This window comes from Lupinus angustifolius, chromosome LG02, assembly GCF_001865875.1.
Source record: "Lupinus angustifolius cultivar Tanjil chromosome LG02, LupAngTanjil_v1.0, whole genome shotgun sequence".
Lineage (NCBI taxonomy): Eukaryota > Viridiplantae > Streptophyta > Magnoliopsida > Fabales > Fabaceae > Lupinus > Lupinus angustifolius.
In genome coordinates this window covers 23,120,602-23,191,718 of record NC_032010.1, presented here as the reverse complement: position 1 = coordinate 23,191,718, position 71,117 = coordinate 23,120,602, and the positions used below count along the sequence as shown (strand labels likewise).

Genomic DNA, 71,117 nt, shown 5'->3' with positions numbered 1-71,117 from the left:
GCGAGGATTCGGAGCTACCGATTCTCAATGTCCCAGGAGGAGGCATTGAAGATTAATGGGAACCAATACACCTCCACATACCCTTGTGCCTTAGAGCTGAAGATGATGTGTAATGGCTCCATGATGCGCTTCTTATCCCATCACATGACTTAGAGGCTTCCTTCACTTTGCTAGATCAGAGGTTGGCACCTGCCATATCATCTACTCAGTCTATGACTCCTCACGGACCAGTTGTTGCAAGGCTATCTACAAGGCGTAGGAGTTTGGATGATGTGATTTGTTCCCCACCATGGAGGAGAGTCGCTCGGCAGACCATGCCTGAACCTCTGGCATATGCGAGAACGGGGTTTAGGTCGCAGAATTCGGCCTATGAACCAGTGGAGGAGATGGAGGCTGGGGAGGAGCTGGAAGTTGGAGGAGGATTTTGTGGAGTTAATCTACATAGAGGACTCCACCAAGGTAGTAGACCTCTCCTTTGACTCTGAGATGGAGGGAGATCTGAGCGAGTGTTCTAGGGCACTCGCGAACACTAGAGCTAACTGTTAGAAACCATTTACATTTCTGTTTTACTTTTTGGGTACGGTATTTATGTAGGGTACTTTTGATGTGCCACTCAGCATATTTTGTATAAATTCAAATTAGGAGAAGATTTCATTACGCCTTGTATTTTGTACTAACGTTTCACGCTCTTTCAATGAAGAATTATTTAAAGATATGTTGAGTTATTTTTTATTACCATTAGGTAACGATCATTGATTTTTCTGTCATCTATTTTACTTAAAATGATGTCACGAAAAGGAAACGAATAAGGAAAATAATTTTATTTTATATTATAAATAAATAATTTAACCATTTTTGAGCAATATTTTTGGAATAATCTATACTTTTTTCCATCAAATATTATATCCACTTTTCATCCTCTAGATGAATTCTTGAAGTTCCTTTGGACCTTGGCTAAATAAAGCACTATTAAATCCAATTTTTACAGACTGTAAACTGGTCTTGAAGTTTTATTATCATTTATCAGATCCGTGGTCTTTATAATGCACTAGACTTGTCTAATTTCTATTTTCCTACTAACTATTTTTCTTGAATCACATGTTCTCTCAACCTTCCAAATGACTTCTCTAAAGAAAAAAACTCTGCATTAAAAGAAACAATACAAAGTGGTAAAAAATAGTGATGCAAAACTTATCGGAAGATACGAAACAAAAATCCCATGCTTGTTTTACAGTAGAGAAGTAAAACAGTTAAACAGGGAAATGCAAAATTTCACACTAAGTAGCTCAAGTCACCTACAACAATCAAAATAAATAATAGCCAATAATTTAAACCCTACAAACTAATATAAAAAAGCCCAAACGTCAGAAATACATGCTTGAAAATTGCTATCATCAAATCCTAGCTACGTACCCGGAATCACCTACAATTTCATATCTTCATCGTTTGCAGATCCAAAATATGGCATGCTTCTAACAACACTAACTAGCAGAGTAATACATGCAGTAACCTTACATGTATAAAACATCCACCCAATGCAGTGAACAAAAATGCTGCCCATCGCAATGAATTTCTCATCATCTTCGCATTCCCCGTCCACGACCACGGAAGCCACCTCCGCGGCCTCTGCCACCCATGGCACTTGCAGCAGCATCTCCTTGTGCACTCTCAGACTACATATGTTAAAATAGATACAACAATCAAGTTCCCAAACAACGCTTAAAACAGACAATGAGATAGTAGAACAATGGATTGCATGTGGGTGTAGAAAAGTGTTGACATGTCATAGCAAAGATCCATAGATAATCCCCAAAACCCCAATCATGAAAATTGAGAAACACAAGAACATAATTCTATGTGGAATATGCAAAAATGGAGGACCTGGTCAAAGAAATATATATACCTTGGGATTTTTAACCGTTTCATCCACACTTAGGATAAGACAAGCTGCTTCTGTAGCAGCATTTATAGCATTGATCTGCAAATTTATTAATTAGCTTCAACATCATCCACATAAATACTAGAATCGGAATAAAAATCATGCACATAAATGCAAGCAGGTACCTTCACAACTGCAGGCTCCCAAACAAAGTTAGCGAACGAGTCAGCAATCCCACCAGTAGCTATGTCAACTCCATATGCTGCCCCTTCACCTATAACAAGCATGCAATAATAAGATTATTTGCTTCTAACCTACAAAAGAACTCTGCATGATGTAATACAGCAGTTGCACTTATAGGTACATTAGCAAAAATATGCCCGGACATGTATGCATAATTCAAGTTTAGAGAACCAACCAATTAGACAAATCTTCATCTACTTATGTTATAAGTTGCCCAAGTGCTGAGGATGAAATAATAGTAATTTGCCCACAAAACGTATTCTAAATATGCTGGTTAAAATGAATCTTACTTACATTATTGTACATCAAAATAAATGGCTGCTTTTGAGTAAGGGTTTGAACAAACTAAACTAATAGCAACTAGTAACCAAAGGATGCTTGACGAAAAGGAGACTAGGGCAAACTTTCTAGACTGTGGTAAAGAAGCAATGAATGATCAAGAGGATATAAAAACAGTAGCTAGTCAGACCAACACTTGAGCAAATTTTCAAGACTTCTGTAACAAAGCAAGGAATGGTCTAGAGGATAAAAAGTAGTAGTTAATCTCTCGTGTTACTTGTAGTTACTATATTCGGAAAGTCTATCACATTACTCCTCTTCATGAGGAAGAATCGATGTATTATAAAGAAGAAATGGGCCTGTAAATTTTTTGGCAAGTGTATTATTAGCTTATAAACCTAGTGTTTCATCAAAATGTTGGCATGTCATTTTTAGCTTATAAAATTGTATTTGGTGATTTTGACCCTTTTTGGAAATAATTCTCTTATTTAATTAATTAAAGCAAACATAAAATCACCAGAGAGAGAGAATTATTTCCAAAAAATGGATAGAGTCACCAAATGTAAAGTTAGAGAATCCAAATCTCATAACTTTGCTGTGTCAGGTATTGTGCACAATAAAGTATAAAAACGAGAAAAAATCAATACTAATGTTATATAACTCATTAATGTTTATTTATTAATTATAAATTTCACTAATGTGTTCTCATACAACAATTTAATTTTTTGTACTTCATACTTTTTTCTAACTGTAACACAGGTGTTAATATAGTTTTAATACATTGTGGCTCCTAAATAATTGTGATGCATTATTCTGCTTTTACTTTGCGGAATAATAAAGATAATTTTAGGTAAGCATGCATATAGAAGGAAGGTCAACCAACCAGAAGGAAGTGCATGTTTCTGCCTTAGTTTGTTCAGCACATCAGTAGCATCAAAACCAGCATTGTCGCATAATTGCCGAGGTATAACCTGCAATGAAATTATAAAAATTGGAATGAAATACAATGAAGTAACTACCCTCTTTTAAAATCAAGCCATCTAATTGGATAATTAATGTTGTAAATGTAAAGCTAGTATGCATGTTACACTAGATACTAAGTGATGTAATTACAGGATGAGCCTGTCTATAAGTATAAAACATATATCCCACAAAACTCGTGCATGGCCTCCAACATCCAGCACAGCATTGTTGTCTCCAATGCAACGTGTTTCCACAATGTGCAAAATCAATGACAATACTAATGATTCAATTTTAGGTAGATTTGCAACATGTAAAATGCATACACAAGGGCTTCTGCTCCCTGTCCCTCCCCATAGTAATATAACAATAAGGCATATGTTTAAAGGCAGACAAATATGTTGGGGTTTTTACATATTTTTTAATGGCTGACAATGTATGATAAAAAACAAAAGAAAAAATTACTGAAGAAACAGAGTGCTGATTGTTTTTTATAAGCTATTACTCTGAACTTCAGACCGAGAAATTCTTCAGGAAGAGCACCATCAAAGAAATAAATTCATTATCACTTGTGTCAACCAGGCGTTGCATCTCATTATTATTTGAATGATAAAAATAATAGAATATTAGGAACATACATATACTCCAATTCCAATTACACATACCTCAAGAGCTTTTGCATAGGAGTTGATAAAAAGCTGAGACTTTCCCGCTATTGTACGTGCGTGCTGCCTTAGATACCGACTTATCTCCATCTGCCAACAAGAACCACCAATTAATGTCCAAAACATTTGCTAACAAAATTCAGCAAAATCTACAAAAAAAAATTGGACACATACATCTATAGCACCACCACCAGCAACCACAGTTGAATTCTTCAAAGCTCTTCTCACAATCATGATTGCATCATGCAAACTTCGCTCAGCCTCCTCAATGAACTATAAGAAAGTAGCAACAATTAAAAATATATAAGGCCAATAATACAACATCTATTGAATGAGTTAAATTACAAATAAACACTAAACCGTCACTGCACATCCTCTAACAGACCTGATCAGCTCCACCACGAAGAACTATGGTGGCTGTTAGGCCAGATGGGCATCCACTGAATAAATTGAATCTCTCGTTTCCAACTTGCTTTTCCTCAAAAACCTCACAAGTTCCAAGGACCTTAAAGCAAATAAATAACAAGAATCTCAGATGAAACATATCGCATTAGAAAATATTAAACCATGTCAGAGACATAAAAATAGTGTGCAACCTCATCAATAACGTTATTGATGGATGTTTGTACAGTTCCACCTGTGGCGGCAGCAACCCTTTTTAAATCTTCTTCTGTTACACGACCAGCACAGAAAATGTCTCGATCTGCAAAATACTGTTTGAAGGACAAGTTAATCAAAAAAATTAATTATGATATCCATGAAAGTTTTTAAGAAATGCAAAGAGAAAAACTGTAATAAAAAACCCATCCAAACATAGCATATAGCACTTATTCCACGAGTTTATCATTTTGTGATTAAGTGAAGGGGGGATCCAAGAATATGAAAGGAAATACAGATAGATAAAAATAGAAATTGAAACCTGTGTAGCTAGATCTCCAATAGCCAGCCGTGAAAGAACAACTTTGGCACCACTGTTGACACATTTATCCAGCTTGTCATAAATAATATTCCATTCTGCATCAACAATTGACTGATATTGAGATGGATCTGATAATCTGTAGAGAACACAAAAAACAGAAGGAAGTCCAGTAAACTCAGCAATCTGTCGGTAGCATAAATGAATCAATGAACAAAACAAAGGAGCAAAGATCAAACCGTATTTCAGCATTTTCTTTCTCAGATTTTAGCTCCAACTCAATGTTTAGTAATAGTATTTTTGGATTAAGAAACTTCTTGGGCTGTTGCTCAAACCCAGCATATGAAAATGTCTTTTTGAAGGCAACACCATTTACTAGAAATGAGTCCCGCATAGTACCACCAGGAACCTGTAAGAGAAAACTAGAATCTTTATCACATTGATTCCAATTCCTTGATCTTCCTAACTAACTACTTTGGTTGGTTGAGTTTTCCATTAGTTCTTGATTGAATGACGTAAATAACAAAAATTGCTAAATATAGTAAGGAAACTAGCTTCAGAAAGTGCATTTAATAGTTCTCCAGGATTTTGTCAACATTTGGAACAAATGGTACAATGCAAAATCCAATGGCAACGTCTACACAACTGCCACTATGAAGTAGACGAAATGGCATGTGGAAACAAGGCTGTAAAAGAACTGAAACATTCACCTTTTTTATTCCAATCATGTTCAACCTGTCCTCATACCCAATTGCAATTACAGCATCGACAACCATTGAAGCAAAGAACTCCTTTTCTCCACCAATGAGCTTCGAAGAAAGAGTCGTAGCAGCACACTTTGAGAGCAAGCTTTTCTTTTCATCCAGACTTTTTCCTTCTATGCTAGTAGCTAGCTCCTTAACCTTTTCAATTGCCTGCATCAAAAATTACATATAACAAAACATACGTAAGCAAAAAAATCAACAACTTCCATTATTATTTAATTTCTCGGCTAAAAACATATACCAAGGTGGATGCAGCCCTATAGCTTTTTATCAAATTCTGAGAATGAACACCGTCTTCAACAAAAGGCTTAGCCTCTTTCAAAAACTCAGCTGCAAGCAACACAACAGTAGTGGTTCCATCTCCAACCTTCACATCCACACCAAACAACAACACTTTTATCAACAAATTCTCAAACACAACGATACGACATCAAAAATGCGAAATTACCTCCGAGTCCTGCGACTTCGCAATATCAACAAGGATCTTAGCGGCAGGGTGAACAATATCAAGGAGTTTCATAATGGTGGCGCCGTCATTGGAGATGGTAACAGATCCTTTATCGTCGTGGATGAGTTTATCCATTCCACGGGGCCCGAGGGTGGTTCGGACAACATCGGCGACAGCGGAACAAGCGTTGATGTTGCTAACAAGTTGAGCCTTACCTTGAGAAGTGTCAGTACCTTCCTTCAACAGTATGATCTGTGGTTGCTGTAATTTTCGCACCACATTTTTGAAACAAAACAAAAATTAGGGTTAGATTAGAGAATTAAGAAGTTCAGAGAGAGAAAGAGTGAGAGTGTGAAACGTACCATCATGGATGCCATTGTTGCGAGAGAGAAAGGGAATTAGGGTTTATGTTTGAAGTTCAAGTTAAATGTAGTATGTTGAATCAAACTTCAGTTTCATCAATTGGGCCAAGCCCATTTCTACTCTTTTTTTTTTACAAATAGCTGGTTATTATTTTTTGGGAATTAATATATATACACCGATAAGGCGACAATAAATTAATATACATACACGGATAATGTATTTTAATATTATCAACAAATCATCCACCATTCATATTTCAATCAATATTGACTCCTAAACAAAAATAATAATACAAATCAATAGTGAGTGATATATGTTAACTTTTAAACTTTATTTTTATTGATATATACTTAATATTTTCAATCAAATAATTTAATTGGTCAAATTCAACATTTATGAAGAAATAAAAAAACAATGTAGTCAATGAGTAAAGTGTAATTGTTAAAGTATGCATGTGTGCATATACTTGCAATGTTTTATTACAAGAAGCAGATTTTATTGATATAGGTGTTTAGATGAAAAATCCTAGTAAAAGTAAACTAATAAATTTCCATAAGATTTAAACATAATTGATATTTTATTTAATTACTTATAAAACAAGTTGCTTCAAACTTTTCTAATTGAGTTGTGATGAAAACAATCTTTAATTGATTTTTCTACTTCATTTAATTACTTAATACCAAACTAGATTTGACAGAAGTTTATATAAGCTTTTATCTCCTTTCGTGTTTTTATCCCATTTTTGTACCAGTATAAATTCATTTAATTTGTGTACCAGTGTAAATTCATTTAATTTGTGTACTAGTATAAACTCATTTAATTATTTACGACTTTAGTCCACGAATAGAGAAAAAAAGATTGAAGTTTGTTGTAGTGGGTCGTGATACACATTGGGGGTTAGAGGATTAATTTGGTGGTGATAAATAAAATAGGTAATAGATATGAGTATTGCAAAACTGACCCAACCATTTCCATATCAAAGAAGGATCTTCTCTATTACCATAGAACAAGTGTTTATTTCTACGATTGTTTTCAATAAAATAATAAATGTGTCAATATTTAATTTTTTGAAGCATTTATCTCTCTATTATACCGTATTGAGTTGAGATTTTCAAGAGAAATGTGCACTAACTGCTTTATGAATAGATTATTAGCATTGTTATATCTTCCTACTAATCATTCTACCCACACAAAAAAGTGACATGTGTCACTTGTAATCTAATTATTAATAATTAAAGTATCTTATTGTGACACATGTTATCTTCTCGTGGGTTCTTGTAGGTACGAGAATATATTAGGAGGATGATTTTCCATAGATTATAGTACATATACTAACCATATTGCATCAGAAAATGAATCATAAATACAACACAACAAATTGTATTGGTTAAGGAGGACAATGTTCATACCCATCCAAGGAAGGGCTAAGCAGGATGTGCTATCAAACAGGTACCATTCTACTTTTTTCTCCTTCCAATCAATTAATAAAACATTATCAAACAGCGATACATACCCAAACCTAATGTCTTCCATTTCCTTTCCAAATTCCAGTTTTTGCATTCATAGACCCTTGTCTTTTTATTTCAGACACAACATAAACACTGGCTTCAATTGCGTCCTCGCCCTCGAGATTACATTTGGCATACATTTTTGCTTGATCTGTTGTATCTCATGTGGCTCTGCACTAGCTGCCCTGCTGCAATAGCAGACATCAGAGACAGCTCTCCTGCTAAAACAGATCCAGCAACAATGGTGGCCAAGAGTCTTGAGTTTGACCCTGGCGACTCCTTGTTAGCGCCCTTCACACCAAGCAAATTCAAGCATGCAGACTGAGACGCAAGTTGAGTGCCACCACCAACTGTACCCACCTGAAAGAGGGCAATGAATCACATAAAACCTTGTTATTAAATTGGAAAATTAACCAACTCAAAAGAAGGAAAATCTGTGAAGAGATGGAATGCTAAATCACCTCAATGGAAGGCATAGTCACTGAGATATGAAGATCTCTCCCATCATTGATGGCTTCCATCATGGTTATGCAATGTGAACTCTCAATATTTTGAGCTGGATCTTGACCGGTGGCTATGAATATAGCCGAAACAATGTTACTAGCATGAGCATTATATCCACCAAGAGCACCAGCAACTGCAGAACCAGCAAGGTTCTTGAGCATGTTAAGCTCCACCAGCGCAGCCACATTGGTCTTCAATACCTTCTTCACCACTTCTTCTTTGATAATTGCTTCACAAACAACTGATTTCCCTCGCCCCTCAATCCAATTTACTGCAGCTGGTTTCTTGTCCGAACAAAAGTTTCCTACAGAATCGAGCCAGTACATAACCATCACATGTTAGCTACCCATTAAAATGATTTCAGCATGCCTGATTATAGGCTTCAAATAGCCAAATGAAGACAGTAATACAATGACACATTCAAAAGATGCAACTGAGCTAGAAAACTTACTGCCAAACAGATCTATACACCATGAAAGAAATAATAGTACACAATGAATAGCTTGAGTGGTGTCACAGTTCCACCTTTTGAGTAAGCCACAAAAATTGTAAGCACTTATCTTATTAGTCCAAAACTTTAGGAATTACTATTTTAGTCCTTCAGTTATATTTGACTAACTGATTACAAAATTAGGGACTAGTATGACCGGTATTAACAATTTTAGGAACTAAAGTGGTGATATCCTAAAGTTGGGGACTAATGATTGATGCTTACAACTTCAGGTGCTAAAACGGCGGTTTACTACTTTACTCCCGTTTTTAGGCATCAAATTCACAGTTGAATGTTAAGCAATAAACGAATAAAATATAACTAGTCTGACAAATATGGATAATTAGGTACGTATTACCAAATTAACCTGTATTTTTTTGTTAATTGAAAATCAATTAGCCTTAAAGTCTATGGTGGTTGAGCAGATTTCAAAAAGCAGGTAGAATAAAAAAATCAAGCAGAAGGCCTCATATAAGAATCCAACTTTAAAATTTCAACAAAAGGAGTGGAGGAGGCCCCCACCTACAATAATGACACGATATGCATAACATTCAACATTTAAAATGAATATATAATTTAAAAATGACGCGGAAATAAATAAGACAATGCGATTGGACCACTTTCATGGAAGAAACCGGCCTATAACTGCATAGAGATTAAAGTGGTGACAAACAATAGCATAAACCAAATTAACTAATCTGTATTAAACGGTATATGTGACATCAAGCATCTTTACCAGAGAACGATCCAGCAAATCCCATCCATTCAAGTGGAAAGGGCATGGAAATTACCAGAGATGCCAATGATATCCATATCAGGGAAATCATTCTGAAGAAAATCAAGAACATTCTGCACCCCTTTGGAAACCATGTTCATCCCCATGGCGTCACCCGTGCTGCAGGTGAACCTCAAGTACAAGTTCTTCCCAGCCATAGTACACTGAATATGTTGAAGCCTGGCAAACCTACTTGACCTGAAAACCAACAGAAACAAATGTCAAATCTCAACATCAAAAGAAAAATTCTCCCATAAACCATACCCAAATTCAAGTCCTCTATTCCTTCTTTCATTCCACTTCCATTACCAATTTCATAATCAAATTCGAATTTCAAAGGAAAAACTGAAATTTTAATCATCTTCAACCATTTTGAAGTCATTGATTCAATATTTTTCCTTTTAGTTTTAAAATTTCCAGAAACAAAACGGGTTCATAATAAAAAACTACATCATCAGATCTCACAAAACAAAATCCATCAACATCAAACACTCAAAATCAATAACATGAAAGAAACAAAAACAACAATAAACCAATCATAACAATTAAACAAATGATTGATCAAAAGGGTAAACCTGTTGAAAACAATGGCCAATGTATCAAAATTAAGAGGATCTTCCAAGAAGAATTTCAATTCCGCAGCTCTTTTAGCAGTTGAAAATCTAACAACAGGAGCCCTAGACATTCCATCTTTCAAAACCACACTACTTGCTCCTCCTGAAGCGTAGATCGCTTTACAACCTCTATTAGTACTCGCCACCAGGCACCCTTCCGTCGTCGCCATCGGCACCGTGTACTCAAACCCATCCAGTAACAACGGCCCCGCCACCCCCACCGGAATCTGAACATATCCTACCGGCATTTCACAACACTGCCCCAAAATCGATTCATAATCAAACCCTTCCAACGGCAAACTCTGCAACGACCTCCCCGTCACTCTCTGCAGCGCCTCGCGGCGAATTGCCACCGCACGGCGACAATCGCCGAGGCTCGATTCGAGCGAATACGACGGCGTTTTGCCTTCAACGACAGAATTCACAATCTCCTCATCGTCAACAACATGGAGTGGGGGCAAATTGGGAATAACGACATCGGTGACGTCATCTTCCCAAACGACGTCGTTGGAGGGACGAGAAATAAAGGATTGGACGAAGTGAATGCCGAAGAAACCTAGGAGGTAGATGAAGGAAGCGATGAGAGAGAGAATAGAAGCGAGTTCAGGGAAGGTGAGAACGTGGAGAGGGGTGGAGGAGCGAATCTTGTCACGCCAACGGTGGAGGAGGTAGTAGGCGACGGAGAAGAAGAGGGTGAAGAAGATGGCGTTGGTGAGATAGAGAGGGAGAGGGAGGGCGTCGGAGGCTTTAGGGGAGGTGGTGGAGGTTCTGTTGTTGTGACGGCGGAGACGGAGAGAGGCGGCACCGTCATGAGGACGACGGTGGTCCATGATTTGGGTGGAGAGAAAATGAATGAATGAATGAATGAGATAGTAATAGTGAGGGAGTGTGAGAGTGCCACCCAAGGTGACCAAGATGCTTGTCGTTTTCTCTTCTTCCAACTCAGACGCTAATGTTTCTTTTTTGGATTTTTTTTTGGTTTCACACTCTATTCTCAGTTTCTCACACAGAAAACAATATGTCTAAAACATCTCTAGGTACGTCTCTAACTCTTAATTTTTTTCCATTCATAATACTCGAACACAAAATATTTAAGAAAATGAAATATGTATCACTTGAATCAATCAAGACTCGTTGATTTTGGATTTATAATGTATAAATATTTAATTTGATTTATTCATCTACTATATAGTTGTATTACTTATATTAAAAAATTAATATTGATTTATTCATCTACTAAATTGTGGATTATACATTATTAGTAGAGTTAGTATGTATATACTGACAGGGTAAGTATTTTTACTTTATCGGTTAATCATTCACCATTAATTTCATAACCATTATTAGTATATAAAACTCTTACATGTATACATGTTTTTTTCTTCTTCTTCTTTTTTTGCATCAGTTTTTAAGTATTAAATATTCAGTATTCATTTGGTATTTCTTGGATTCATCTCCGAATGTCTTATATTCTTATTTCAGTATATCTTATATTTGTATTTTGTTATTTTTCATCACAGGTGTTGATCCAAAATCCAAATGATAATGATGTTAATTGTGACAGGGTAACCAACTATCATCATTTTCTACTTGGTTAACGATATAATTCATAAGTTACACATCATGAATGTAGTATCTATGTATCATCGGTGTATAGATTTATACAAAATTAATATATTATTTATTATTCATTTATATCACATCTTTTAAATCAATAATGATTAAAGAGGGGATTCATTTACTCCTCATCATACATGGTCTTCAATTCTAGGAAAATTCAATAGTTTGAATTAATAAATATATTTAAATCATTAAATGTCTATAAAATTAATGAATATGATAAAGAGTAGGAAAATTCTTATTCAGGATTAAATGTGATTATAAGCTGTCACACAACCATTGTCATTGCATTACAATTTAACAACCACTACTCTCCTTCCATTCACTAACACCATTATCACGGGAACATATCTCATGTTTTATTTTTTGTACCACTTTATATACTATCAACTTTGATTAGTTAAAAAAATTATTTAAATTAAAATTAAAATTATTAAATATTTTTTAATCAATCATATCTTCTAACACATAGAATAGTAAAAAGAAGTCGAACATCAAATATGTACAAATCATCACCACCTAACATGGATTGACTATCACTCTCCCCAACTTTCATCCACCAACATGCAATTCTATAGCCATCATTAAAACATCATTAAAGATTTATAACTTTTATGTTTTGATAAATAAAAGTAGATAAATAAATTTAAACATTAATTGAATAAATTATCTGATTTTTCACAACTTAAGCTAATAAATTATAAATAAAAATTCATCAATAAGAAACATAACCATAAATAAGTTGAAATCATAATATTATCTAAAGTTTTTACAAACTAAGTCATCTATATGCAAAAATAGTCAATTTGAACTAAGTGATAGATGGGGGGTGAAGAAAGTGCATTGTGCACCTTCTATGAAGTGATTTCAGTAGTCTTTAATTCAAAAACACTTATAATTTGTGATATTAAATTGTAAGTATTTTTTATATTCTAACTATATTATTCATCATTTATTTTATAATTAGTATTCATAATTAAATAAAGAAATAGTATTCACCACGATGAATGAAGTATTAACAACATAAAAAACTTTACTACACATCCCTTACCACCGTAAGTAAAAACAAAAAATTCCTCAAAGATTAGGAACTAAAAACAAATAATAGGCATTCAGAGCATGACTAGGATGCATAAATATTTATAGACAATTAGTATATCATTTATTATTTATATATATTACTTTTTTAATAGTTATTAATGATTAAATATTAATGATGAAAATAATAGTAACAATATATAAAACACATATACTATAACTACATACATTTTTTTCTTTTGTACTATCTTATATAAACTCATGAAGAGGTTGTAACATGGGAAGGACATACCTTACAACTGATGTAGGCTATTATCTTTTAGTATATAATATATATAATCATAATTTGTTATTTGCATGTTTGTCTCATTTTTATTATTTAAATATTCATATTTGTAGATTATTTTTGGCTCTATTACTTAAAATTTTATGAGTCTCTTAGTATAATGATTTAAATTTAAGACAATGATCAATACAAATATCACTATGTTAAGGTTTTTAAATTTCTTGGAATTCCATGCCACCATGAGGAATTATAACACTATTCCTTCCACCTTGTCTTCTAGGGTCAGATTTTTATTATATATAATAAGAGTGTGGATCTACTTATTTCAAGAATAAGTTTTTTAAATTTGTTTTCTATCGTAGTCATCAATTTTATGGATATCTGATAGTTTAGATCTACTCAATAATTGAAATTATTCGATTTTTCTAGAATTGATGGTTACCATAGGGAGTGAGTGGATCCCTAATCATATAATAAATAAATAAATGTAAAAGCTATGTATGTGTTGTTAACACCTAAGCTATGCATCATTATGCCAACTTAGTCTTTTGTTTGTGGTATCATCTTTTGAAACTAATCATAGTTTCCCTCTATCATGTGTCTACACATGCTTACATTAACCCCACTTTTCCTATGAAAAAGTTTTGTCATCACTCTTTTTATTAGCATACATGTTCACTCATCACCTCACACTTACCAAGAGTCAAGATAGTTGGATTTAACATGTGTATATAATTATATGGTAAGGTCCTTCTGTATAGAATGCAGACTAATTCACCTCACATCATGTGTGCACATATGATCAAATAAATTGCTTTATGTGGATTAAAGCTGTGGAATTCCTCTTAAGAATTTTAATTTCTATATCAAGTTTTCCAGTAATTGTTGGCTAGAAAATAATAAAGAAAATTAAGGCTTGAAAATTATCTTACAAGTAACTGAACTTGAAAAAAGGTACATGTAATGCAAAACAAATATAGAAGTATGAAAGGGAAGAAAATAAGATCTGTATTATAAGTGGCTTGTAATGAAAAATGGAAGTGGGGACCACCACATGAGAAAAGTATCACTATTGTTTTGTGATGAATTTTGATTGATATAATACTTACTTTGTAACTAGCCTAAGAAAAAAATGGGAATCACCTACAAATATGTTATTTTATGTTTTTAGAATTTTTTTTAATGAAATACCACTTTTTTTATTAAATTGGAACAGGAAAATGGGATAAGAATGAGGACAAATGATCTCCCTTATGAAAGATGCTGATTTAGGAAAATCAAGTGTACCTGAACAATATAAACATTTTATATCCTAGGTACTATGAAGCCATTCATAATTTTCATTATAACTAGTCTCCATTATCAAAGTTGTTCTCCCTATGAGTTAAATAAATTAAACTAAATTGGACACTCTTACAAACAATTAAACTGTGGGTCCACTTCAAAGTTGTTCAGAGAATTCTCTGTTTCCACCCGTACTATAAACTATATATATGTAGGGCATGCTGTCACTTGGACAATTTTTTTTCTTCTCGAAATTCCTTGATTAACTATAAATTGATTTTTTAGAATATGTTAACAATTCAGTTTTTACATGGATGTGTCAGTCCAAGTTAAAGCTTAGATGACATGTGATAGACATCACCGGTCTTCAATGACGTTGTGTTAAGTGTCAAATTGTTAAAGAAATTTATATGCTTTTAGGTATTTAATGTGCATTTATGTTATAATTGTGTAAGATTCCTGATGACTTAGTAATCTTGTTCTGTGTAAAAAAAATTATGTGTTTATATTGTTTCAGGATAAGAATTAAGAAATAAAGGAAAAAAATGAGAAGATTGATGCTTCTGAGTACTGTAAGCCTCGTCCAAGCGAGGAGAGGGTCGCCCAAGCCACAAATAGGAGAAAAATTACCAGAAATCATTGTTGTCCCTCGCTCAAGCGAGGGACTGTCGCCCAAGTGACAATTGGAGCTAAAAAGTTCCCGGTGTCCTTCCTGATCCTCGCCTAAGCGAAGGTCTTTGCCCAAGCGAGGGGTGTCTCGCCCAAGCGGGATGCTCAGGTCGGAAAGCCTCTTATTTCCTCGCCCAAACGAGAATCTCTAGCTTGGGCGAGAGCTTGGAAATTGGAACTGATATTGGCGGTTTCGGAAGTCAGAAAGAGATTCCATTCACTTTTCAAAAGCTTTGAGGCACGAAAAACAGAGAGAAAACGAAGGAAAGAAAATGGAAGTCGTGGGAATGACTCTAAATCAGATTTTCTTATATACTTTTATGATTAGAGTGTTGTAATAGCGAGGATGAGTGACTAGATCTTCGTTGTTGGGGTTTTAAATGTAATCTTCTAACCTTTGCACTCATGGATTCGATTCCACTATAATTGTTATTTGATTTTGGGAAGTTTATCCCGTTCTTAATGCATGAGTTTAATTAGCTACTGAATTCTTGTTTATGGGTTCAAGTTTAATTGGAAAGTTAAATTTGACACCTGATTTGGATTATCTTCCTTCATACATCATTATTTTAGTAATGGATAATGATGTATGAATTGCTTTTACATAGTTTTTAATGCTAGTTAATCAGTTAATTAGCCAATGAATTGACAATTGAGTGATTATCTAAGGATTTTACACTCAAGGAATTGATGTAAATGAATTGTCGAAAATGTGCATCAAAATTAGTAACTTCGCAAGTTGTTTGGAATTGAATCTACGGATGTTAAAAGGAAAATATAATGAATTTCGATCCTAACTCTTTTAAATCCGTAGTTAACATTTTATTTTAATTTAACATTGTTAAAAAATCATTATCACATTATTAAACAAATTCGTGTAAATAGTTGCTCAATTAATTATTGTAGGAATTAATGTAAATTCACTCTGCTTTTACTACTTGGACGATACACAATTTTACACTTTGCTGATTGATTTTATGCAAAGATACATAAACTGATAACGTGATATAGCAGATTTTAACTATCCTATCACAATGGGAATGGTTGCATATCAAATATAGAATATTGATACAGTACAATTGATCTGAAATATATTTTCAGAAGTCTTATTTTATTTATAGTTTCATTCTTTCATAGTTTTATTGCATTTATGTATTTACATGCATATGAACTTTGTGTGAAGTTTACACATGCATGTACTAAATGAAGAAAATTACAGCTCTTGGATTTTTGATCCTATGCTAGACTTTCTGAATGCATTTCTAGCATACAACCCTAGCACCACAGCCAATAATATAAGCAATACCCCTTTCACCAATTTCTTCCTCTTGTTTATCCTTGAATCCAAATCTCCAAGGTCTTCATTATCAATATCAGCATGATTAGATGGTCCTAAACTGAGAGTGAAATCTAAAAGCCTAGTTTTGGATCTTGAAACAGGCTTAGCAACTTTGGTTTGAACTACCTTTGAGATAGCAGCTTCTGTTTTCTCAGTTAAGCCATTATTAGTACTAACCTTCTTCTGGGTCATTTTGTCTATGCTAGCAGCTTCTGTTCCTGTCTTACTCTTTTCCTTTTCATAGCTTGGCTCATTCTCTTTCTGTGGTATCTTTTGATCAGAGACTTCATTGTTGTTAGCATTTTTCTGATCAACCTTTGGTGATGGTTCCTTAGGGTTTGGATAATCTTCAAGGGGATTATTTGTTGTTTCCTTTGGCTTATCTAGTTTAGCAAACTTGATATATAGCTTAGAAGCTTCAAACTTGGCAGTGACATTGTCAGTGTCATAATCAGAAGGAAGTGGAAATTCTATATTCAAACGACTCCATCTGTTATCAATGATCTGTCTTTCACCCATAAGCCTTAGGATAGGCTTTGAGGTCACTTGAACTTTCACTTGGTCCCTTCTATATCCTGCATGTATCCTCATGTTACTAAAACATGTTAATTCACGAGTATAATATCTATGTATTATCGGTGTAAAAATTTATACATAGTTGACAATATATTATTCACCATTCATTTATATTCATTTTGTTGGAAAGTCAATGATGATTAAACATGAATCGTGATAATGTATAAAACTTATATAATATTAATATTTTTCTCTCTTTTATTATATTATAATAACAAATTCAAAAAAGGAATAAGGATTAGTAGGTGTATAAGAATTTGTTAGTAATGATGTTATGAAGTATTTATCAAACTTTTCCCTTCCTTTAACTTTTTTATAATCAAAGGTGTTTTTTACTACATAGGTTATTACTAATATTTTCTCGGATATACGATTATCTTTGTCGTTCCTAAGAATTAAACTTTTGATCCGGTAGGACAAAGAATTAAACTATATTTATTTTAGAAACTAAAGAAAACCCAAAAATTTCTATATTACATGTTATATGATCTAGAAAGAGTTGAAAAGTGAGTTACCTGGTAGAAGAACAATGATACTTCCTTCATCTCTTGCCCATTCATAATATGGTGTAAAATCTTCATAGACACGATCAGCTTCTGATTGTGACTTTTGATCCATTTTTGGCTTATTTGGTTGTTGTTTTGGTTTTTGTGTTCTATATATCTTTATCTCTTATTCTCTTAGAAAATGAAAGATCTTGAGTTTCTTTTATAGTCATGGGTAGGGGATTAGTGTAAATTATTTGCATTACTGTATTTCATTTACTTTATTACTTTCTTTTCGTGCAAACATATATTTGTGTTTCAGACTTTAATCTATTTGATGCATCATGCAAGGATAGTAATATGCTTATTTGTTTTGTTTAGTCCATGTATCCTCACATTGTAGGCAACCATATCCGAATTGAGAACTTTCAGAGGTATGTGAGACTAACTCTCCCAGTGAATATTTTTTCTATTTACAAGACTTGAACCCGAAACCTTGCTTAAGGAGAATCAAACATGTACTACTTGAATTATCACTCGTTCCTACTAATATGCTTAATTTAGTAACACGTAGGAGGTAACTTCTAGCATTGGTAATGCTTAAATCGTAAAAGGTAGATTTTATGTTCAAATCTTTTTCCGACAAAGAGAATTTCCTTTCAGTGCAAGACATAATATATAGCTTCATAGGATATAAAATTTCATTCTTGTAACTCTTTTTTTGATAGGCAAAAATAATATTATTATATGTGAATCAGAATTACAAGAGGATACAAGATGTTAGTAGGAAGTGAAGTGAAAAATACAAAAGTTTAATGAATTGTGTTTGAAAATATTTCATTCTTATAACTCTAGGGTCTCCAAGAAGTCCCACTCTCATTTGATATCATGTTTTGACAAATAATAATTGTGAAAAGTTGCATTATTGATGAGGACATTGTTGGGAATTTAATTGTGCAAGTATGTTATTTTTTTAAACAGAAAAGGCAGCTAAGGACATTAGTTAATGATTAATGGTCAGAAGAAAAAGATGGTGATATTTATTTGTAATACTTATTAATTAGGATTAGTTATATAAAAGACATTATTCCAATATATATATAATTACATTCTTCCAAAAATAAAAAACTAATATGTAATGCAAATTATAAGAATTAATAGATATAAATAAATGGGGATGAGATCCTCCAATAATATAATAGATATATGCGTCATGATCTTCCCACTACTGAACCCTCCAGTTGCATTCAAATAAATGATATGTATATTTAATTATAATAACTAATAAATGATTATTAATTGAGTTGAGATTCTCTCCATTATTTAGATTATTTTTTGTACTGACATGTGAGGTCCAGATTAATTTTATAATTGTTAATTTTTATTTAAAAGTATCTTTAATTTTTTTTAAAACGACGTGTCACTATCTTCTTCGAAGTTGAACCCTCATATACGAAGATCTAATTTCCTATTAATTAGTGAATTGAATTAAGAAGTAAATAAATAGTTAAAATAAGTGGCACAATGTGACTCGCTAAAAATGAGAAACATTATGAAAGTACTGAGCCTAAATTCTATAATGTGATATCAAAAAATTTAATGGTGTAATTTTTATTATTATTTTAGGGTCAAAAATATTTTTATTATCTCTTACAGTTTAGTATTGGAGGGTCATGTAGGACTCAAGATGTTTTGGCGCCTTTCGAGACAAAAAGATAACCTTCTATTACAGAAATCTAGATAAAGATGGATTCATGATGGTAACTCTAATTCAAAATTCTTTCATTTGTCGATAAATAAGATTCGGAAAATCAAGAAATTCACTAGTTTATCAATTGGTGGGGAGTGGATTGAAGACCCAACGAGAGTTAAAAATTACATTAGCTCAATTTTTGATGCAAAATTTGAAGAGTGCACCAAGTGTACCTTCTCTTGATGGTATTGTTTCCATTGATTGTCTGTAGAGGAAAAATGCCTTTCTCACAACTAAGTTTGAGGTAGAAGAGATCAAGAAAGTAATTTGGAGTTGTGATGGCGATAAAAGCCCTGGTCCTGATGGTTTCAACTTTTCTTTTCTAACGAAGTTTTAGGAGTATCTTAAGGATGATTTTATCAGGATGGTGGAAGATTTCTATACTTTTGGGAATTTACCTAGAGATATAATGCTTCATTTATTGTTCTAATCCCAAAAAATAATAGTCCACAGAGTCTCAGTGAATACATGCCTATCTCTCATTGGGTGCATTCAGAAGATCATCTTCAAGCTTCTTGCTGCTAGACTTAAAAAGGTGATTCATTTGGTTATTTTTGATTGTCAGTCTCCCTTTATCAAAGGCAGATTCATCATGGACGAGGTGGTAGTAGCTAATGAGGTTATTGACCAAGCTAGAAAGAAGAAAAAAGGAGATTGCTTCATCTTCAAAATGGATTTTGAAAAAGCCTATGACTTGGTAAACTGAGATTTCCTTCTTTATATGATGTATAAATTGGGTTTCTATCTTAAGTGGAGGATGTGGATTAAAAATTTACTTCATTCAAGCTCAGTTTCCATTTTGGTTAATGGAAGTCCGAGTAAAGAGTTTTCTATGGCTAGAGGTTTGAAGCAAAGAGACCCAATTGCACCTTTTTTAAATTTTAATTGTTGTTGAAGGTCTTACGGCATAATAAGAGCAGCAGTTTCGAAGGACATATTCCTGGGTATAAGATTAGCAAAGATGATGTGATTCTTTCTGCAATTATGCGGATGATACCCTTCTAATTGGTTAAATTTCTAAGAGTGGAGGTTAAGATAAACACTCTGGTTAGCATCTTGCCATCTTGGAAGTGGATTAATTTAATGCTTTGGGTGGTGAATCATGATTTTACTTGATTTGGAGTATCTATTATCTTGGGTTTTACTTGATGTGTTAGTTTGTCCAAAATGTATTAATAATTTGAACACTAACACTTAGGTTGTCATCGTAACATAAGACCAATTTAAGATATTTTCTTGGTAACAATTAAAGTATAATTCGAATGTAATCATTTTGGGAGTAATGTTATTTATTGAAGGCATCCATTACCTAAAAAATATTTATTAACGTGAGTGTAAGATTAATAAGACCAACTAAAATAAAGATGCCTCTAAAAAAGTTTTTTTTTTATAACCAAGGTATCACTCACCTTTTAGTAAGAAACTGATCATTTCGGGGTATATGGCTGTCCCTTATAATAAGCGTTATTTATAGGAATCGAACTTTCGACTTATTATTTTAGAGATCTAACGAAGTCTTACACTAAAAGATGAATGACTTATTAATAAATAATTAAGAGTTTATTCCACATTAATTCCATCGTTTCCATGTAATAAACGAAGGGAATGAGAAATCCATTTCATTTAAAATGTTACTACCAAACTTCATTCCATTCACATTCAATGAGGAAATGGCATTATTGAATTTATACAATTACGTGCATGCCATGCATGCATATATATATATATTGACATAAGGAAATTAAAGCAATTACAACTCTTCGATTTTGGGTCCTCCAAAAGATGATTTGATTGCATTCTTAATGTAGAGACCAATCACCAAAACAACAAATATAACCACAACCAAGTTGGCCAATTTCTTTTGCTTCTTAAGCTCTTCCACCAAATCAGAAACTGCATTCTTATACTCTTGAGTTTGGCGTGAAAGCATTTTCAAAGTTTGTGACCTTTTCTCGATTTTTGCTTCATGCACTCCCTCAGCTTTAGAGGTTGTAGCTTCTGATTTTCCCTTCTCCTTTTGTGAATCATTAGCTTCCTTTTTTGGTCCCTGAAGTGATGCCATTGGAGTTGGTTCTGTCTTTTCAGGTTTAGCTTCTGCAGCTTTCTGCACTAGATTTGGAGTTGGTGCTGATGGCTTATTAGTCTTTTCAATGTTAGCTTCAGAAGTTTTCTCCAATAGCTTCTGCCCATTAGCACGAGGAGGTTGTGCCTGAGGAGGTGTTGGTTGTTGAGGAGGCTTTGGAACTTTTTGCTGTGTTTGTGTTGGTTGTTGAGGAGGCTTTGGAACTTTTTGTTGTGTTGATGTTGGTGTTGTTGTTGATTGTTGAGGAGGCTTTGGAACTTTTTGTGATGTTGTTGTTGGTGTTGTAGTTGTTTTTGGTGTTGTTGATGTTGGTGGTTGAGTAGGTTTGATGAGTTTGGGAAGTTTGACATATAGCATACCGCTTTCAAACTTGGCACTAACTCCATTGGTGTCTGAATCAGAAGGAAGTGAGAATTGTTTGTGGAATTGTCGCCATATGTTGTCACGAATCTGTCTTTCTCCACTCAACCTTAGAGTACCGGTTGAAGCTATTTGAACCCTCAAGTGCTCCTTTGTAAATCCTGTCATGTGTAATGTAGGGATTACAATTTAACCAACTTTATGTCAACCTCAAAACTGGTTGGTATCACCTGTTGTGACTGATACGATTATATGATCGGTATAATTATTATACTGTACTAATATTGTAATCGGTTTACCGATTGAACCGACTGACATAAACCAGTTTTTACAACACAACAAATTATAATGATATGTTCACAAAATAATCACATCAGGCATATTTATGTTATGTTGGACCGGATCAAATAGTAAAATATTTTTTAATTATAACAAAATTTATATTACAATGGCCCCAATACACATTGCAATAATTGTAATTACATTAAGTACAACCTAACGATAATTATAACTACAATTTAAAAAAGTAATCCGAACCAATCTTTTTTACAATTAATTATGTTAATTATGGATATGGATCACCTATTTCGAACGATGTCTCATTCAATGTATCAAGCCAATCAGAGTGCTACTTTTTATCACCTTCTATTTTTAAAAGTATTCTTTTATTTACGTGTCAATATATGATTGTCTTGTGACAAGAAATGAGACACGGTTGAGGAGAGGTGATCCCCATCCGTTACTTATACCCATCTATCAAATAAATGTATTGGAAGAAAACGATATAAAGAAAATGAAATGAACCTGGAAGCATAAGAATGAGGGTGTCACTTGATTGATCATGAGCCCAATCATAGGGTGGTTCAAACTCTTCATACACTCGTTCTGCTGGTTGCATCTTTTTGGCTTTTGTGTTCTAAGTACTATTTATCTTTCACAATGAAATCTCAGGTTGTTACTTATATACACATTATTACAATATACATGCATGTGTGTTTCCTTCAATCTTAGTTATTCCAATTTTTGATCGGTTGTAACACTTTGTTTCTGTAAGAAAGAATAGCTTTACTTGTATGCTAGGCAATGCAGTGTTCTTTAATTTTCTGTGTCTCATGAATCATGAACCCTCTTATAAAAAACATGCACACACACATATATATATATATATATATATATATATATATATATTCAATTTGGTTTTGCAGTTATTCTTCTTTACATTGTCCAAAGAAGAAGATATTCTTTCTGCGACAAATTTGAAGCTTAAGATTTTCTTTATGCATATCAGTTTTTCATTACAATGAATGTCATATATGCATGAAAGAGTTTTTCTCTAATATTTTGTGTGTTTTTTGTACGTTTCCGTTTTTAGTTTTATTATATTTTTAAACTATCATGTTATTAAAGTTTTTCATGTCAAAATAATCCTTTCATATGAAAAAGGGGTGCAAAAATGAACCGGATCGTCTTACCGGAACACTTTAGATTGATAGTTATTTTATTTGTAACTAGTAATATATCTTCCTACTAAATCATCTTATAAATTTTTCTACTTGTAAGAAAGTGACATATAATAAATAAAATATCTTTTATAATATATATCACTTTCTTATAAATAAAAGAATTTAATAGAAAAATATATTATTTTATACTCTTCACATTCAATAAGTGCTATATAGGATCACATAGGAATCCATCTCAGTTCAACTAAGTAGGATAAATAACTTCAGAAAATATTAAAAGAAAAATGTCAAAATGTAAAAATCATGGTACGTTAAATATATGTAAGTGACATTGACATTTTTATATACACGTGAACTAGATATGTCTTATTTCATTCATGTTCTGAACACCACATGTATGTGCCTAACATGAACTTGTTTTTTCAATGCTGACTTAAATGCTTTGTATTTATTAATCAATGCATAGAGTGTTTGTAAGCAAGAAGACCCAATCGAGTTACATAACTAGTAATAGGACAATTTGTTGTTAATTAATATGAAATTTTATATATTGTATATATACATGGTTTGATTTCAATGTCACATCTTGGTAGTTTATCCAAATTGTGTATATGTTCTCTACCGTAAAGGAAGGAAGTTTTCAACTCTTCAGGCTGAAACATAAAAACAAATAATCTTTATTATTTTAGTATTTGTTATGAGTGAAATTTGAACCCCTGATATATAAAAAAAAATCGAACCTTTTACCCGTTTCAATTCCAACTTTCTATCTTAAATATCATATCATTCTATAACTCTCATTTATATTTTTAAATTTAAATTTGTCATAGGCGAGACTCAAACCCATAACATCATTTACCCAAATCATTAAAGTAACTTAATCAACCCCAATGTCTTAATTTTATTTATGGAGGTAAGATATAAATCACACAAGATATATTTAAAGTATAAAAAATTGGTCAATTTATAAATATTAACTCATAATTACAAGAGGTTCAATAATGAAGAGATGAATTTGTCAATGTTGAGACCCTATTATTGGTTGTCGTATGGGAAAGGTTTCTACTAGAATAATAAATTATTATTCTACTATATAATAGTTTGTCATGCTAAGGACATGTATAGTGCTACTTGTTTAAAGCACATCATGCCACGTAAATTATTACTGAACTAACAGACAAGGATATGTCGTCCCAAACCCTGTCCAGACCAATCATATTATGACATGTCAGTTAAAAAATTAAATAATTATAACTTTATCAATTTTACTTCATTATAATTGATCAGAACATGACTGGGGACATCAGATCCCCATCATCCCTAACTAACCTAATTTAGAAACCCACCGCATGAGATAAACTTTCATCTTATTTGATTTATATAAATAGATAATATAATTTGTGTAAAGGCATATGAGGATGTTAGAAAGCAATAAAGCAAGAAGTGTTAATGTATAAGAAATGATTTATTTTGATAATTACACACTAATATATTTGCATCTCCTTTTATTTGAATATTAAATTTAAACATATTTGGATGAGGTTTTATACACACAAAAATAAAAATTATCTAATTGTTACAAGAAGTGGAACATTATGATACTCTAGTCGACATCAAACTGTAAGAGAAATCGTATAGATTATAACCAGTTTAATCAAGCCAAACAACATCATATATTATATATTAAAAAATAACATACAAATTTGTAATTAATAATTGGTAGGGGCGAAATAGGTTTCACAATTGATTTTAATTTCAACTAAATAGAAAGTCCAAGTACTTGATTTAAGACGTTTTAAAGGAATCTCCTCGTTATTGGAGAGGGTAGTGCATACTTAAGATTGTAACACAATACTAGTACTAGAGAGGAATCTATTTCGTTTTAAAGGGGTTCCAATCATCCTATCCAACAAAATTGAGTGGAACATAAGACACATTTATTTATATGGTAATCTTTACTTTTTGTCTATGTTGTATTAAACAACATGAGTTGAGTGTGACATGATGAAAGTTTGAACAAAATTCTGTTCTCCTTTCTTGTCTGAAAACATTTGCTGAACTTCACTTTGGAGTTTGCACTTTGCACTCTTAGAAATGGAGGAAAAGAGTGTTACACCAACAAGTTTGGTTTTTGCTGTTAATGGTAACAGGTTTGAGCTCTCAAAACCTGACCCATCTACAACTTTGCTCCATTTCTTGCGTTCTCAAACTCCCTTCAAGAGTGTCAAGCTTGGTTGTGCTGAAGGTTACACTCATCTCTATTATTCTCACTCTCATAATGATGCTCCTACGTTTTCCCTTTATGTATATATATATGGACAAAGTTTAAATAACTGTTTTGGTAGTGGTTAAAATCCTTACTCTGATGATAGTTTAGGTCCCAAGTATATATGAGCCTGTACTGATTCCAATTATGCTTGACTGATCTGAATGAATAATTTTATTGTTGATACTAAAAGAATGTTTATTTACAAGAAGATTTGAGGCGAAAAAAGAAGAAAATTGTATATTTTATCAACCTTTTTCTGATTATTTCTTCATGGACATGGGGGATAAAGTGTAATCACTTTTATTAATCCTCAACATATTTTTTTTCAGGTGGTTGTGGTGCATGTGTTGTTTTAATCTCAAAATATGATCCAGTGCTTGACAAAGTTGAGGACTTTACAGCAAGTTCATGTCTCACACTACTTTGCAGCATACATGGATGTTCCATAACAACAAGTGAAGGCATTGGAAATAGTAAAGATGGATTCCACCCAATTCATGAAAGATTTGCAGGATTCCATGCCTCCCAGTGTGGCTTTTGTACTCCTGGGATGTGTGTTTCACTCTTTGGGACACTTGTTAATGCCGAAAAGACCAACGGCCCAGAGCCGCCTCCCGGATTCTCAAAAGTGTCTGCTGCTGAGGCTGAAAAGGCTATTGCAGGTAACCTTTGTCGATGTACTGGTTATCGACCCATTGCTGATGCCTGTAAAAGCTTTGCAGCTGATGTTGATATGGAAGATTTGGGGTTCAATTCTTTTTGGAGAAAGGGAGATAGCAAGGACTTAAAGCTTAGTAAGTTGCCTCAATATGACAGCAATCAAAAGAATAGTAAATTTCCGATGTTTTTGAAGGAAATCAAGCATGACAATGTGTTCTTGGCTTCTGAGAAACACACTTGGCACAGTCCTACTAGTCTAAAGGAGCTTCAGAGCTTATTGAAATTAAACCACGCCATCGGAACTCAAATAAAATTGCTTGTTAGTAATACAGGTATGGGATATTACAAAGATAATGAAGGCTACGATAAATATATTGATCTTAGGGGGATTTCTGAGCTCTCGACGATAAAAAAGGATCAAACAGGTCTTGAAATTGGAGCAGCAGTGGCAATATCTAAAGCAGTTGAAGCACTAAAGGAAGCACGCAGAAGTGATGTTCTCTCAGAGTTTGTGATGATACTTGATAAGATTGCTGACCATATGAACAAAGTTGCCTCAGGGTTTATTCGGAACACTGCGAGTGTAGGTGGAAATTTAGTAATGGCACAGAAAAATCATTTTCCCTCAGATATTGCTACAATACTTCTTGCTGTGGATACAATGGTTCACATAATGACTGGTATACAATTTGAGTGGATTACATTGGAGGAGTTTCTAGAAAGAGCACCGTTAAGCTTCGATAGTGTACTTTTAAGCATTAAAATTCCAAGTTTGGCACTTACTAAAAGTAAGTCTTCAGAACAAATAAGTAGATTCCTCTTTGAAACATACCGAGCTTCTCCTCGACCCCTTGGAAATGCCCTTGCCTACTTAAATGCAGCATTCCTGGTTGAGGTGTCTCCATGCAAGGATTCTGGTGGAACAATTATAGATAACTGTAGGCTGTCTTTTGGTGCCTATGGGATTAAACATGCAATAAGAGCAAAAAATGTTGAAGAAATATTAGCCGGAAAGCCATTAACTGTTAGTATTCTATATGAAGCTGTCAAGTTGCTTACAACCACTATTGTACCTGAAGATGGAACCTCAAAAGATGCCTACCGGTCAAGTTTGGCGGCTGCTTTTCTTTTTCAGTTTTTTAGCCCACTAATTGACAGTTCTGCCAAAATCACCCATGGCCATTTAAATGGACATACTTGTGTGCCTTCCATGAGGGATTTTGAATTAAAAGAGAATCATAAGCAGGTTCATCTTGACAAAATTCCAACTTTACTGTCATCTGGAAAGCAAGTCATTGAAGCAGGTAGTGAGTACCATCCCGTTGGTGCGCCAATCGTGAAATCTGGAGCTGCACTACAAGCCTCAGGTTTGTTTTGTACCATCATGTTGTGGATTAACTTAGTGATAGCTTCATTACTTTTGAATTCCTATTCTGATTTCAAAGTAGCAAGCTCAAGTTTTTGCACGAAAGGTGTGATTTTTATTCATATTGAATTCAATTTCATTTGACTTTATGATAGAGCATTATGTTGTCGCTCAATCCATGTAGCCGACCCCACCTAGTGGTATTAGACTTGGTTGTTGTTGTTGTTGTAAATTTCATTTGATAGAGGGTAAACCTTGGCGCAACAATATGGCTGCTGCATTGTGACATGGTGGCAGGAGATTCATGTACTGTGTCTATTAACTTGTATTCAACCTTTGGCAACTAACTTCTTGTAAACTTTAAAATAATATGTCTCTCTTTCTCCTCGGAAGCTTGTAAAAATCAAACGCATTACTACTTCCTTTTCTCCTCTAGGAACCTTCCCCCTTTTCCTTCCTCTTCTCTTGCTTACAAGCAGTCTTATATTCTTTGCTTAGTTTTCCAGTTTTGTCTATTCAAAGAAGTCTTGCACCCATACCACATGTCCTATTGTCGCCGTTTACCATCTAACTTCTAACCAACAACTATGATTGAAAATTGACTTACCTATTGCTCGTCTCAGAGCCTTTCTGGATTCATCCTAATGTTACTGTCATTGCTGGTAAATGGTAACTATATAACTAAAGTTGAGATAGCTGAAATCGGAGAGGTGCCATATCTCTAACTCTCCAAGCTTATGACCAGTCTTTGTCTGCTAAGCAATGTTATTTATCATGTTTTAATCCTACTCAATTTTGGCTTTCATGTAAAATTGTTTTAATATCTGCTCAGTAACCACTAACTAGTAGATAGGAATAAATTCTATATAGGCGAGACTGTGTATGTAGATGACATTCCGTCGCCAACGAATTGCTTGTATGGAGCATATATTTATAGCGAAAAGCCTTTAGCAAGGATCCGGAGTATAAAACTCAGGCCTGAATTGCAACTAGATGGAGTGAGGGACATCATTTCAATTAAAGACATTCCAAATGGTGGCGAGAATATTGGATCTAAGAGTATATTTGGTTCTGAGCCTTTATTTGCCGAAAATATTGCTAGGTGTGTTGGTGATCGTCTTGCCCTTGTGGTGAGTTCTTAAATCCCTTATTTTCATCTAACTGTGTATGAGCTTCTGTTTCATTTCTTGGGAGATCAATGCATGAAATACTTGCATTTTAGTTACCGAACAGTTTCTTTAGGTTGCAGATACTCAGAAACTAGCAGATATGGCTGCGAACTCGGCTATTGTTGATTACGATATTGAAAATATTGAATCACCTATTCTTTCTGTGGAAGAAGCTGTTGAAAGATCTAGCTTTTTTGAAGTTCCTCCTTTTCTCTCCCCAAAACATGTTGGCGATATATCGAAAGGAATGGCTGAAGCAGATCACAGGATTCTTTCTGCCAAGGTACATGAACTATATTTTTCTAATACCTTTGTCGGCTGTGGCTATCTTCAGTTGTTTCTGATGCGATGATTATGTTTTCTGCTGAATAGTAAATGCTGAAATGGTTACATTGGTCAAATATATTCGTTCTCATCTATCAAATTTTCAATTTTAAATCTAGATGAAACTTGGGTCTCAATACTACTTCTATTTGGAGACACAAACTGCACTCGCTGTACCAGATGAAGACAACTGCATTGTTGTTTACAGCTCAAGCCAATGCCCTGAGTTTGCACACTCTACTGTAGCAAGATGCCTCGGCATTCCTGAAAATAACGTTCGTATAATTACAAGAAGGGTAGGGGGAGGTTATGGAGGAAAAGCCATGAAAGCCGTGTCTGTAAGTATTTAGTTGTGTATTAATTTTTTGAACATCTTTCTACTCGCTCTATCACCCTTTCTAAGCTTGTGTGACTAATAAATATTGTACTTTTTTAACATAAACCTTTGAATTTTCCCAGAAGGGTAGGGGGAGGTTATCAGTGCTTTTTTTTCTTTGTAATATTCAGCAATCTCATAAGCACCTCTAGAACCTGAGTGTAGGAAAATCTTGGTTTTGTAATTTCCTGTGTAAGAACAAACATGGAATCATTAGAAGATGCTAGCAAGTATACAAACATCATGTTTTAAAATTAGATAGAACATAGAAGATATTTGTTGCTTATGCCACAAGATATTATCTCCATGTTACCCTAGACTGATAGAATGTGTTGATGATTACAGAAAAATTAATGATAAAATCAGTGGACGATTACAGAAAAAATTATGCCTATGAATGATTACAGAAAACATAATAATAGAAGCTTGTGTCAGAGTAAAATCGTGTGCATATACTATTTAACCAAGACGGGTGCTTCAAGGGACATTAGTTTGTGCATCAGTTTCTTCTTTTTCCCTTTTTCTCTATCTGTACCTAAAAAAGGATGTGTCGTCGTCCTTTCTAAGTATCATCAATAGCTTCTTTCCCGCACATTGCTAATTTATATAAATATGAGCTCCATTATGTGTAGCATAATTGTTCACACTAAATATTGAATTAGAATGGAGAAGTTATTTATGGAAAACATAAATATATGATAACATGTTTCTAGTACTGACAATCAAATCTTGCAGACTGCTGTATCGTGTGCAGTTGCAGCACACAAATTAAGCCGGCCTGTCAGGATTTATCTAAATCGGAAGACAGACATGATAATGGCTGGAGGAAGGCATCCCATGAAGATAATTTACAGTATTGGATTTAAGAATGATGGGAAGATTACTGCGTTAGAACTTCAGATATTGGTCGATGCTGGGATATATGTGGATGTAAGTGCAATAATGCCGCGAAACATAATTGGCGCACTTAAAAAGTACGATTGGGGAGCTCTATCTTTTGATATAAAGGTATGCCGAACAAATCGTCCTAGTAGGTCTGCAATGAGGGGCCCTGGGGAGGTGCAGGGATCGTTTATTGCGGAAGCTGTGATAGAAAATGTTGCAGCTTCACTTTTAATGGATGTAGATTTAGTAAGAAGCATTAATCTTCACACACACAAAAGCCTTCAATCATTCTATGAGGGTGCTTCTGGTGAACCTCATGAGTATACCTTGCCTTCTGTGTGGCATAAGTTGGCTGTTTCTGCGAACTTTGAACAGAGAGTTGAACTGGTGAAAGAGTTCAATAAGATTAACACTTGGAAAAAAAGAGGAATTTCTCGGGTACCTGCAGTGTATCAACTGACTCTAAGACCAACTCCTGGAAAAGTTAGTATCTTTTCAGACGGGTCTGTCATTGTCGAAGTCGGGGGTATCGAATTGGGTCAGGGTCTCTGGACGAAGGTGAAACAGATGGCTGCATTTGCTCTCAGTGCAATTCAATGTGATGGAACTAGAGATCTCGTAGACAAAGTACGGGTTGTACAATCTGATACCGTGAGCTTGATTCAAGGGGGATTCACTGCTGGGAGCACTACATCGGAGTCAAGCTGTGAAGCAGTTAGGCTTAGCTGCAACATCTTGGTTGAGAGGTTAAGGCCTCTCAAGGAAAAGCTGCAGAATGAAATGGGCTCTATTAAGTGGGAGTCCCTTATTCTTCAGGTTGCCACTATAAGATAAAACAGTTCTATTCTAAACATTAACTATTCTATCTTTATGATCCATGTGGACAAACTATTTATGTTTGAATTTCATTGCTTCTCACCGAAAGGATTATAGACATTTCTGTTTTTGAATTCATATTGATGCATGTATCTTGGTACTTTTAATTTTGCATGAGACTTATTGCCTCAAGCTTTCATGTTAGAGTCTTGTGCATGTATCTTAGGGTCTTGTCTCAATTTATGAGAGCATAATTAACCCTTTTTAGTTAGGAAGATATTCAAGTACTAAACTACAGAAACTGAGTTGAGAGAAGTAAGTTTCTTGTTATTTTCCTAACCCTCAAGCAAAAATATTTAATTACCATTATGCTGACAATTTATCAACATACAGGCATACATGCAAGCTGTGAACTTATCGGCATCTGCATTTTATGTACCGAATAATGATTCGACCAGTTACCTTAATTATGGTGCTGCAGTAAGCGAGGTAAGTTATTTTTTTCTTCTTCTTCTTCTTATGCCTATCTTAAATCAAAGTATTTTATCTAGTTCAGTTAAAGTTTACTTCTCTTAAACGTTAAAGTGCTTATATTGTCACACAAGCCATATTTCTGAGGTAATGGGAATTTTTTCTCAGGTGGAAATAGATCTTCTGACTGGAGAAACCAGATTTTTGCAAACAGATATTGTCTATGATTGTGGACAGAGTCTCAACCCTGCTGTGGATTTAGGACAGGTAAACTGACTTCTCAGTATTGTTTAAATTTGTGGCCGCATCACGTGATGCAATCTCAATATTGTGGTTGCTGTGACCGTATCACATTATAATTGTGGTGTGACACCGAATCAAAGTTATATGGTCGCATCAGGACACAACACAACCACATCAAACCATATTTGAGTCACATCAGGCCACATCGAACTCAAAAATATTGTTTTAATCACAAATACATTTACGTCGCAATGATCACAATCGCTATAACCGCAACCACAATCGCAACTACTATGTAAAAGACTGCTAGTCACTTTGCCAAGAGGTTTTGGTATCTTTTTTTAAGAATGAACTCAAACCAAAAGCATAAGATTTTAGTTGGATATTCTAAGTTTCTAACATGAATTGCTGAAGGGATGGACTGGTTTGAATTGTTTTGTTGAAGTTGTCAGCTTATATAGTCATCTAGTCTTGAAAACTTGTAATATATAAGAACATTCTTGTACCTTGTAGATTGAAGGAGCTTTTGTCCAAGGGTTGGGTTTTTTCATGCTTGAAGAATATGAAACAAATGGTGATGGTTTGGTGTTAGCAGATGGCACATGGAACTACAAAATCCCTACATTAGACACTATACCTCAACAGTTTAATGTTCAAATCATCAACAGTGGCCATCACCAGCATCGTGTACTCTCTTCAAAGGGTATGAATTTGACCATATACTTCTTAATATTCTACTTAATGTTATGTTACACTCATAATAATATTAACAAAACTTCAACTATATGTTAGGCATTAGATAGCACAATAAACACAATGTGGTAGTAAGCCATAAGGCTCTTTTACCGAATAGACTAGTCTTTTGTCGGTTGCGATAATCGTATGAGAATATTACTTGTTATTGCAGCTTCTGGTGAGCCACCATTACTTTTAGCAGCATCCATTCACTGTGCAACAAGAGCAGCTGTTAAAGAATCAAGGAAACAGGTTAATTCATGGAACAAAAGAAACTCAAATGATGAAACTGATTCAACATTTGAATTGGAGGTTCCTGCAACTATGCCTGTAGTAAAGGAACTGAGTGGACTAGATATTGTACAAAGATATCTGGAATGGAAAATTGGCAACAAGTAAAGAATCTCATCAACATGTGAAATACAACATTCTATTTTTTCTTTTCTTTTCGGCAAATAAAAAGCATGAAATATGTTTTTGTTTCGGGTGATTATTTTGAAATTTTGATTAATGAATGATCTGAATAATATAGCAAAAGGTTAAAGTGAATGCTATGGTTATTTCTCATTGATCAATCAAAGCATGAAAAACCTTATTTATAGTATAAATGGAGGTAACTTAGAAAACAAGTTACTCTAAAAAAGACTTAACAAATATACATAACTCATGAATAAAAGACCATGTTAAGCCTAAGTGCCTAACTAACTAGAACAATTCAGCTCAATTAAAACGTGTCAATTACAAAAGTAATCAACCAATACTTCACTTAATTTTCTAATAGAGTCATAATAGGTCAGATTAATCGATTTCAAACACAAGCTAACTAAAATAACTAACCAAATAATCGATTAACTCTTATTATTATTATTATTTTGTTTTTACTTGCGTTATAAGATAACTTCATTTTTCAATATCATTTGTGAACTAGAGAGATTGATTACTCCTTGTTAAGTAAATACTTCCAATAAATAATACAACACTGTAACTAACACCTATGACACATGTTGTATCAATAATAGTAGTCATTGTGATATTAACATTTATAGAAATATACTAATACTAAAATATCATATAGAGATTATAAAGTAAGAAAAAAAACTGAAAGATCATAGTAGCTAAAGATTCTTAAATTATTTGAGGTATGTTTATAAAAAAAATCACAAATAGCTTGATAATAAAAACATTAAATTATGAACACAATAATAATAATAATGAAAAAATAACTAGAAAGCCCACCAATAAATTAATAAAACTAAGAATTCATATGTTTATGCTTTGGATTTTTTATTAAAATTTTAAAACTTGTTGATTAGTAAGAAAGTAGTTACTTTCATAAAATAATTTGTATATCATTTAATAATAAAATAGATTGTTTACTCAGTCATACAATTTGCAATAAAATGATTAATAAAATATTCTTACTGAATTATATGTATGAAGAAAAAAAGAATTTCTCCTGCAAATAAAATACTAGTTTAACATATAAAAATATTTGTATTTTTTTGGTGAATACAATACTATTTGTATTTTTATATAAAAAAACCATGTTTGTATTTTTATTAAAAGAAAAGTAGTTCTAATAATAATAATAATAAAATATGGCAACAAATTTGAAGTAATGTATATATTATTGTCAAAAGCAGAAGCATCCTAAAACGTTGAAGAACATCACACACGTTCTGCTTTTTTCTCTCTAAATCTAAAGCTTCCAATACCAATATTTCTTCTGCAGGTATATTACTACATTCTTATATTTGTATCTGTAACTATTCTAATTTCTAAACTCCTCTGTTTCTATGAGTTAACGGACTAATGGAATATCACGTTATGTGTTTGATAAAATGCCTGACTTGGAGCTTTTGCTGGGATTATGTTTTTGGGTGTTATGAATCTAACCAGCCACTTTTATGTTACCCATTTGGGTTAAATTTTTGATCTTGTGCATATGGGTAATTGCATATTGTATTGGAACATACTGTTGTAGTTTTACTATGTAGAGCAATGTTAGTGTTTTTGTGTATTCTTAGTATTATACCCCATCTGGTAAAAAAAGTAGAACACTTGAATTGTTAAATCGTCTTAAAAGTACTGAAACTGTAGTGAAAACTTTAATTAAGTGTGTCAGTTTGGTATCCCTTAAATTTTTTCGGTTTTCGTATTGATCTTGCAGTTTAGAAAGAACAATAAGAGAAGATGAACAAGGATAAAATCTTCAAGCTAGCAAAGGGCTTCAGGGGGAGAGCCAAGAATTGCATAAGGATAGCTAGGGAGAGGGTGGAGAAGGCCTTGCAATATTCCTACAGAGACCGCCGTACCAAAAAGCGGGACATGCGATCCCTTTGGATACAAAGGATTAATGCTGGCACCCGCCTTCATGGTGTATGTCTTATGTTCCCTTTGTTCTCCTAGCAATTAACAAGTACAATATTGCTTCTAATGTCTTCATCAAACTTCAATTTTTGATTGAAATCTTGGTGGTGGGAGTTCATAATCATGAACCTTTTGGTACATGTATTGTATAGTCATATTGTAGTATTCACACATGAGAAAACTAGTTTTACCCATTTGGAGAGATGTAACAAGTGGTTTAGTTCATGTCTTTGAATCAAATAGTGTATATTAACTTTGAAAGGTTACATTTTGTGATTTGTGGTCCATGATAATGTTATTTTCTGTAACTTACACAAGCATCTTCTGTGAAAGGAGATGGAACTAGTAATGAACTGAATACAAGGTGTGCGAGCTACACATTTTAACATCAAATGGACTGTATATTAGCGTTACCTGCCTCTGGAATGTGTAAAAAAAATTCTGCATTGCATAAATTGTCTCATCAGCAGTTCTTACCCCCCTTATTTTGTTAGTTTCATGTGGACTTGTGGAGTATAGGTACGTTTTCGGCACGCACTGTGAGGTTTCTTATATCCTGGCCTTCAGCTTCAATCGATTTTTTGTTTTTATTTGCCAGGTAAATTATGGAAACTTCATGCATGGGCTGGTGAAGGAGAATATCCAACTTAATAGAAAGGTTCTATCAGAGTTATCCATGCACGAACCATATAGCTTCAAGGCGCTAGTGGATATATCTCAGAAGGCATTTCCAGGAAACAAGAATGTGGTGATTCCTCCAAGAAAGGTGGCTATTTAGAGCATTTGGCACTTCAGCAAACTATTAGATTAGAGCTAAGTTTCTATCAGAATCCTTAAGGATCTTTGAGGATGTTGGGTTTGGTACACTACAAATTACTGTCAATTTGCTTGCCTTTGATTTTCTTGACCCTGTTGAGTACAATTGCACTCATGATGTTACTCCTCTGACCTCTCGTTTACTTGCTTCAGTATCAATAATTGATGAAATTGCTGCTATTAGACTCTATCAAAAGATGATTTTTTACATCACTTCATAGTTTTACCTTTACAACTTCCATCTTTGTTCTGAACCCTTGATTACATGTTTGTTACAATTGGTTAGCTGTTGCATAATGACAATAAGCTTATACTATATAACAATTTATGCTTTTACTTTCATATTGGTGTTTAGTGCATCATAGTCGCTGAGATAAATATTGGACGAAAATGTATTTGCAAAACTTCAATAGCTTCATTAAAATGCTCATTCAGGTGCCCCTTTAAAGGGCACCTCGGTGCACGCGGTTTTCACAGGTTAAGAAAGGATTTGATAATAATAAGGAGAAAAGGGAACTCTCATGGAAAAAAATGTTGGTTATGTAATAACACAAAGACAAGCCCCTTGAACAAGTGTACAATTTACACTGATGCTGTCTTTAACATTAGTGTACAATTTACTTGAATCTTAGGATTCGTGTGGGAAAATGGAGAGGGGAGAGTGAGGGGTGTTGTTTTGGAAGAAAACTGAGTCATTTCACAAGATAACAAGTTAATATTGAAAGGTGACACCAATGATCAAATTGAGCTATACCATATCCAAGAATCCTAAATACAATATAATCTTTTATGGATGATATTATCATACTCACGACTTGAAAGAAAAGAATTTAATAGGAAGGTAAAAATGTAGAGACAAATTTTAGAAAAATATTCATTTCATATAAATAGAGGTAAGATGGAATAAATGGAGCGTAAGTTTAGTAAAAGGTTGACAAACCCTAATGTCGAGATAAAAATTGGAAATCATATGATTCTTATATTTAAGTATTGGATAAATCACTGAAAAAAATTGTGGAAAATATAAATTATAAGATTCAAGTTTGTGAATAAAATGATAGTATTCCAACTCCAATGGTCATGTGATATATTAAGCAATGCCACTCATGTTTATCTTATTTTTTTACCACAACTATTAAAGTAACATTATTATGAGACTAAGTATCAAGTGATAAAAAGTTAACAAGAAAATAAGAAAATAGTGTTAGTAAATAAACATGCTAAACAAGATAATAAAATCATGCCTTAAATAATTTGAGCATATATTGAAGAGGCTCTAAAAACCACAAGGATTATAGATTAAATGGACATCAATTCAACATAGAGTTCAAGAAAAGAAATAGACAAAACAACTAGAAAAAGTTCAAAGATGGACAAGAACATAATTTATAAAAAAAATTATGGTTATGGTATCTTAAGGTTAAAAGGTGTTTTCGGACATTTCAGAAACCTTAAAAGTTAAAAAATTAAAATACACTTTACAAACATTAGGGATAAATTTTACGTGAACTAACTTTCGGGGTAAAGCACATACTTCCAAAAGTTTTTATTAGAAAACTTCAAAATTAGAATAAAATAAATTAATCTTGAATCAGTTGACACATGAATAAGGAGCCAGTGAAATAAATGTCTTCCTATAATTATGCACAATAAGAACATTAGTCAGAATTATGTTTTCTATAATTTTTAAGGACAGCTAAGATGAAGAATTGTTGACAATATGCTCTTTATTAATTAATATTAAATTCTGACACTAATCCGTGCTCTTTTACCAAGGGTCTTAAAATGTACCAACAAACAAATCAATTTTTCTATTCAGGAAAAAGCACAAGGATCAAAGACATATAAAAATGTGAGTAAGCTTTGGATAACATGCAAATTTATACATATATGAAACACTAAATTTAAAACATTGTATTAACAAACAGTACTCCAAGCTCTTACCATGAACAAACCTATGGTTACCACAACAAGCACAACATTTTGATGTTAACAAACTCAAATGAATTTACACAAATAGAGAGCAGGTGAGAAGCACTATTAGATTATATAAATCATAGGAATTGCAGGTTGAAGAATTAAGACAAACTGGAATTCAGAAGCACCTAACTCTTGAATGTCCCAGATGGACAACATCACAACCAGCCACGCCCCTTACTCCTCAACATGTCCTAGCATTAGCAAGACCTACAACCACAGCTATTATAAATTTGCTGGTACTTCTATGATACTATGATAGTGTTTTTCAATCTTTTCGCTCTTGTTGCTTTCTTTTTTATTGGCCCTCAAACAGCAGAGGGCATACATCACAATCATAAATATCATAAAGAGAAGTATAAGAGAGTTACAAGGTTCCCAAACCTTATTCAGCATTGTGTGTCTGATCGTGCTCAATGAATTCTAGTGCATCTTCCTTAGACACGACATTAACACGGCTGACCCGGTTTTTATGAGTCACTCCATATATCTTATCAGCAACTTTGACAAGCTCTGGGCGGAACGTTGTTGTGATAAATTGTGTGTTTGCTATGTCTGCCAGGCGTCGGATCATATCTATGGAAGTTAAGAATCCTCAAAGGCACAACAGTATAAAAGACACAACATGCCAATCATAATATAGTAAACATGAATGAACTTTCATATTTAAATAAATATCACCATAAGCCAATATCTCAATGTAAATAGTTCCCCACCCTTCTCCATTCAAAATGTACTGATTGCCAGTATAGATAAACCCTAAATAAGATCAAAAGAAACATGCTTGCTGTAAAGCAATAACCCCTCATTCTTAGAAAAAGGTCAAAGCTAAAATATACTTCTCTCAATCAAACATGCAATGATAGCCTTTAAAACTGATTTGAAATTATACTTCTCATACAAAAACAGTCTATTTTTTCATGTTCATGTATCCTACTTCTCTTCTAGTAGAAGTCTTCACTCAATTGAATAAACTAAATCATGCCATGAGGTGTGTTTGCCAACTAATACTTGAGGGAATGAAAAGAAACCAGAAAATGTGTCAGCATTTTCACTATGAACCTTGCCTAAAACAAAGAGCACATGCTTAAGCCTGTTGGAAGAAAAAAAGAATTGTCTAATGCACGAGGCTCTCACTCAGTGGAGTATAAGGAGGACAAAAGTATGTAGTCTTACCCTCGCAAGTGACAATGTTGTTTATAGGATTTGAACCCATGACGTCTAGGTCACAAAGTACGCAACATTACCATTTCGCCAAGGCTCACCTCTTATGCTTAAAGCCTATTGGTATTTAAAAAAATAATCCTTGCAAAACTGTGGATGACAAATAACCACTAAAATTTAAAAGCTTAAAGTTATTAGATGACAGGCACTAAAGACGAAGATTTAAAAATAAATGGGTGAAAAGTGAGCTTTGGTGTCTGGATCACTTGGTATATGAGGAATTCAACAAAACAAAGCCTAAGCCTTCATTTGGAAGGGTAGAAATAGAAGAGAAAGAGAGTGAGAGGAGAGAAGTTGAGGAGAAATATCTTCTTTCTCTCATTTGCTTTAGGAGAGAGTTTGAGGGAGGAGAGAAAAAAAGAAGAGGGTCCCACAAAATCTCTTTCTCCTCCCAAGTGAAGAGAAAATGAGAGGAGAAGAGAGACTCCGATCTATTGTCCCAAACTGTGTCTCAAACCATGTCCTGCACCAATAATATTAAAACAAAAAATAAAAAATAATAAACATTTATTTTTTTAATTGACATAAAATATTTTTATTGATGTTCGGCATGATTTGAAACATAATTTGGGACAACAAATCTTTATCCAGTGAAGAGTGGAGGAGAAAAATCAATTCTTTCTCTTCTTTTTTTATACAACCAAACAACACTAAAATCCATTCTATTTCTCATCTATTTCTCTCTTTTCACTCTCTTTCTCACATATTTCTTTCTTATTTTCTTTGCGCAACCAAACGAAGCATAAGAGCTAAATACCTAAGAGCTTTAACCTATTGGATGATAGCTACTTTTAAATCTCCAATGGTTGAAGACCTCCACCTTCAATATGCACTAGTATAATTTTATGGAATAAGCAATGGAAGATGTAGTATGCAGTAAACATCAATTAAAGAATTACACAGGAGTTAATTGGCATGACAAGAAGATAACATGATAAAATGGATACTTCCAACAGCAGTTCGGTACTGTGGATCCAGTGCTGCATCAATCTCATCAAATAGATAAAAGGGAGCTGGATCACATCGCTGTATGGCAAAGATAAGCGTAAGGGCAACAACAGTTTTTTGACCCCCAGACAACTGCTTCATGGACTGTGTCTCTCCTTGTCCAGTGAAAGAGACCTTCAAGGAATAAACATGTGCAGGAATGTCAGAAGTAATGTAAAATACATATATTGTTGTTAGGAAGGCAAACCAGCAATCATGTTCGGAGCAAAGCTAGGCCAACTGAATAAGACAGTATTACCCAACAAAAATGTAGAAGATTGAACACACATGTGCGCTTACAATCAAAGGGTCGGTGAACAGAGGACGGATAATATAATTTTCTGCTTTTGTTTATTTGTGCCAGGTAATGAATGTAAACTTTATCTAAATGACAAGCAGCATGAAAGAAAGGAAGCTATATCTCTGTATATATATACATGTTTTCCAACTGTGTTATTTTCTTATACTATTTTAAAAACAAATGCTCAAACATTTGTTTTTGACAGAATTGAAACCAAAACCTTTCTAGCACAAACAACAACTGAACTTATTGCATCAAAAAAAAATAAAGGCACAAGAAGAAAACACTTGCCTTTACTTTCACTCCAATATACTTCTCTACTCTCCCCTCTGGATTTGCTTCACGAGGACCATCCTCATCTTGATCATCATCATTATCATTGTCCTTAGAGAAAGGAATCAGAATACACAAATACCAATCAAATACAAAGAAAAAAAATCTCTCAAGAGATTCCTCGCACAAAGTTTACAAATGCAAAGAAATAAAGCGAGAAACCTAGATAAAAAGTACCATAAAAATAGTAAGAAATCAGTGTGACATAAATGTCAATAAATTCATAATGTTAAATGTTGATAACTGTTTTAAAGCATGAAACCCAGATAATAAGTAAGAAAGCATCATCTTCTTAACAACTAATGTAGCCACAAGAACTAAGCAGACCAGGAAATTATTTAACCATCACAAACCTTCTTCTTCATCATAACCAGATGGCCATGTCCCCCCTGGACAAGTTCAGAAAATACTTCTCGAAAATGCCTAGCAACACCTTTGAAAGTCCGTTCAATTGATTCATCCTTCCGTTGATCTAATACTGATATTAGCTCTCTAATTTTCTGCAATTACCCAATGACAGAATTCAAAACAGTTGGTGATTTTGGATACAACATTGTCCCAATTGCAAGATTTGCCACTGCAACAGTCCTAGACTAATAGTCAAACTTAAACCAGAATAAAAGTTAAAATTCCATCACAGACAATAAAATGGAAACTCAGCAAGACAAATATACTATGAAGAAAATAAGTTATTACTTTTTCCACACACAGGTGGGTTGTTAACAATATATAATTGAGGGATGTAGCAAAGAAGCAAGAATCTTAATATGGTATGAAAGATTAGTTGCTCCAAACCCTTTTAGATAATAAAATTGAAGCAATGTATATTAAGCAATTTAGCCATAAGAGACTTTTGTGTAGTTGGAAACAATTAAAAAGAACTTTCCCAACTGAAATCCAGGCAGAGTACCTCATCTCCTGCATCAAGTTCAGCTTGCCTTTTCTGAAGTTCTTCTCGTTGTTCTGTAAAATTTATGTATTGGTCAAGTGCTTTCTTGTTTACATGACTGAACTGCTGCAGTTGCTCATTGCACCTGTGCAGCATTTTATGCAAATCTTTGATGTTTCTCCGTTTGTACCTATCATTTTTAATGATAAAGAAAGAGGGCTAAATAAAATTAGCTAAAACCAAAGTACAGAATATCACAATTTGCATACAATTACTCAAGCATTCAGAAAACCTATTAACCTTTTCAAGGGTAATTAACTGACTGAGCTACAGAAACTAACTAGTCTAGTTCGAGCATAAGCTAACTAAACCAGCTATATAGCTAACAGCTACAGTTTACTCTCATACTTCTAGAATATCTTTCTAGTTTTTCTAACCTTCTAAAATAATTCATTTTATGCTTGTCAAATAATAATAAGAAGCTGCAAGAGAAGCCTTACGCCTCAAAAGCATCTGATGTCAACGGACCCAATTCCCTTATTTTCTTGGTATACTCGTCTTCTTTAGAAGAATATATATTTTTTTTACTCAGCAATTGCTCTAATTCTTTTGCTTCTTCCTGAAGTCTTCTTTCATAATCATCCTCCAAAGACTGCAGCCAAAAGTTGTCAGCACTGATAGCACAATGGAAAAAAATATATCTAGCAATCAGTAACTACCTTCAATTTATTCATTTCATCTTTGATCTTTTTAATTTGGCTTGTCCTATCCTTTATACTTTCAGAAACTCCTGAGGAAGATAATTGGGTTAAACACTGAACTACAATTTTTGCTCCAGGGTATAGATGTAAGACAATATTTATTGAAGGTATCACCTCGAAGCTGCGTTGTTGCATCATCAACCAATTTTTTAGCAGAACTAAGTTCTTCTTTACCCTTCAATTCAACATCATCATCCAAAAAATCAGCATCCACAGATGATATTACAGCCTCCAACTCTTGCTTTCTTCTCCTAAGGTTAGTCGTTAGATTAGTTTCCAGCTCTGATTTCCGAGTTTCAGTCTGTCAAATTTAAGTTGAAGTAAGGAAATTAGCCCTGTGAAGATTATGAACAGCAATACAATATAATTCAATCAATAACCTCAACACGATCAGCCTTGCAAGCAACAAGTTTCTCTTTAAGATCTTTGATTTCAGGATTCAAATCTGACAAAAGCTTTTTTTCCTCTAGTGTTAAATGATCAATGAGCTCCGTGCCCATCTCAGCTTGTTTCACTGCCATACTAGCCTTGAGCTGGTCAATCTGATTCTGGACATCCACAAGTGACTTCTCCTACAAGCAATTAAGAAAAAGCATAAGAGGATTCACCCGTAAAAAATTCCACAACAAACTGCTAACAGGATAAAAGCTCCCTGGGGGTAATTATGTATATATAATACAAACCTTATTTGCAATTGCTTTAGAAACCAATTGCTTCTGCTTGTTAGCATTAGCAATGTCCTGCTTAAGCTGCTCCACTTCTGATTTGTCATGAGCGCGTTTGGCATCAATCTTCTGCTGCTCGGTAACAATTTTTGTGATTTTATCATCTACCTGTGAGACTAGTTCAGTGAAAACAAAACTATTGGAGGAAATGGTTCCAGGACAAGGAATAAAACAGGCTTTAGATAAGTCATTCACAAAACTAATGAACCTATGGCACTACATGCTATATAGTCAAAAACAAAAGGAGGATGTCCTATAACATTTTTAGGTTAAGATGAATAAATCACCTACAGCAAAATCAAACCATCAACAAATGAACAAAATGAAGGATGTGATAAATAAACAAAAGGTATCCCGGATAATAGAGTCCAAAGAGTTATGGAACTTCAATGAAGGCTTATGGAACCAACAAATTACAGTAGCACAAGTTATATCCAACTGCCCTCAGTATAAAACATTAAAACCCAGGTAGAGCCTCTCTAAGGCCCTGATTGATTTGTGTTTTTTATTTTCAAAACAATTTTGTAAAAAAATTGAAAACTATCTTCAAAATAAAAGGGGGTAGTCTAGTGCACGATACTTCCACCTAATGGGGTCTAGGGAGGGCTAAATGCATGAGGCTCTCACCTTGTGGGGTCTGGCGAAGGTAGATATATACATAATACATTGGGCAAGTGGAGAAGTTGTTTCCATGTATTTTCAAAACAACATCCAAGCCTTTATCCCACTAGGTGGAGAAAAATGATTATCCTAGCGGCGACATTTGCCATACTTGTGGGTGTAATTCTAGAATGGTTCCCACAGGCCACATTGCAGTAGGAACAGGTATTTCCAGAACAAAGAGGATAAAAAAATTGTTTGAAAATGTTGTTTTAAAAACAACTTAAAAATTAAAATTATCCAAAAAAAGGCGGCCCGATGCATGAGGCTCTCGCCTATGGAGTCTGTAGAGGGTATATATATGCAGTCTTACCCTCGCAAGCTACGAGACAGTTTTTATGATATAAATTATCCAAGAAATAATTTTAAAGTTATTAAAAATCAAACTCTCAATTCTTCATCTCCTGTGTGGGCAACTATACCCAACTAGCCCTGGCCATATCTGCTTCTCCCAACCATATCTATTCAATTCAAACCCCAATGCTTAGTAAGTCGTAGCCATTATTCTCTACTTCCACCCAGTGTTCACCTAAGCCCAACACCGCCAACCCAATTTGTAGTGCCAAACCACTATTCTCCACGGCACCACTGTTGTACACAAAACCTCGCTTGCTCAGTCATTCACCGAATAAGCCTTCCTCCACATGTCTGACGCTATGAACTATCTCCTTCCTATATACGACCTCCTTGGGCACAAATATGCATAACTATACATAATGTGAGTAAATCAAAAACAAAACAAGAGATATTGCAATTGGGGACAGATTACCAAACTGTTTCCTCTCTCCACAGTCAGCTTTTTTTCAAATATTTGATCAGCTGATTCAGGTGATACTCTGGATTTATTTTCTTTTATTTCCTCTGGTTTTTCTATACCTTTAATAAATTATAATTTAAAAGAGGGAAAAAACAATAAAAGAATGTTAATAAAAACAAGTGTAAAAGGATATCTTTTAGATGGGATCTAACTTCATTCAACTGAACCTCTCTCTCGTAAATATTGTCTTCATTCTGCTTGATGATATTCATAAACTTCAATTTTGATCGCCTGTGATCGTAAAATCCTCCAGTCATACTACCTTTCTTGCTTACTTGATCACCTGTAATGAGATAGACAACAATTTGTCAAAAGGTAATACACATTGCCAGGCCAACCAGATCATGTAGAGTTGTAGACAAACAATGAAAAGAGTTTCTGAGCCAACCTTCCAATGTTATGCAGTCCAGACCATCATTACGAGCAACCCTTGAAGCCACATCCAGATTCTTGCAGATCACTGTTCTAGCAAATACCTTACGAGAAATACCAAAAGTGATGTTATGAGATATGCAAAAGATTTATTTATATATTTAAGAGGATACTATCAACTAATTAAGAGAATATGCAATTCTAAATCTACGTTTTAAGATTCCTTGTTTGAAAGAAATAGGCAAACACATGGCCACCAGCCTATCTATTACTACAGTCCTGTTAGAAGAATCTCCCAAAACAATCATCTACGAAGCTGTTCAAGTCAAATGTCTTGTCTATTGCATATTCTCTTAGCTGTTTGAATGAAATAGACAAACACATCACTACCAACCTATCTATAACTATAGTCATGTTAGAAGAATCTCCCAAAAAAATCATCAATGAAGCTGTTCGACTCAGATGTCTTGTCGATCTCATTGGCAGCATTCCATTTTACCCAGTCAACCTTTTGCACAAAATAATGACAGAGAACCTCTCATTTAATCAATCATGTTACAAGTTAATTGCATTATTCCATTATCTTGGTTGTTAATTCTAAAATATAAGTAATCTTATTGAATAGAAATTTTACACTAACCTATCTATTACTTAGCATATAATTCCCCTCTAGTTTCAAACACTTCACAAAAATATCAAATAGACCAAAACCTAAAGATGTGGTGCCCATGTGTATTTGAAAAGGTGACATCTTTGTAGAAGCTAACCTGGCTAAATGCGGGTGTATATTCATGTTTAAAGTTCAACTTCTTTAAAAGAGGTATGACATCAGAACTCTGTGGATAAGTAATGCGTGGAGCCTTCACTCTGTTAAGAGGAATAAATGTAACTCGTCCGCCTTTCTGTGAATTAAGATGTCTAATTATCTGGGTAGATGTCTCATCATTATCAACAACCACGTGAAATAAGCTGTTCAGACACAGGTTAAATAAAAATATTAAACCTTATGTGCAAACATTAAAACAGTAAGATACAAGTCCAAGAAACTAGAGCTAAAAAATGATGGAACTATGGATGTGATACCCCCCCACCCCCCACACACACACACACACACAAAAAAAAGTCTATGAATGTGACAAATGGAGATGTACATTATAGGAAATATCAGGGAACAATGACCTGTTTCCAGCAGTAACTTCAACTGCAGTGAAAAACTTCTCATCGCAATTCAGCAACTCCATAATTGGACCATGAACTCCAGAAATCTTATACTCCCTGCATATCTTCCGAACTGAATTCAACCCTCTTCTGACATCCTGAACGTTATATAGTGGAAATCATTGTGATAAATTAAATGTCAACCTTACCCCAAAATAAGTCAATAGAAATAACATCTTCAACTGGACAGATAATGCTATCTTCCACTCTTTTCTCAAACACTGATGTACTCTCCATTGCTTATATCATTGCAAAGGGCTTATGCCTTCGCCCAAAGAAACACTAAATTTTCATGTACAGAACCAAAAAAGAATGATCACAATGACATCCTTAACTTACATCATCGTCAAGTTCTTTACTTTTTTCCTTTTCTATTTTAAAAACTCATTACCTGATAGTTTCATTTTATTACTGTATAACCTTGTGTTACAAAAGACAACCCTGGAGTCCTATTTCTACTAATGATAGAATATAACATAATTATCCATGATGGCATATACAATCTTGATATGATTACCTATAATGACAGGATCAATGCTAATAAAGTCAAAGAAATAAAATTTATGATATATTTCAAGATACCCCCTCAACTTAAAGCCTACTCAGCCTTATGCTTTTTACATGAAAACAATATAGTATAAAGCACAGAAGACAGCGCACACAGGGTGAAAGATGCACAGCCCAAGATGTATCATGACAGCTATCTTGATCCTTGAATCTAACAAACTAAGAAAAAAATGTTTTCAAAGCTAAAAGATGGATTACTCACACCAGGAATTGCATGATCGAGGCTCTTTTCAGCCTTCTCCTTTTCTGCTCTCAGCTTATCAATTTCAGCAGTAAGTTGATTCTCTTTGGCCCATAGGGACCTACAATATCTCAGTGAAATATCATAAGCAATATTTTCATGACCAAAAAAATAAGAAATGATATACATTAACCATGTTTCTCCCTTTTGCTTCTGTTAAAGGGGACACCCAATCCCCCACTTTCTTCATAATATTTCTTCCTAGTCCCTAATAATATCTCCTACTGTTCCAGAAAAAAATGAAAATATATAAAGGATAAGAAAAGATATATGTACTTCCTCTCGTCATGCAAATTGTCTCTTTGTTCTTTATGATGATTAAACCCTTCACGTGATTTTGTAATGAGAGATTCCAATGTAGTAATCTCTGACCTACGACTCATAATGCACTCATCACACTCATGTAGCTGACCATTAAGCCGGTCAATTTCTTCCATAAGCTTTTGCTCCTGCAGCCCAATACAACAATTGAAAAGGGAGAAAAAGTATCCGTCAATAAAAAGAAGTGCATAGGAAAAATCCATTGTGCCCTAAATGAGTTACTCATCTAGACAGAGTGAGGAACAATTAAAATAAATACAGTTTTTTAATAAAGAAGTATTATTAAGAACAAACAAAGAAGCACATCAAGGTGAGAATAAGGTATCCTCAAGAGCCAAATAAAATAACTAGGGAAACAAGGAGAATGAAGTGCTATAGCTGTATTCTTTGCAAACCAAATAAGGCAATACCCTACAAAAAACCATCGGTCGAGCACCAGAAAACATTATAAACATAACCTATCTCAAAGATGTGTGCTATACTGCTCAAGTCAAATGATAGCAAAGATTGCATTGTGCTCTGCCACAAAATTTTACTCTTATTTCGCCAAACCTGTAAAACAACTAAAAAGCCAGCTAAAACTGTTCAAGGGTCATAGGCAAATCCAGGACATAGCCAAAAACCTCAAAAAGGTTATCAAAAGAGAGGCTGCATGACAAAAATAAGTGTTTTGCTGTTTCTTGATTAGTAATAAATGCCTATGTGGGGTAGAGCAGATTGAGGCCTTCACCTTGCAGCATTGTAGAAAATCATTTGTGTTAAGCTGGTTAAGTATTAAGAACTGATGTCCAAACAAAGGACTTCACCTTAGAGAAAGCTTTGGACTTCCTACTAGTGTTGTTAAGTTGTAACTTTTTGGTTGCAACAAAAGTGAGTAAGAAACAGGAAACAGATTTAAAGCTGAATAAAGTACAAGGGACCAGAGTTTATGTAGCAGTGCAACACAAACAGAGATTAACAACAAGCAAATAAAAAAATAATATTGGAAGTCATGTTAAAGGATGTCAACTGCATCAGGGCTAATAATTAAGATCAAATATCTTCATAAAATATCATTCTCAGACAAATACAATATCAATATAGTAATCGAAGCACCATGGTTTCAAATTGCCGACCACATCATTCAATGTGGCCGCAACATTGCAGTTGCGGTGACCACAGTAAGGGCATTACCCCACAATTCCCGGGTGGTTTGAATCACAAGTAATGCAGTCACATCGAACCGCATTCAAAACCAAATTTTCCATCAAAAAAATCACACCATAGTCACAGTGGCTACAACCACAGATGGGTCCCATAGTTAGACATGCAGAGAAACTGCTCAAATGATGGTATTGTAATTGTTTTTGGTGGTGAGGATTAACTAATTGAAAGGTTCTTTCATCTTCTTCTCTAATAACATTTAATCTGTAATGCAGAAAAAACCATGATAGTTAAAATCGAGATTTTCCTTAAGATCGGGAGGGGTGTCAAGGATTGTAAACATAGGATTGTAACACAACTTGGAAGATCTTACTTGTTAATATATACATAGAAACTCATACATATAATAGGTTAAATTATTAAATAAACCAATGTTTAAAAGAATAAGATTAAGCTAGTAAAAAACCCATATTACAACCCAATCTTTATTTTTTGATATGCTAACTAAATAGGATAAATTAGTAAAAGAACCAATATTTTGAAGAATAAAACTAAGATTGTAAAAAAACTCATATTACATCCTAATCCTTATTTTTTGATATGCTAGCTAAATAAGATACAATAGTGAAAGAACCAATATTTTAAAGAAAAAAACTAAGATTGTAAAAAAGCCCCAAAACTATATCTTTTGATTTGCTAGCTAAATAGGAAAAATTAGTAAAATAACCAATATTTTAAAGAATAAAACTAAGATTGTAAAAAAAGCCCATGTTACAGCCCAATCCTTATTTTTTCCCTAGGGTTGCCAATTAGGGTTTCCTAACTTTCCCTTCAGTAATTTCTGTTTCTGTTCCTCCTTTCATTTGAAACACACCATGGCTGCTACCTGCTGGATCTCACGACCAAAAGGTTCAGTGGTTTTTTTGCTGTATGTTCCTCTCTTTCTACTTCCTTCATGCATCTAACGAATCAGTACAAGAAGTTTGCTGGATTGAGAGAGAAGGGAGACGATTGAAAGAGGTAGAGAAGGATGAATATGGGATCGACGGGATCGTCGTTTCCACCTTTCCTACGCTCCAACACGACGATCCCACACGATCTCACGCAGGCATGCCCAGAACTGAGATCGAGCACAGGTTGGGGGTTGAAGATCATAAGATCGGACGATCTCACAAGTAAGATCGCAGTTTTGACTACCATGGAAAAAACATGCAACATAGAGCAGAAATATCATTCTGTCATCACCATTAAAATTTATAGAAAACAAGGGTAATAACCTAAGGAAAAGCAGAAACCTTAAGGCGTGAATCATTATTCATTATTTACAGAAAACAAAGGCAATAACCTAATGAAAAGCAGATACCTTATGCCATAATCTATTATAGGTCATACAGATAAATGAATACTTGCCTGCCCTGTGTTAGAAGAAAGCACTCCTTTAAGATCCTCAATCTCCTTTTGAAGCCACTTATCACGAGCAGCTTTGCTTGAAAACTGGGTTGCTCGCCCTTGTTTTTGGTAAAGTATACTAAGTTGCTTTTCACGCTCCTTTATTCTGAGTTATAACCAATTATTTATTTGTGAGAAATACTTGTTAGAGTCCGATTAAAATTCCCAAATATGAAAGAATAAATTACATTGCTTCAAATACAGGCACATGCGCCTACAATCTGTAAACATGAAATGCAAAAGTTGAGATTTGTAAAAATCTTCACAAACATGTAAGATAAAAATATTTCACAACCCTCCAAGATAGCTGATCTAGATTATATTATTCATTGTTCAATGATAAAAACAACAAAATACAATATTAACCACCTATAGAAGATTGCAGTTTCTAGAGAACACAAATGTCAAAAAGCCTGAATGTGTATTGGAAGAGTTGCATACAATCTACTTTATTGAAGCATATTGGTAGACAAGTACAATGATAGCATACCGCTTCGTAATTGCACTTTCTTTCTTAATTTGATCCTCATATGAAGGACTGATCTTGTCCAGTTCATTCATTGAGTCTTGAATTTCTTTCTCAAGTGTCCCGAGTTGTTTTACAGCATCTTCCTGAAAGCAAATAGTTACAAAATGGATAATTTGTAGGAACATCCCACTTAAAAGAACTCATATATGGATTTTATATAGTACTTTGGCTTTTCTATTTCCAGAGATCTTGTCCTTTAGATCTTTGACATCAAGCTCAAGCTCTGTGTGCTTCTTTAATGCCTCTGTTCGTCGTTTTTCTATAACTTCTTTCTCTTTGTTAAAGTTATTAAGTTCTTTTGTTACATCTTTCAATGTATTCTCTAAATCTTTGGATTTCTCATGTGCATCAAGCACATCATTATACATCTTCGCCGATGTTTCAGAAATCTTGGCTCGAGCATCTTCTATCTGAAACATGAGTGACAAGCATACAAGTACAGGCATCAGAAATAAAATATTTCATAATTCTAAAAGGTAAAAACTAACAAAGGGATTTACGAAGTCTGCATAAGTATATATTATTTGACAGACACTATTATGATTGACATAAAAAGGTCAATGGATAAATAAGAGTTTTCTATTCAAAACTGCAAGTAATTTTACCAAGTATTATTCCATTTTGTTCACACCAGATGTTAGGAACAGGCCAAATTGGGACAATATACAACAGAAGAAATAAGAATGGCCCTCTGTTAGTTCAGCCTAGTTAGTAAGTACAGTTGAAAGTAACAGTTGCTTAACAGAATCAGTTGCATGAATATTAGCTAATAGGTTAGAAGTGAATACATAGAGAAGGAACAGAAGGGGAGGATTCAGTTTGTCAGTTGTGAAATTGGTAGGGAGAGACTCAGGCTCTCGTAATCCTTAGGTGTACATTGTATCAGATTCTTTCCACAGTTTTGGGTACACCACTCCCAAACCTAGACCTATAATCCATAAACAAAACCACTATTCTTCATTTTTCTCTCTCTCTCTCTGAGCCAGTTTCTATCACAACAGCGCTGACACACTGTAAAGAATAGAACCTTTTCGCTGCACAAATCAAGTGCCTGCCAAAACTTAGTACTACATAAATCCAACAACAAATATGGGAATTGAAGCATAAGTATATTAACAGAATAAATAGAAAATTAAAAAATATTGTATTTACCATTCAAACTACACTTGACACTAAATCCAAATGATAGACCACATCAGCACAGTAAGAAATAGTGCAAATAATTATAAATGTGGTACATATATAACCTCTGTAAGTTTTTGCTGAGCATCTTGAACTTCCTTGTTATAAATAGCATATTCCAAGGATTTTCTTTGCTTGTCAAGCTGTTGATATTTTCTTAGTTCCTCTTTTTCCTCATCTAGCTCCTTCAACCTCTCATCCAAATACTGTACAACTTGAATTATTTGCTTTCTTTTATTACCTGTCTAACAGGGAAATGTGTGAAGATAAAATCAATAACAAGACTAATAAATAATACACTAAAAAATAGATAACTAAAGAGAAAACTTGCCTGTTTCCTGCATTATTTTCAAACTTTCACGACGCCTCTCCTCATAAACTCTGGTACCACCAATTTCTTTCAGCAAATCCAATCGCTCAGAGTCTTTCATTAAGGTAAGTGAAGCAATCTATAGAATAGTGAGAAAGAATAAATTTAGAAGTCCGTCTAAAAATGACAAATAGGAAACTCCAAACCAAGTTTATGCACCAATACCTTTCCTTGTTGTACAACATAGTAAGGATTTGAGCGAGAGAACCCAGCACTCTCCAATAAATTCATTACTTCAGTTTTTCTGCACAATGTTTGCCATTTTTATTTAACAACTAAGATACTACTGATAGGGCCCAAAAGCGTAAGATAAAATATTTGTGTTTTTTCAATTATTAAAGAAGAATGTATACTATGTGCTCAAACAAGTTAATCTATTATACTCACGTTATGTGTTTTCCATCTAGAAAATACTCATCTTTTTTTGCACCAATAGTCCGTCGCAAGCGCACTTCCTCCTTGTCAACCTAATCAGTGGCACAGAGAGATACTAAGATAATGCAAAGAAACAAAATGTTGCAAATAAGTGGTTATGGAACATAAACCACTCGTCTGAACAGAGAAAGGGAAATTGAAGCTATGTATACGTCACATCAGCAAGGACTGACACCAAGTTTTCACTTACAACCTTAAAAAAGGATAATTGACATAAAACAAGTATATGAAAATGAAACTGTACTAAAAGAATCTGACATCAAAATAAAAATATTCAAAAATGAAACAAGAATATTTAAAATTATGTCAAGGCTAGCAGAAAGTATTTAACATCAAAACCCATAAGATCGGCGCCAGGACTTTCAAAAATGGAATTGAGAAGAACATTAATCAATATAGAAAATTAGGTAAGTATGGCAAAAAATTTAAAGGATAAAAAACATAATACTCATCCAGTCATCACAATCTTAATTTACCCAAAACTAAAAAATTTCCCTTTGCCTACATGCTCACTTCTCCATATAGATTGAGCAGTATAGCCACTAATATGCACTCATTAGCACAACACAAGAAAATAAATACACAACGAACCATCACAACATGAAAGATAGAGATTATAAATAGCAAAAAGAAAGGTGACTAATTAGCAAAACCCATGAGAATATGCTCCATAACAGCCACTAGGCAATTTATTCTGTGATTGAAATAGAATAACTGTCAAATAAGGCTATACTTTCCTCACCATGGCAATCATGAACTTGCTATAAACTGTTTACTACAAAAAAATAGCATCATTATTTCATCTAGACCTAAAAGAAAATATGCATTGAGTGATGTTTAAACAAAGTTTAAAAAACAATTACAAATTTGGAAATTATCCTCCTTCTGCAACTTACTGGAAAAAGAAATTATCAAATCATTACCGGGATACGGTTGTCTGAATTATCAAACACAATCTCCACAAATGCAGATACAACCTGGTGTCCAGCTCCTTCCTGTGTAGAGAATAATTCATGTAAGCATAATCAAATTCTAGAAATGATTAATAAAGGGTGAGAACCAGAAGTTGGAATAAAAGGAACTGTGCCATACATGGAGTAGTGCATGTCTATCCTCATTGCGTAGGTTCTGAAATAGATCACTTAAAACAAAACGAATGGCTAGATACAAAGGGGAAAGAGCAGTAGATCATAGGTCAGAGAGATCAAATTTCAGTTACTTTTCAAATAATAAATCCAGGCAGACTACATAGAGTGGTATCAGAAAAAATGAGGACTTTCTTAGTTCTTACCATGGAAGAAGTTTGTCTTCCCAGATCCATTAGCTCCAACTGAAAAAAAGAGTTGATTTTAGAGATTATTAATGTTAAAAACAAATATCACCAACATTAATTGATCTAAACGTAAATAGTGAAATCCATAATCAACTTCACATTAAAGCAATGTAATGAAGAAAACAATGCAATAGAATATCAGAACAAGCAAAAATGAAGCAATAAAGTGATCAGAGAATGCACTGCTATAAAACAATTATACAACCTAGAGCTTCATGTGAAAGAATGGCTAATTGCAAAGCAGTCAAATATGGCAATATTCTGCTATGATTTTAAACAACGACCAAGCCTTAATCCGACTAGGTTGGGTTAGCTTATGCTATGGTTTTTAATTTCAAAATTAAAATCTGTGTTAAGTCTCCCTGACTGTGTTATTTCTCCTTAATTATTTTACAGATCACATATATTGATACATCTATTCTTACTCCTCTCAATGAATTCTTACTAATGCACCTAGAAGACTTCTTAGATAAACTTGTGAGTTTGAATCCCTTCTTTATTTGCTTCACTTGATTTATGTCTCTTCTTCAGTGGATAGGAGGATTTAGACCCTCATTTTGACTGGTTTTATTCGTGTAGTAAATACTAGTCTCTCACTCACTCCTCGTATAGGGATAAATTTATATCAGTAGCACTCCAAGGACTTGGTAAATGAAAAGTTCCCTTCAACTCAATGCCTTTAATTTAGATTTTTGACAGCAATAGTCACCTATTTTGGTGTTTCAGACGGTTCTCTTCTTCATGAAGTGGTATAGGCAGGCTTCGCTTTCTTAATGACTTTCCTTTTTTTACCTTCTTGTTACTCCAAAGACAATACCCTAGCATTGTCTTTTGTACTTCTCTTCCTGTCTAATAAAATTTTATTTTATCCAGACAAGGGGAAAAAAGGAATGAAAGAACTGTAGCATTCAACTTCTAAACTATAATGATTAATTATTATGATACTACAAATAGGTTTTCACACACAGTAACATATGTATGTATATACATCTAATACGTAGTTCATCGCTGAGGGGCGGAGAACTTCGTCTCTTCCACACGACATGGCAGCCAATCACAGAGCAGAAGGCTGTCGCTCCCAATCGCAGTGAAATGACAGAGTTCATAACAGCTCCTTTCTGAAATGTAAACCCTAACTAAAAACAAGTGAGAAGTCTATTTTGCCCTTCATAAAACACATTAAAAGCCTATTTTTATGTTTTCGGTCATTTTGCCCTTCGTGTTCACACATTAAAAGAGCAAGAGAGGAACAAGACCAAACCCTCGACGATTTTCAATGATTTCTGGTGTTTTCCAGACACACCATAAGTTTGAATGTTTAATTAGTTACTTGAAGTCGTAGAGGCTTAAACATATTTTGACAGTTAGTATGATGACATGTCTTGAATTTGGATTTGAATGTTTGACTATTAATTATGTCTTTTATCTGGTGTTTTAGTATATTTTAGCATACACATATATGAGGTATAAATTACTCATTTTCCTTTCACTGTAGCATCCATTCTGCTGTAGCATTTTTGGGGTCAGGCACTACGCTCTTCCGGGATTGAGTCCCTAGAAGTGTGTATGAATAAAGTATATGCAAATGCATCAACATAACATACAAACAAAAAATCGACAAAAACAGTTCATTTCACGTTGCCTCAACTTTGTACTTCATTCATCTGCCATTGTGTCATGATGGCAACGAAATGACCACATCATGCATTTCAAAGGATAATCCTAAAAAATAGAAAGAGGCATCTAAAGCTTTTCAGCAAAATCATTACCGACGCAGTTAACTTTAGAACTGAAAGGCTCTGTTGCAACTTGCTCTTTGTAGCTCTTAAAGCCTTCAATCACAATCTGGAAGAAGAAACAACAAACACGTCCAAAAAATTTAATTTCGGAGGTAACTGGCTACAAGTAGCAAAATTACATCGGGTATTTGAAAGAGGGTCATCTTTGCAATAAAGATATGTAATTTAACCATATCTACCAAATTAGATCACTTCGGTAAACAAATAAATAAATAAAATGCACTTCAAACTGCAACTACCTGCTTAATGTGCATCTTGAAATGATTATAAGCTCATAACCCTACCTATTACAAAAAAAATAATATGCATCAATCACATTAGAAAGTAGAAAAAGCCAAAGCAGAGTAATCTATATGTAAAGGATAAGGTGCCATCACAACAGAATTTCGAAAATCACTTCCTTCATAAGAGAGCAAGATTAACACAGAACCAAGTGAAGCTAAATTGTTCACTACACTACATTTATTGCGATGTCAGATATAAAAACACCAAATTCCAACACGGCGTGATTATAAAGCAGAATCAATAACTACGTGAAACTAAGCATGCTCTCAACAACAATAATAATCATGCTATGCTATTTTGGCATTGAAACCAGAAAACAGATCTACAGCTCAAAATCACGGCATGAAATGTGGCTTAACGTTTTAGCAGCGAAATCAAGCATCGTAAGAAGGAATTAAAAGAGAAAAAAACTACTACAGAAACCGTTTTAGGGTTTAAAAAAAGTTTTGAAGAAAAGTGAGAATGGGAAAATAGTTAGAGAAAAAAGAAGCGTTGGTGAAATTTATTCCTTAAAGTTTATATGAAGTTGAGGAGAGAGAGAGAGAGAGAGAGAGAGAGAGAGAGAGAGAGAGAGAGAGACCTGAGAGTGAAAGAAGGTTGAGTAACAATGGAGAAAATAAGTTGGAAAAAATGTTTCCGCTAAAATATGTGATTTTGGGTGCGAAGGATAAGCTGTGCGCTACATGGGTTAACTTTAGCCTCGTGAGGTTCATTAGGGAATGTCTTAAAATGTTTGGAGGGTTATGGTGCACACTTCTCAACACAAGTCAAATGATAGCACTCACAAAACTATATATAGTTGTAAAGGAAAATTTCATCTATTATTTGAAAAGTTGTAAAACTCAAAATCATCTTATATGTTAAAGTAATGGTGAAACTATTTCTTTAGGTTTTTTCGTATTAATTTGAATTTTTATTTTTTTAGTGATTAAATTGGTACACTCGACAAGATTTAAAAATCAAAGTGTTTATTTACTCTACATTTTCTATACTATTGATTCTCATTTTAAGTGAACTTTTGAGTGAAACCATTCGATGCACTTTTTTGAATTGTTTTCATGGCCGAAGAAAAGAGAGTAAGCGAAGAAAGGAAAAAATAAATAATGTGATAAAAATAATAGTTTATTTCATTACGGTCACCTCAACTTTTATATTTAAATTGGTCTATTTTATAACGGTTACCTCAATTTTTATATTTAAATGGGTCTATTTCTTATTTTATATTTATTTTTTACTTTCCAACAACTTAAGTCAAAACTCACTCCGTAAAATTACATTAATATTTCACATTAAAATATATAATTAAAACATAAATTATTCAAAATAATTAAATTTATTGTAATAACACCAAATATAAATCATGACATTATATAATTACCAAAAATAATTTCAAATAATAGATTACATAAATACATTAAAATTAAATCCCTTGATTATACCTGATTTACTTGTAACTTTAAAAGATCTAAAATTCTCGTTGTCAATAATATGTCTTCCTTGTTCATAGGCTCCTTTCAAATACATGTAAGACAATGTTTGAGAGTTCGACTTTGGAGGGGAATGAAAGAGAATTAATAACTTTAGAAAGTTTTTCTCTTGTTTGAGAGTTAGATGAAAAAGAGAAGATTTTGAAAGGTTTATGAAGTCCTCTAAAATCCTTCACGTACCTATTTTCAATTCATCAATTCCCCTAATATCAAGATACATAAGGAAAAAAAAAAATGTTGTATATTTTTCATTGTTAATTACATTTTTAAAAGAAAAATATTAAAATATTCTTACGTTGTCATTGATTTACTCTCCTCTCATCTAAATTTCATACTCCTAAATAAGATAGAGGTTTTAAGTTGATTTGCCTTCATTTCTCATTCCTAGCCCTTTGATATCTCTCATTTCCGTTCTTTCGTAACTTCTAAATATAACCTAAGGTAAGGGTTCTTTTAACCATATGCATAAGGATAGGAGTTTAGCAAGGTTTATTGTGGTTTATTGATGTAAATTTTGTAAGGGTATTGTTTCTTGTTTTTTTTATATTTTTCTTGAACATGAAGAAAAAATAACTAATTGAAAATCATTAAAATCCTTAGTTGCCAGTATCTATACATTTCAAGTTCTGAATTTGTAGAGTCGATTTGCAAGTTGAGTTTTAGAGAGAAAAGAAGAGAAACTCGTGAAATACATTTTTAAAATGATACTGAAACCTTCCATTTTCCTTCTTTCCACTTTAAAATGCAATTGAACCCTTAGATATCAAGAGGTTAAGCCTTTTCCTCTCATATTCTGAAACAAAAAGATAAATGCTGAGTTTCTTTTGGAGTAGAAGAAACACTCTCTTTGTGAAAATATCACAATTTTTACAACCTGTACAAAAATCTGAGAATACATTGGTGCTGACTTCAGTTAGAACTTAGAAAATGATATGATTCATTCTTGGTCCATGGAGGCTTGGAAACAAAGCCATTTCAATAAACACTGTTACTTCTTTGAGTAAGTGAGATATGGATCTTGAGCAATGGTTAATACATCTGGTCTGTCAGCCTGATTATATGTCAGACACCGCCGAATCAAATCCTGACAAAAAATTGTAGATAACAATACACATAAATGTTTTGTCAATGAACATATATAATAGAGCATTATGGTGTGTTCGATCAATGTAGTCGATCCTGCCTAGTGGTATAAAGGTTTGGTTGTTATAACAGTAACATAAATTAGCTCTTAAATGGAAAAGACAACCTTACTTAGTCTAAAACGTTTTCATTGGAAAGTTAAAAGGGGAATTCAGATAGAAATGTAGCACCATACTCAAGCATAAGAACTACTTTTGTGGTTGTGGCATTGACATATTAAAAAAAGGACGACCCATTGTACGAGACTCCTACTTAGTGGGTCTGAGGAGGATAGATGTATATATAATCTTACCCCCACAAACGAAAAGGTTGTTTCCAAGATTCGAAACCGTGACACAGTATCATTTAGAAGGGTCAAATTTAAAAACAAAAAAAAACTTCTGCTTTACTTTATGTGCAAGTCACCCCCATCAAATTATCATCTTAACTATCAAATGTGTTCATCATTTTTAATAGAATTGTGAAATGGAGGGAAATTGTACACTCAGATTATGAGGGGTAATTGCACTTGCACATGGAATAATGATGAATGTTGAAGTTATTTTTGTAACTAACATGTTATATACCTACAAGAAGCATAATAGTAATGAAAGGAGGATAAAGAACAATCAACCATTGGCAGCAATTATGAGAAAGAAGGGTACAACTCACCTTTGCCTCATTGGAAACAGTAGGCCTAGAAGGAAATTCAACTCGGCGTGCCTTAATGATTGTGTCTTCACGAAGTATTCTCTCTTGTGATTGGTCGTGCCCAAAAGGACGTCGTCCAAAGAGCATTTGATAGAACAAAATACCAGCAGACCAGACATCAACCTGTTTCAATGAACATTAGTCAGAAAAGACAAGCGCCAAACCAAAAGAATACATATAATGTGGTCATCTGAGACTTAGTTCTATGCACAATCCCAATTCCCAACCATCATAGCACTTGTTAAAGTGAAATATCCTTTGACCAAAATGACTAAGAATCGATGACCAAAAACATATCAAAAAAAGTTCATGATTTACGACATAGTATGTTATTGACCTTTGATGATATAAGAGGTGTCTTGCTAAGCTCAAAGCATTCAGGAGGCAAATACCTGCAAATTCAAAAGAGAAAACAAGAAGGCATAAAGAGGCTTCCCAAATAAAACATTGAAAGCACTCATGAATACGTGATAAGGAGCATTGAAGTTGAAGTCATGTTGATTGAAAGAAAAAGATGCTAGATTTGCATGAGTGTCTCAAACACTCACAACTGCAATATGCACATGAAAATAGGAGATATAAATATTAAAAAAAGTTGATAACATTCATACTACATTCACACACTCTACACATATGACAAATAATTCGTTTATATTTAATTAGATAAAGATTCATATGAATGATGCACGAGAAGAATCGTCAATGAGATCCAGCTAACCAAGTGGTACACTACGTCAGACAGAATCTAAATACCATCTAAGCGTGTATGCATATGCTCATCTAGTATAACCTGGTGCAGTTAACTATCAGATATTAACAAGGGAATTAGTGCACTGTTTTATTGTGTAATACCAGGCAAAAAAAACAACTAGTTCACTAGTAATGGTATCAACAGCTTTGCTTCAAATCAAGTATAACTAGTATATTAAAAGTATAAAGGTAAAGCACTTCTTTTTTTCCCAAAAGCTAGACTCTAAGGAAGTCTTAGCATATGCATAGCTCCAACAAATTACTAAATTATCGTTTTAATGCAACTCAACGACATAGGACGATAAGAGTGCAGTTTGAAACCTACAAATTTGGACCATTTCAGATTTTAAATATCATTAACAATGATCTTCACCATCATTAAAAAAACAGCAGCGATCTTCACCACTTACCAATATGTTCCAGCACCCTGAGATGTAAGTTCCATACCCTGGGATCCCACATCATCCTCCACTATCTTACTAAGACCAAAATCAGTCACTTTGGCAACACCAAGCTCGTCAAACAGAACGTTTCCAGGCTTTAAATCATAATGGATAATCTTCTGAGTCCTTTTATTCATGTAAACAAGACCTTGAAAAACCTGAACTAGAATTACTCTCGCCTCCCTCTCAGGTAATATAGGTGTTGCTTTAAGGACAGCATCAAGATCCTTCCCTGGAAGAAAAGAGGAGGAATAGGAAGACAAAACAGGAAATGAAACAAAATTAAAAAATGTAATTCAGGATCAAATATTTCTAGTCTAGTTTACAAAAAACAAACAAAATAATGAGCTCCATGAAATGGTTAAGTGTAAATATACCACTGCAGTACTCTAGAACAGTGCAGAATGTATTGTGATCAATCTCAAAGATGTCCCATAAACGAACGATGTGATGATGTATAAGGGTCTTGTGAATATTGTATTCTCGAATTGCATGTCGAATGTAACTTTGTTTCTTCTCTTCACTCCATTGAGCATTTAAACCATGAAGCTTGCAAGCAACATATCTATGCTCCACCAAGTCAAAAGCCTGCTAGAAACTTCTTCAAATCACTTCAAAAAGGTATATTTTTATAATTGCCAATTAGGCAAAGGAACTGCCTAGATTCTAGTTTTGGTAGCTCAAAACATTTTACGATATTTGCTAAAATGATATCAATATAATCAAGTGGTTATTATACTTCATTAAAGCTCTGACCTTGTAAACCTCACTGAATCCTCCCTTTCCAAGAAGGTTTAGAAGGGCATAACGATGATTAAGAATCTGAAAGTTGTTAAACCGTGAACCATCCTCATCCCGTATGCGTTTCATTTCCCTTGTCAATTTCCCCTTCTCTAGTTCATAACGATCCCTCTCCCGCAGAATAGTTTCTTCTTCCTGTTTTTTCCTGCTATTAGAAACATAAAAGAGGAAAGAGAATAATCAAACAAACAAAAGTAGAAACTTACCCGTTTAATACTAGCTAGTCGAGACTTGTAGATTTCATCGTGAATGAGAACATCTTCTGCTAATACAGCCTCTGCATCTGTTCCATCACCCTTATCTTCAACCGGGAAAAAAGCCAAAACAAATACGATTTATAAAATATAACTATTAGCACGGTTAACAGAATAATAATGTAATACAAGATAGTATGAGGTCCACAGGGCCATCTTAAGGAACATATGAACAATCATGATTTGCATAGCATCTGGAAACAAATAAATAGTGAAGGCTATTAACAGTAAATATGTAAAGCATTTAATGTCCAGGTTTATAAAGATCCATGGTACGCTCATACGGACAACTGATATAAATTAAGGAGGAAGGGGAGGGAAAAGTACAAGGACAATCCTAAATTTGATCCATTCAACCCCTACTCCCCAATTTTAGGAGGACAAGTGATAAAAGTAAATTGATCGTACCGGGTTGTTTTTTCTTAAATAATTTGCGCTGCCGTTCAATTGCCTCTTTCGTTTCTATTAGTTGTCTCTGCAAAAAATCAATCGATAAATGAAATCTTGCTATTATTAATGCAATATGTCATAGGAAAGGCTTTCAATTGCAAAACAAACTACCAGACAAATGTTATGGTAACATTGACATAACATGCCTGGTGCTATAGCCATTTGGTACAGAAAAGGAAAAATACTACCCTTAAGATGTATCCCGTCATCTATCCAACTAAAGCAAAGAAAATGTCCGAGATTGATGATATTTATATCTTAGACAGTATATGGAGGGTACACAATTCTGTTGTTCGCAAATGAAACAGAAAAATATCTCCATAGATTGACAGTTAAAATGAACAATGAAGTTTGACGTTCCATCAGAAACAACCAACCTTGATGTTTGACTTCATATTATGCATAAGAATACTAATGTAGTATGAGCAAATCTATATAGAAAGCATTCTAGGAACTTTGAATTTCAGCCTCTTTTAGTCTTATCTACATGGACTTTTTTTCCCAAACCAGTATTACCAAAATCAATTATCAATAGCATGGTTAAATCTTCTCTCCAAAAAATTATGTTTAAACTTCTCCATGAAAAACGTCATTTTCAATGAATCTAGCGAGCTCGCTCACGTTCAGTACCTAAGCGGCTAAGCCAAAGAGCTCCAAATTTACCTTTGATGTAAAGTGTAAATCATATATTGATTCAGAATTCGGTTGAAATACTCATGCTAGTTCAGACACAGGCCATTACTAAGGGGTAAATCAGGGCCAAAAATTATATCCTTTGTAAAAACTCTTAACTGATAAGGTTATAAGGAAGAACCCATTTTTGTCCTCCCAAATTTGCATATTACTTTGCAAGGAATACCCAAATTACTCACACAGAAGATAACTTTAGTGTTGTAAACTACACACAAGATAATGCCCACAGTAGATCACTTTAGCAAAAAACAAACAAACAAACAAACACCCTGTTTATACAATAAAATTTCTGCCACATAAGTATAATCAGCTGCATATGCCTTAAGAACTAATACAAGTTAAATCAATAAGTAATTAAATAGCAGTATCATACAAAAAATATAAGAAAAAACACCACAACGGGGAGAAAGAAAATGAGACATACAAGCTGGGCATTCAGATCCTTCAATGCTTGACCATCTTCCCAGGTCTCAGATATGACTGTTCCAGCTCTACAATTCATACTCAAACAAATAAAATAAATGAAAAGAAAATATGAAAAATAATCTCTGACAACGTTCCATGTATACCTACCTGATTACACCAACATTTCCAAGTCTCAATGAATCTTGTCGTACTTTTAGCCTTGTCTCTTGTCTCTCAGCCTTTGAAACTGATATCAGCAAATCAGATATTATCTTCGTTCTCTGCAAAGTAGAAGGATTAAATGTATATAGGATGGCATGATTGATGCATGACACAAAGAATGTTCATTAACCTTCCCGCCCCTTGCTGAAGGAGTTCTTAAGATTTCTAGTTCATTCTGTAAAGCCAATCACTGATATAATTCATTGTTCAACATGGTCAATATGATCCTCGGTGTATCAAGTTATCAACTGCATACAACCTAGGAGTTCTTGTCCTTTCTTTTCTATTACTCATGCATCAATATGATCCTATCACCATTCGCAAATCACACAAGGGGATGAAACTTCGAAGTTCAAACAAACTACCAATCCAATTAAGCATTCAACCCTAAGTTACGGGTATAGTCGTGTGTCCTAAACATTCTGATCATCCTTTTCTTTGCAGTGATCAGGTAATTCAGGAAGCCTACAGTAACAAGTTAATGCCCATCAATTCGGGTGGGATAGAATCTTCCTGGTTCGATCTTAATATATCAGACTAAGTATGCAATGCACATCCTACCTAAAGAATTGTGTATATAAGTTACGTACAAGCAACATTTTGTGTATGCTCTCTATTGCATGTACCACAAGGGCTCCGGCTTGGAAACAGGGACGCCTCTATTTTATTGAGGTGTCCAAGTGTCAGACACATTTTCGACATTCAACACTCCTCCAACACCTATACAGCACGTGCTCAAATACACGAAAAACACCGCTTGGACACTTTGGCCGACGCCCAAAAAACGACTAGGCATCTTCAATGATGATAGGACTGTTTAGAAAACATTTATGGTAGATTTGAGAAAGTCAAGAAGGAGGAGAAAGCTCTTGATAGACTAGATCTTTCCTTAATGTTTTGGTTGCACATGGATGGATAAAAGGTAAAGGATAAGACTCCTCTAAAGTGAGCTTAAGTGTAAAGTAAGAGTCATCCACCCTTGAAGTGTCTACATGTCGTGTTTGTGCTTCATGATCCAGTGCAATCCATTTTAAATAACATGAACTGTTAGGGATGAAATGTTGTGATAGAATGAAGAAGTAAACTTTAACATCCAATTGCTATGCAATCAAAAGTTGAAAATAATCACACCTTAGGCTTCATTTGTTGTTCATGATCTGTTACGCCTTTCAGTTCCTGCACATGCCAAAATTAAGCGTTAAAAAAATATCTTCATATCAATTTCAAGGACTAGCATTTCCATTCCTTTAATATATATCAATTAAGTGCCAGATTAGATACTAACTGATATATATGGGTCAAAAAAAATTATTGTAGGCATTTTATAAGTAATACTCTATACACGTTTTCAAACTACCCACACATTTAGAACATTATCTAAATACTTGACACAAATATAAATTCAGAAAACAGACATCTGATTCATATTCTTAATGCAAATTTTCAATTGTTCATATACCGTTTCTAACTGTCGAGAAAGGTTCTGATAATCAGAGTTCTCTTGTTTGGATTTACGCAAGTCCTCCTCCAATGCAACAACTTTAGCACGTAAAGATGCAACTTCCACCTAATTTAAGATTGTGAGTGACCAAATACAATAAGGAAAATTTTTGAAAATTAAAAGCTAATAATGTCACCAATAAAAGAATAGAGCAACATTGAAGTGTCAAAGTATCGGTGAGGTATATAAATCAAAATTGCTGAGATCTGCTAGAGGAGGGAGAAATGAAAACATTTTGTCAAACTTGTATTTATTTTGATATAAATCCATACATTCTTTTACGAACCATAAAATTCACAAGTGGAACTCAAGTTTAACAGAAGTGATACCTCTAATGAAGCATAATTATCACTAAGAAACCGACCTTTGAGTCTTCCATCCTGCAAACAAACATGAGCTTTATAGGGAACAATCAAGGAGTACATATGAAAATTTGTCATTCCTAAAATTGAGAGTAGTCCATTCATAGGAATCATAAAAGACGCCAATTTGCTTAACTGGTAGAGCTAAAAGTTGCATATAGACTCTTATACAAAATAGAACCTTCCAAACTGAGAATACAGAAAATGATTAATAAAACACTGCATTGTCTATGTGTAACCACTTAAAAAAGGTGGCCTAGTGCACGAGACTCTCACTTAAAAAACAACATAATAAAAGGCACTTGAGACTAATGCAACAGGGGTGTTCGTGGTTGGTTTGGATCGATTTTTAGGCAAAAAGTCATCCGATCCAAAGACATAAATAACATGTGGTTTGGTTGATTTGCATTAAGAAATCCCACCCAAAATTTGTGGTTTCGGTCCAGTTTGGTTCGGTTTTTTTAGTAAAAAATAGCAAACACTTTTATAGTGTCAAGTTCACATAAAAAACGTGTCTAATTCAAAATAATAAGTTTAATATGTTTTCAAAGTGTCAAGTTCAACTAAAAAACAATAAGTATACTCCAAGACTCCTAGTACCAAGTGTGATACACACACGTTTATTCGAACATTAATAATATCCCTTTGAACATTAAATGCAATATAACGAACTTTCCTTTCAGCTACAGGTTACAGAAAATACGATCAGCTCCTTGTACCCTCACCTAAGAGGTTTCAACTTCTGGTCTCCATTATAATCAATTAAAGACATAACAACAATGACTGTGCATGCAATCATGTTATAGACTATAGATGTAACGGCAACGGTAAAGAACAGATTAAATTTTAAAACTGATACTGGCAAGTGATAATTACAATAAAGAACGAATGTCAAGAGAAAAGGAGCGTACATTATCAATCTGACCATTTGAAGCCAAAACAGCTGGAGGAGGAATCTGAGTTCTGGTCTGATCATTAACTCGGGAACCGCGGCCTCTGCTTGAACCAGAACCGCCTCTTCCACGACCAGGTTTTTTTCTATTCACATCAACATTAGCTTTTGTCTCCGCAGCCTCCAAACTAATTTGTCTTCCATCAGTAACAACCTGATATATAAATCTTTTCAGTTGGAATCAACCAGATGAACAATTACATAAACAAAGAGCAACACTTATAACAAGTGTTAAAATCCTCAAAATATTAGTACCATAAGATGACAACAACATAACATTTAAAATTAAACCAAAAAGGAGGCAATTTTTCCAGTGAGTTACTGTACGTTCAACATGAGATGCAGCTACTCTATCACTAAAAGAGTATACCAAGTTTGAGTCGTCTGACAAAAACTAACCTCAACACGCTCAAAAACATTAGAGTCAGCATGTTCTTCACGTTTTAGGCGCTTCGCTGTGTTGGCTTGTATTAAGAATTCCCCACCATTCTGGAATATAAATATGAAGATAACGACAATCTAATTAATTCAGTTCAACAAAGGACATATAGCAATACGTCAACTGATTTTATAGATCTTTAATAAAGACATAATGTTGACAACCTTATTGTCCACTAAAAAACAGTAACAGAAACAATTAACACAATACAACATCCATTTATCACAACCAATAATTTAAAACCATAGATAGATTGAAAACGCAAGTCAAACATGGAAAACCCCAGCCAGGCAAATAAGTCATAACCATGCTAAGAGCGCTCATGAGAATCACTTGAAGGAAATCTAATCAATCCAGTTAAACAAAAAAGGGAAACAAATAAAACACCTACTCATTTTCTAGATCATTAATAAACACATAGAATTGACTATCTTTGTGCCAACAAACAACAAAACTAATCTACGTTGCATGGGTGCTTCAAAGAAGGTGATGTACCCGATACCAAGTGCTGGTGCACTTAGGTACTCCTTTCGTGAAAATTGTTTCAAAACTATGTCATTTTGGGCTGGAAATTACGGATTTTTCTTCTTAACCACATCATAATATTGAATCTAAGTCATGTATTTAGTCTATCATCTTGACATTTCAGCTGGTTTTGGGTTTCAACTCATCCTAAGACCTGTGCATCCTCAGCTAGTGCAAAATTTGAACATATATACCTAATCATATTGTGTATCCATTCTATGCCTTGGAGTTTTCAAAAATGTTGTATCTCATACCTATATCCATAACGGGTACCGGACACATATTCATGCAACATAGGAAACAATGAACACAAAATATATCACATACATTTATCATATCCAATAATCCAAAACCATAGAAAGATTATAATTTATAAGTAAACACGTCACCACCGAATCAAATCGCAACAAAGGAGCTTCTAAATTACCAAACTCACGTCATCATCAGAATCACTAGAAGTAGATGGTTCAACCAAAACCTCAGCAGCTCCTAGAAATTTCCCAGCTGGAGAAGGAAGAGTGGTCCAAGTTGACTGATGAGAAACATTGGAAGAACCCTTTCCCACCATTCGAGCTTCCAGCTTTGCAATCTTTGTAGGCAGAGACTGATCCGATTGGTTAGAAGAGTTTGAAGAGAAATGTATCAGCATGTCATCAGACATTGCTGCTGCAACTTCAAAACTGTTTGGCAACAAAGAAAATGTCCATCAAATAACATAACAAATCAAAAACAAACCAACCCTTTTGAATTCAATCAATAAAAAATCGTTCTTTTAGAGACAAAACATGTTTCTGAGCATAAACTAGACCATACCCATTCGTGATCAAAGAACAAAGGGTGAAAATTTCTCAAATACCCACGTCAAAAAATTGGATTTTTAACAGCAGGAGGTGTTCAAGAAATCAAAGGGTCAGAGAATTGAGGTGGGAATGTAATAGAAACAGAAAAAAAAAAAAAGGAGAATTTTGAGTATGGTCTGTTTAGAACTCACAGAATGAATAATTTGAAAGGAAAGAGAAAATCTAGGGTTTTAATGTTTGATAAAGGATCAAAAGCTTAGGAGGGAAGAATCTATTGGAGGCAGAGGAAAGAAGAAAACATGAGTGTATAACAGATGAAGTAAAAAAGAATGGTTTTTTATGTGTGGGCATGTTGTTTGGTTTTTTTGAAATTATTGTGTGGACTGTTTTGGACATAAGAGAGGAGTTTCCTATCCTATGGGTGAAAAGTTATGTTGTCATGGTCCATTACACAAGTACATGAGAAGTGAAAAAGAGGAGTACAAGGACAAACATACATTAAAAAATGGGACATTTTTTAGGTGAATTTATTGGGTTAAGGGTGAACATGAGTCCGATTGGGTCGGTTACGATTTGTCTCTTACCCAATTCTAAATGTTGATAAGGTTATTTTTTGAACTAATATTCGATCTTAGATCTGAAGGTAACTCAACTGTGAATATCAATTAGGACAACTTTTGAACTTGATCTACACTCGATTAAATATAATGCATATCTATTTTAGGTAAAGTTTTCTTATTATTTTACTTATTATTATGGTGATGTGATTTGGCATATGAAGTGGTATATGTATATATTTTGTTAATCATGTATATATGATGAAAATATTAAAGAATCAATGATACTTTCGATCAAATAGATTAACTACTCTCTGTATATATATTTATATATAACTGAACAGAGATACATACAAACATAATAAGTGAATGATCATAGAACGGGTCGTGCGGGTCGTGTTTATCCCCTACCTGGATGTAAATATTATATGGATCTAATTTTTTAACCTAAATCTGACCTAGACTCGATTGAGTGGGCATCATTGAGTGAATGATAAGCAAAGGTAAAAGAGAAAATGATATATACACTGACAGTGTAAGAGTTTTTACACTGTACAGTATCATTTATTATTCATTTTTAATTATGTTTGACTTTTTAAACAAAAGAGAGTCAATATTTATCTTTCATATGTTTTGTTTGGTACTACCAAATGTATATTCTCACTTTTAGGATAAGGAATTAATCTCTTTCGATGCATGTGGTTGCCCCTTTCAACAAGTATCGCTCTCAGTAATCAAACCATTAACCTTTTGGTTATCCTGAAATCTAACATGGTCTTACACTACTAGATCAATGTGTTATTGGTCAAAAAAAAATTTGTTATGTTAATTTTATAAAATCTAACACTATGTGTCTTCCTATATAAAGATATTATAATGTAATGGAAGCCTTGTGCAATGTCTCCAAGAGAATGCTTTAGTATGTTTATGACAATTTAGGTTGTTGTGGCAACATAATAGAGGATGTAAATACCCCAATAAATTATAAGTTCAATAATAACTTTTGAAAACCACATAAAAATTAATATGAAATGTAGTTTTGATTTTTATGATTTTAAAACACAAAACTAGGGCTGGCAATGAACCGAACCAACTCGGTATTCGTTCGAAACTCGATTCGTTATTTAAATTGATAAACTTGGTTCATGAACCAAACGAGTTGAACTTGAGCTAAAAATTGAGCTCGTTAAATAAATGAGCTGAACTTGAGTTGAATATAGTTTGACTTGTTATGTTCATGAGCTGACTCAATATATTTATATATATATATATAAATGTACATATATATAAATATTTACACTAATAATATATAGATATTACATTCTACATTTATTTGGTTGTAATTAAACCTTTGGGCTGTGCATTTATCTTATGTATTGATGGGTAATTGGTGGGAGTGATTGAAGTTTGCTTGATAATGAAAGATGGAGTAATGCCATTTTTTTTTTTAAGATAATGTATTATTAGTATAAAAATTTATACACAGTTAAACCATCATTTATCATTTAGCTGTATTTTTGTGAAGAATTAGTGATAATTAAATATTAATAATGAATGATGCAGAGACGCTACATACATTTTCTCTCTCTTATTTTTAGCCCTCAAATTCTATCAAAAACAAAACCTTCAAATAATGGTTTAGATTATTTGGGTTGATAACTATTTTTTCATTTCTTAAATACAAAATTTCATTTTATTTCATCATTTAAAAATCGGGTTTATTTTTTAGTAATCTCTAAGTAAGGGATGCAACAATGTACTAGACTATAGCTGGTAAAAAAATAATCACTATGGCCACATTGTTTATGCAATACATTTAGCTTTTAATCATTATTTAAATCAATTGAATTTTGGGTTGGATCAAATAATTGAAACTAAACTTATCATTTGATCCAAAGCTATGAACTTATCCCTTTATTTCTGACCAGGTAAGCCAAATGCACAAAGTTCCCATAATCTCCACTACAATGGTTTTTCATGGTCATTTTATAAACTACTATATATTAAAATCATTTTAATCTTCATATCAACATTCAAAGCAAAATAAAACCCAACACATCATGCAAAACAATAAGAGAAAAACATAATTTTTTAATCATGCAATTCAAATATAAGCTTGCAATTAAATAATGGTGAGTAATGAAGAGTTTTTGTTGTGGTTTTTATAGGATGGTGACTAATGGTTATGTTCAATGGTGGACTATGAGGAAAAAATATATTTAGAAAAGTTTTTTATATTGTCAATTTATCATATCAATCATATTTAATTTTCGTTGATTTTTAATAAAAGTAATACAAATAAATAATATTATTGTATAAATTATATATAAATATTACAATAACAATGCGTCGATATTGCACTATTTAGTTTGCAAAGAAATATATAAAATGTGAAGTGGCATAAATGTTCTTCACTCCACAAATTACATAACAAATTAACTTAGAGAATGTACTAATGGTGTAAAACTTATATACATTGTAAATATATCATTTCTAATTATTATTCACTATCGTAAAAACAATACAAATAATGGTAAATGATATATCAACTATGTATAAATATTTTATAATCCATAAATATTACACCAGTTAACTTAACCCTTACATTAAACTCATCCACATATTATCAACACATTAGCTTATGACAATTTATATTCTATTAATGGAACAATAACAAGACAGAGAGAGAGCAAACACTAATTAATGTTGTTTATATTACTACCATTTTCAACTCACTAAATAACTAAATAATATAAAAATAGACAAAAACTTATATGCTTACCATAAAAAATGACTAATAAGAAAACTTTTAAGTAACATAGCACCCAAAACAAATAAGAATTTCCACATGCACCCCTCTT

The 71,117-nt window shown here is 33.6% G+C and overlaps 8 protein-coding genes across 13 annotated transcripts; 2 read left to right on the top strand and 6 right to left on the bottom strand.

Moving 5' to 3' along the window:
• LOC109340939 (T-complex protein 1 subunit eta-like) lies at positions 1,197-6,594 on the bottom strand. Its single transcript, XM_019578710.1, has 14 exons — positions 6,517-6,594; positions 6,155-6,415; positions 5,948-6,073; positions 5,653-5,856; positions 5,182-5,351; positions 4,946-5,081; positions 4,623-4,739; positions 4,412-4,531; positions 4,201-4,299; positions 4,027-4,116; positions 3,285-3,372; positions 2,065-2,153; positions 1,904-1,978; positions 1,197-1,673 (listed from the first exon to the last, which is right to left on the bottom strand). Exons 1-14 carry the CDS (start codon positions 6,529-6,531, stop codon positions 1,578-1,580), a joined length of 1,686 nt encoding a protein of 561 aa, XP_019434255.1. The 5' UTR covers positions 6,532-6,594; the 3' UTR covers positions 1,197-1,577.
• On the bottom strand, positions 7,877-11,311 carry LOC109340936 (3-hydroxy-3-methylglutaryl-coenzyme A reductase 1-like). The gene is made up of 4 exons (XM_019578707.1): positions 10,370-11,311; positions 9,811-9,992; positions 8,487-8,833; positions 7,877-8,385 (listed from the first exon to the last, which is right to left on the bottom strand). The coding sequence occupies exons 1-4, from the start codon at positions 11,236-11,238 to the stop codon at positions 8,149-8,151; spliced, it is 1,635 nt and encodes a 544-aa protein (XP_019434252.1). The 5' UTR covers positions 11,239-11,311; the 3' UTR covers positions 7,877-8,148.
• LOC109340910 lies at positions 16,431-17,908 on the bottom strand. The gene is made up of 2 exons (XM_019578683.1): positions 17,736-17,908; positions 16,431-17,219 (listed from the first exon to the last, which is right to left on the bottom strand). Exons 1-2 carry the CDS (start codon positions 17,836-17,838, stop codon positions 16,519-16,521), a joined length of 804 nt encoding a protein of 267 aa, XP_019434228.1. The 5' UTR covers positions 17,839-17,908; the 3' UTR covers positions 16,431-16,518.
• On the bottom strand, positions 21,152-22,826 carry LOC109340929 (putative uncharacterized protein DDB_G0290521). The gene is made up of 2 exons (XM_019578702.1): positions 22,706-22,826; positions 21,152-22,062 (listed from the first exon to the last, which is right to left on the bottom strand). Exons 1-2 carry the CDS (start codon positions 22,797-22,799, stop codon positions 21,209-21,211), a joined length of 948 nt encoding a protein of 315 aa, XP_019434247.1. The 5' UTR covers positions 22,800-22,826; the 3' UTR covers positions 21,152-21,208.
• Positions 25,327-33,168, top strand: LOC109340880 (indole-3-acetaldehyde oxidase-like). Its single transcript, XM_019578645.1, has 10 exons — positions 25,327-25,609; positions 25,963-27,660; positions 28,530-28,789; positions 28,902-29,111; positions 29,272-29,490; positions 30,264-31,229; positions 31,623-31,718; positions 31,869-31,967; positions 32,457-32,646; positions 32,851-33,168. The coding sequence occupies exons 1-10, from the start codon at positions 25,459-25,461 to the stop codon at positions 33,075-33,077; spliced, it is 4,116 nt and encodes a 1,371-aa protein (XP_019434190.1). The 5' UTR covers positions 25,327-25,458; the 3' UTR covers positions 33,078-33,168.
• LOC109340920 (50S ribosomal protein L20-like) lies at positions 34,324-36,051 on the top strand. Its single transcript, XM_019578690.1, has 3 exons — positions 34,324-34,410; positions 34,849-35,057; positions 35,647-36,051. Exons 2-3 carry the CDS (start codon positions 34,872-34,874, stop codon positions 35,824-35,826), a joined length of 366 nt encoding a protein of 121 aa, XP_019434235.1. The 5' UTR covers positions 34,324-34,410; positions 34,849-34,871; the 3' UTR covers positions 35,827-36,051.
• LOC109340885 (structural maintenance of chromosomes protein 3) lies at positions 37,708-56,486 on the bottom strand. 5 transcript variants are annotated; one of them, XR_002106859.1, is made up of 31 exons: positions 56,363-56,486; positions 55,737-55,781; positions 55,468-55,543; positions 53,657-53,695; positions 53,458-53,525; positions 53,289-53,360; positions 52,318-52,397; positions 52,096-52,174; positions 51,892-52,009; positions 51,626-51,801; positions 50,543-50,788; positions 50,340-50,461; positions 49,811-49,955; positions 47,213-47,385; positions 46,898-46,997; positions 46,090-46,226; positions 45,678-45,879; positions 44,927-45,014; positions 44,672-44,821; positions 43,020-43,171; positions 42,717-42,908; positions 42,451-42,637; positions 42,295-42,365; positions 42,076-42,227; positions 41,597-41,765; positions 41,040-41,186; positions 40,645-40,737; positions 40,013-40,187; positions 38,226-38,417; positions 37,863-38,051; positions 37,731-37,819 (listed from the first exon to the last, which is right to left on the bottom strand). XR_002106859.1 is itself a non-coding variant. In XM_019578651.1 (30 exons), exons 2-29 carry the CDS (start codon positions 55,749-55,751, stop codon positions 38,227-38,229), a joined length of 3,615 nt encoding a protein of 1,204 aa, XP_019434196.1. In that variant the 5' UTR covers positions 55,752-55,781; positions 56,363-56,486; the 3' UTR covers positions 37,708-38,051; position 38,226. The 5 variants fall into 5 exon arrangements, 4 of the variants coding, with proteins under 4 accessions (XP_019434196.1, XP_019434201.1, XP_019434210.1 ...); XM_019578651.1 differs by having other exon boundaries at positions 37,708-38,051; XM_019578656.1 differs by having other exon boundaries at positions 37,708-38,051; positions 55,737-55,777.
• On the bottom strand, positions 58,030-68,150 carry LOC109340866 (serine/threonine-protein kinase TOUSLED-like). Of its 2 annotated transcripts, none has more exons than XM_019578632.1 (17): positions 67,713-68,150; positions 67,327-67,579; positions 66,335-66,424; positions 65,895-66,089; positions 64,951-65,001; positions 64,580-64,687; positions 64,252-64,296; positions 63,067-63,179; positions 62,918-62,984; positions 61,759-61,825; positions 61,303-61,397; positions 61,052-61,231; positions 60,673-60,883; positions 60,263-60,527; positions 59,440-59,494; positions 59,064-59,225; positions 58,030-58,353 (listed from the first exon to the last, which is right to left on the bottom strand). In XM_019578632.1, the coding sequence occupies exons 2-17, from the start codon at positions 67,558-67,560 to the stop codon at positions 58,258-58,260; spliced, it is 2,034 nt and encodes a 677-aa protein (XP_019434177.1). In that variant the 5' UTR covers positions 67,561-67,579; positions 67,713-68,150; the 3' UTR covers positions 58,030-58,257. The 2 variants fall into 2 exon arrangements, with proteins under 2 accessions (XP_019434177.1, XP_019434184.1); XM_019578639.1 differs by having other exon boundaries at positions 67,336-67,579; positions 67,713-68,149.

Coding starts and splice junctions, on each gene's coding strand:
- LOC109340939 (XM_019578710.1), bottom strand. Junction 6,074..6,154: donor CGAAGTCGCAGGACTCGGAG/GTAATTTCGCAT, acceptor GTGGATGTGAAG/GTTGGAGATGGAACCACTAC. Junction 3,373..4,026: donor CCTATGCAAAAGCTCTTGAG/GTATGTGTAATT, acceptor ATTTCATTGCAG/GTTATACCTCGGCAATTATG.
- LOC109340936 (XM_019578707.1), bottom strand. CDS start 11,238: ATGGACCACCGTCGTCCTCATGACGGTGCCGCCTCTCTCCGTCTCCGC. Junction 9,993..10,369: donor TTGGCCATTGTTTTCAACAG/GTTTACCCTTTT, acceptor GTTGGTTTTCAG/GTCAAGTAGGTTTGCCAGGC. Junction 8,386..8,486: donor TGACTATGCCTTCCATTGAG/GTGATTTAGCAT, acceptor GCCCTCTTTCAG/GTGGGTACAGTTGGTGGTGG.
- LOC109340910 (XM_019578683.1), bottom strand. CDS start 17,838: ATGGATCAAAAGTCACAATCAGAAGCTGATCGTGTCTATGAAGATTTT. Junction 17,220..17,735: donor TATCATTGTTCTTCTACCAG/GTAACTCACTTT, acceptor GGATACATGCAG/GATATAGAAGGGACCAAGTG.
- LOC109340929 (XM_019578702.1), bottom strand. CDS start 22,799: ATGCAACCAGCAGAACGAGTGTATGAAGAGTTTGAACCACCCTATGAT. Junction 22,063..22,705: donor CCTCATTCTTATGCTTCCAG/GTTCATTTCATT, acceptor TACACATGACAG/GATTTACAAAGGAGCACTTG.
- LOC109340880 (XM_019578645.1), top strand. CDS start 25,459: ATGGAGGAAAAGAGTGTTACACCAACAAGTTTGGTTTTTGCTGTTAAT. Junction 25,610..25,962: donor CAAGCTTGGTTGTGCTGAAG/GTTACACTCATC, acceptor ATTTTTTTTCAG/GTGGTTGTGGTGCATGTGTT. Junction 28,790..28,901: donor GTGATCGTCTTGCCCTTGTG/GTGAGTTCTTAA, acceptor CAGTTTCTTTAG/GTTGCAGATACTCAGAAACT.
- LOC109340920 (XM_019578690.1), top strand. CDS start 34,872: ATGAACAAGGATAAAATCTTCAAGCTAGCAAAGGGCTTCAGGGGGAGA. Junction 35,058..35,646: donor CTGGCACCCGCCTTCATGGT/GTATGTCTTATG, acceptor TTTATTTGCCAG/GTAAATTATGGAAACTTCAT.
- LOC109340885 (XM_019578651.1), bottom strand. Junction 52,010..52,095: donor ATGTTGTACAACAAGGAAAG/GTATTGGTGCAT, acceptor ACTATTCTATAG/ATTGCTTCACTTACCTTAAT. Junction 42,638..42,716: donor GCAAGGCTGATCGTGTTGAG/GTTATTGATTGA, acceptor TAAATTTGACAG/ACTGAAACTCGGAAATCAGA.
- LOC109340866 (XM_019578632.1), bottom strand. CDS start 67,560: ATGTCTGATGACATGCTGATACATTTCTCTTCAAACTCTTCTAACCAA. Junction 64,688..64,950: donor ATAATTATGCTTCATTAGAG/GTATCACTTCTG, acceptor ATCTTAAATTAG/GTGGAAGTTGCATCTTTACG. Junction 61,826..62,917: donor AGGATCTGAATGCCCAGCTT/GTATGTCTCATT, acceptor GATTTTTTGCAG/AGACAACTAATAGAAACGAA.